The 72,089-nt window shown below is 32.7% G+C and overlaps 3 protein-coding genes and 1 long non-coding RNA gene across 4 annotated transcripts; all 4 read left to right on the forward strand.

The window, feature by feature from the left end:
• Window positions 1–16,962: 16,962 nt before the first annotated feature.
• Window positions 16,963–26,750, forward strand: LOC139485341 (uncharacterized). The gene is made up of 7 exons (XM_071269757.1): window positions 16,963–17,166; window positions 18,895–18,947; window positions 19,645–19,756; window positions 20,618–20,700; window positions 21,761–21,829; window positions 22,897–22,956; window positions 23,915–26,750. Exons 1-7 carry the CDS (start codon window positions 17,075–17,077, stop codon window positions 24,781–24,783), a joined length of 1,338 nt encoding a protein of 445 aa, XP_071125858.1. The 5' UTR covers window positions 16,963–17,074; the 3' UTR covers window positions 24,784–26,750.
• Window positions 26,751–32,443: 5,693 nt separating this feature from the next.
• Window positions 32,444–34,970, forward strand: LOC139486969 (uncharacterized). The gene is made up of 4 exons (XM_071272008.1): window positions 32,444–32,522; window positions 32,846–32,890; window positions 33,629–33,682; window positions 34,054–34,970. The coding sequence occupies exons 1-4, from the start codon at window positions 32,474–32,476 to the stop codon at window positions 34,890–34,892; spliced, it is 987 nt and encodes a 328-aa protein (XP_071128109.1). The 5' UTR covers window positions 32,444–32,473; the 3' UTR covers window positions 34,893–34,970.
• A 2,816-nt stretch (window positions 34,971–37,786) lies between these two features.
• On the forward strand, window positions 37,787–45,088 carry LOC139486970 (uncharacterized). The gene is made up of 4 exons (XR_011655698.1): window positions 37,787–37,843; window positions 41,505–41,581; window positions 44,591–44,662; window positions 44,979–45,088. It is a non-coding gene; the product is annotated as an uncharacterized lncRNA (long non-coding RNA).
• A 566-nt stretch (window positions 45,089–45,654) lies between these two features.
• Window positions 45,655–48,414, forward strand: LOC139486971 (uncharacterized). Its single transcript, XM_071272009.1, has 4 exons — window positions 45,655–45,749; window positions 46,603–46,674; window positions 46,932–47,151; window positions 48,121–48,414. Exons 2-4 carry the CDS (start codon window positions 46,603–46,605, stop codon window positions 48,411–48,413), a joined length of 585 nt encoding a protein of 194 aa, XP_071128110.1. The 5' UTR covers window positions 45,655–45,749; the 3' UTR covers window position 48,414.
• The last annotated feature ends 23,675 nt before the right edge of the window (window positions 48,415–72,089 follow it).

The raw sequence follows: 72,089 nt of genomic DNA on the forward strand, positions 1-72,089 counted from the left end.
AAAAAAAGGAAACCATTATAGGTCAATATACGGCCTTCAACACGGAGCCTTGGCTCACACCGAACAAAAAGCTATAAAGGGCCCCAAAATTACTAGTGTTAAACCATTCAAACGGGAAAACCAACGGTCTAATCTATATAAAATTTAAAAAAAAAAACGAGAAACGAGAAACACGTATAAATTACATAAACAAACGACAACTACTGTACATCAGATTTCTGACTTAGGGCAGGTGCAAACATTTGAAGCGAGATTAAACGTTTTAACGCTTTTTTCTGAAACAATAGCATAACATCACAACATAGAAAAACACACGATAAAATATCAATTTGCAGCTTAACTCAATCAAAAACGAACATTAATACACTTTTAACGAATAAATTTGATCTGCGATATCTGAATGCAAATGCACAGTTAATAAAATATTAGGAACAAATATTCAAGGCCAAAAAGCAAACACACAAGTCCAAACAAATCCATGTCAAGACACCACTGCGAAATATTTAACCCTTCGAAAATATTCACTCTAGAAAAAAAAAACGGTTTTAAAAAAATACAGGTAAATCTTGAAGTTTATACAAATGTAGTAAGAAGAAGTGATATTCCAAATAATCACAAAGCTGGTGCCAATGAGACAACTCTCAATCCAAATAACAATTTGAAAAATAGTAAACCATTACAGGTCAATATACGGCCTTCAACACGGAGCCGTGGCTCACACCGAACAAAAAGGTATAAAGGGCCCCAAAATTACTAGTGTAAAACCATTCAAACGGGAAAAACAACGGTCTAATCTTAATAAAATTTAAAAAAACGAGAAACGAGAAACACGTATAAATTACATAAACAAACGACAAGATCCATATAAATACAAAATAACAAAAAAACATTATAAACATTATCAACAGGTCAAATTAGCAAGAAAATACGATTTGAGAGTACTCATAGTTACTGACAGCTACAAAAATGTAGTTAAAAGCCAAATACAATTAATAATAAAAAAAAAGATGCATCAGAGACAAAAATCAACTAAAACACATCCCAGGGATTTAGTATTTGAACGTCATGAACAGTCAGAGAAGACATGACTTGTGCAATGGTCTATTTCTACGATAAGCCCGACTACCATAGAAAATGTTATGTATAGAAGACTCACGTGCCATCAATTGAAAATCAAAAGTCATCTTTGAACTTGCATATATTGAACTGCATGTACAAGCAGACAACTTACACTGGTTATATTTAGAAATTAAACTATTTTAGATATCTTATTACCATGATACCATACAATAGCTATAGGTACCTAAAATATTTTTCTGACTATTCTGTTTAAAATATGGTAAAAGTTAGTACATGACAAATCTCTGAAAGGACGTTATACATTCAGAACGTTAGGTTTCTACCCTCCAAACAAAGTTTCCTCAAGTGATGTATGCTGTTTAAATCCCTTTAATACGGAATTTTATTTTCGGGTACGAACAACAGCTAGGGAAGTTAACACATCAAAGAGACAACACGAAAACGGAAGTTCACACAAATTGACACTAAAGGTTGACATAGAATAAAAACAACCTCAATGCACCCATATATAAAGGAAAGCTGTTTGAGCATAGCCTCATTTGGTTTAATCTGCACCTTAGAACTATTAGTTCTTTCCAATTTAAAAAATCACAACACTAGCCAGTTTATCTTTATAAATTTTAATTAAGATTCGGAAAATGCATCAAATGTCTTTCAAAATACTCTTGTAAATTGTTCAAAAGTATTGTTATGAAACTTCACGTATTGCATCAATATGCATCACAGCTTGCTAACCTCAATTACCATTATGTACTTTTTCCCAAGTCTTTAGGAATTGAATTATAACCACATATCCTACCGCATAGGACAGTCAAACTGTTGATCAGCCATTAAAATTTAGTGTAAAGATACAACAGAAGCCAAACAAATCGAAAAAAATTTAATTAGAAGAAAGGTTTTTCGGGCTTAAAAGTCCAGGCGGTTTTTTTCGTAAATAAATTGTGGAGAAAACTAGGGAAGGACAATAAAGGGAAACATACAGATCAGAATTAAAGATGGCTGGACTGATCAATGCCTCACAAAAGAATATCGATCAAATGAGTAAAAGAAATCATGGACCGAATAACATAAATCTAATAAAAGTAACTTAGTAAAACCTAATTTTAATTCGATATATTGAACGTTAGCTTCGATAAACTTCATACGAATTATAGAATCTGAGCAAATCCACCAGTGCAAACAGGTATTGGTACATAAACACCTTCATGAAAAAAAATCATCTTGACGAAAGTATCAGTGCGAAAGATAATAAACCAACACAACACGAGGGAACTTTGAAATTTTGCTGAAAACCTTTGGCATGTTCAGCGAGAAAATTAAATGGTCGTCTTGTTATTGAGATGAAGAGGACAGACCTGATCTCTATAGTCCACAAATAGTAAAAACAAATCACGAATTACATTTCAGACTCATGGTGTCAATGTTGATGTTTTTTTTGTCACGGATTTTAATATCAAGGTTGCACGCTTCCATATGATTTATTTCGGTGGTGAAACTCTCGAAAGTGCACTTGTGCCCAGATCATTAGTACACCAGACTTTGAAAACATAAGCTCACAAACCGTTTAATGATCCGTTAAAACAAAAAGAAGCTATAAAGTCTAGTGGGTTTCGTGTTGCTTAGTCTTTAGTTTTTCTATGTTGTGTCTTGTGTAGTATTATTTGATGTTTGTCTTTTTCTCATTAGCCATGGCATTTTTAGTTTATTATTCGATCTATTGGCTTGACTGTCCAACTGGTATCTTTCGCCTCTCTGTTACGACAGTGTTTACATTTGATGGATTAAAATATTATATTTGGGTTCTTTCATGGTCATCTACCTCTTCAACTGTTTCGGTTCTTTTATGTCCTTGACTTTCAAATATTCTGCCTTGAGTATTGGGATGGAGGTAAACTCAGAAAAGCGAATTCTTCGCATGCAATGTATGAAGTGTTGTTTTTCCTGTAACCGAAATGGCAATCATTAACCATAATTGCCGGTCGATAGTACTGTATTCATTAAAAGCGGTTCACGAATTTGATAATTGTAAAATTATCATCGTCCTGTCGCTTCTCCGAGGTGAAGTACGTGCTACTTTTAAAAAACGGAAGTGCATTTGCAACAATAAACCATATCAAATATAAGATTCAAATTTTCAATTGTTCAACTCTTTCTTAATGTTTCAAATATGCTTATTTTTCATAATGATTTAACCCCCGAACTACCTTAGAATATTTTTGTCAATGGAAACAATTATGAATCCTTTATTGACAGTCAAAAGTTTTATTTTAACTGAAGAACCTATTACTTAATCTTTACTTTGACAACTTACAAATATTCTTTCTATTAGCTACATATATTAATATGTATACATGTATGTAGGTACTTTACATCTTTTAAAATAAAAACTCGGTTTGAAAATATGATATAAGGGAGTAAATGATAGATTTTTAAAGTTGAAATCTAGGACAGCTTTACAAATTAAGATCGTTGTTTTTACCCACAAAGCAATGTTGGTTATTGCTATACGCTAGATCTGTTTATGTCCCTTTTGGTCTTTTGTTTTTTTACAATATTCATTTTCCCATAAACTGTTTCTAGGAAATTGGTTAGTCATATTTTTATTTTCACTAGGGTATATTATCTAATTATGTACAAACTTTCCTATGAGATTTTGCAATGAAAATGAAAAAAAATTATATGAATTGTATATCCTGTGTTTTTCATTATGTACATGGAAGCATTGAAGGGTTTACTCGCAGATTTTTAATTTTCAAATGTTTTTATTGAAGGAAACCAATCTCATATTACTCAAAATGTTAGTTTTGCTCACTTGTGCTCTGATACACGCTTTGTTAATTGGTGACGGAACCTGTTTGTCAGGACCTAATGTTTGTTACTGGATTGCAAGGTAAGTTTATCAGACACAAACACTATGAAAGTAGGTAAATCATATAAGTTTATTCAAAATTTAGGGAGATTGTTTGCTATGAAATTGGTTGGATGCCCTATAAATTGATATCTTAGAAATGTGTTTTGAGCGTCACATTAATGCATTTCTGATTTTGCAATTTGACTAGGGACTTTTTTTTTAATTTGTCGGAATGCGGTATTTCTGTTAATTTACGTTTTGCTTGAGATTCTGTTCAAATGGGTGTGCCATCAAAATGAAACTGTTAGTGTAAAGTTTGATTAAACATGCTTTGTATATATGCCTGTTTGTGTGTTTTTTTAACATGTAACATAGCTCTGTACATCCCGTCATTGTATAATTTTCTATGATAATTTTTGTTTACCTATTTTTCTTTTTTATATGCTTTGTCTATATGTATTTTTGTGTTTCTTTGTTACATATGACGTTGGTCTGTACTTACATGTATACATCACGTCATTGTTTGATTGAACCTTTGTAAATGATTTTGTTTAAGTATTTGGTTGTTTCATTATGATTAAGATAATAACACAATGATGACTGCTCTACTGCTTTTTTTGTCATTTTCACCTATTATGTCTGTTTGTTTTGTTCTCATATCTTTGTCAATATAATTAAACTTTATTCGATTGCCATACAAGGGGGACGTTTAGCTTGCTATATAACCAGGTCAAATCAACCATTTACTACTTAAGAAAATTCCTGTACCAAGTCTGGAATATGACAGTTGTTGTCCACTATTTTCATTTGTTTGAGCTTTTGAAGATTTTGCTATTTGATTAGGCATCTTCCGTTTTGAATTTTCCTCGGTATTTTTGTGATTTTACTTTTTATAACAAAAAAAAACGTGTCTCAAAAATTTTGATGGAAATGAGAATAAGGAAATTGAATAAAATTAAACTAAATCATTGAACGCAAAAGTTGCCCAAGTCTTAGACAATATGACTCCCACTGAATCCTGCGAATATAATCTACTTTACATTATATATAAAAAGTTTTTTGACTTTCTAACTTTGACCTTTTCCGCAGATACAAATCCCCCAAAACAGTATATTAATGACTAACATCATTTCTATGGAACAGTGTAACCACTGCCCTCTCTGAACAAAATGCATTTCAGCAATTTCAAATTATCTATACTACACAGAAAAGGATATCTATCGTTCACCAATACGTTTTACTCTGGTCATTTATTTTATAAACAATTTTAGCCAGGAAGACTACATGTACTGCTGTTTAGGTTTTGAGCAAATTGGTAACCAGTGTGAAGGTAAGTATTCAAAGGAATGAACTTATTTTCTGTAACCTGAGACATATATGTCAAAATTGAACAACATTATACTTTTAAAAGACTTTTCTATAAAGTCCACTAAAAACAAATCTGTTGAATTTTGTATTTGTAAACCAGGATTTATTTGTAAGGGATAACTTTATTTAAAATGGTTTTCAATAACTACGAGTATGTCTTGCGTAGACGTTATCAATTATATGTTACCGTACGGTCTTCAGCAATGAGCAAATCCTATTTTGCTTAGCAAGCCATAATAAGCCTCAACATGACAAATGTAAAACAGTTCAAAGCAGAACACTAAAGGGCTGATGTACAAAATATCATACCAAATGAGATATAAAGCAACACACGACAATCATGAATTACAGGCTCCTCACTTTGGACAATAACATTATAGAATGGTTCGGATTTAAACATTCCATGGAAACACTCCCCAATCTGAGACAGTAGCTTAAAAGAACAACATATTAACACAAACTTTACAAAACAATAAGGGTATAACAAATATGTCACACAGCAAGACAAAACCAACAATTTAAGGTTTCCGACTTTGGGTATCATGGGTATGCACATGCACAATGAGGCTGGGTTAACAATAATAAGAATTGAGATCTCGATATGTTCAATGATATCAACATTGATACACATGTGACAGAATTTATTGAATAAATTTTAAAATGAATGTTGAAAAAATAAATAGAACAATATCAATGAGTGAGAACGGGACACAAATCTGTTTCCGAATCGAAATTATAATACAGGTTTAAACATGTATCATTACTTTAATCCGGTACACATGGGCATTTATCTGGGATATCAATGCTTGTGAATACTTGTTATTTTGTTTTTATTTTCATTGATTACAGCATGCAAGATAGGATTCACTACAACAAAACTACTAGGTAGTCCTTGCAAACCGTGTACCTCCCTTACATTTGGCAAGAACTGTTCAGGTATTTGTAGTTGTTCTGCAACTGAACGGTAATATCAGTGAATGAGCTTTGATAAAACATTTCAAGCGGCTATGAAACAAAACATAAAAACATTGAAGACATAAAACAAACAATGTTCATCAATATATATATATAAAAGAAGATGTGGTATGATTGTCAATGAGACAACTGTCCACAAGAGACCAAAATGACACAGACATTAACAACTATAGGTCACCGTACGGCCTTCAACAATGAGCAAAGCCCATACCGCATAGTCAGCTATAAAAGGACCCAATATGACAATGTAAAACAATTCAAACGAGAAAACAAACGGCATTATTTATATATATAAAAAAAAATAATTTAAAAATGAACGAACGAAAAACAAAATTGTAACACATAAACAAACGACATCCACTAAATTACAGGCTCCTGACTTGGGACAGCCACATACATAACTAATATGGCGGGGTTAAACATGTTATCGGGATCTCAACCCTCCCCCTTACCAGGGACAGTGGTAAAACAGTACAACATAGGAACGAACCATAAAAATCAGTTGAAAAGGCTTAACTCATCAGATGGAAAAAAATACAAGTGGAGTGGCCGGGTACCCGACAACAAAAAGTCACTAGGAACAGATCTGAGAGTACTCTCAGTTATCTGACAGCTAGATCAAAGCCTATAACAACTAATAAAAAAATCATGCATATAAGACTAAACTATCAATCCGTACACATCCAACATCCAATGGATTTAGTGTAAAGACGTCATAAACAGTCAAAGTAAAACATGACCTTGTGCAATACCAATTTACAGGTATCGATAGATTGTAGATCCATGAATGTGTATTTGTATATAACATACTAGCCATATTTAGTTTGCTTTTAATTTACTGATAACAAAATCAATATTTATACCAATAAAAACAATATTCAATGATCTTATTACAGTGTTGAATTGGTAACATTTTAGAATAAGTTTATTTAAAGGAGCGATAAGTTTACAAGGATCATTTCTAAGTTTCTGGGCACGGTTAACAACATTTCCGTAAAAATGAGGATGGACTATCCCGTTTGAAATGAGTTTTCTACAGGTACAGCCAAACTTCAAAATCAAATCTTTTTATCTATGAAAAAAAATAGTAAAGGTTTTAAGTAATTTATGATAACGATATTCCTGGTTTAATAATTTACCAGTAATACATAGATTGCATTCGATAAAATAAACCGTCACCACAGATCGACATGGTCATAGCGAACGAGCTGTAAACACCGTAAGATGGTGCCAAAGGAACATCACCATCTAAAAATGGAAAATTAACAATAGGGAACGAAAAATCGTCCCGTTTGCCGTAAATTTAAGTGTGGAGTTTCCCGTTTAAAATCGAAATATCTAAATGCAGGAAAGGACAGTTATTACCGTATAAATTTGATTTTGTAAGTTCCTTGGGGTAAATGTCAGCAGTATATTGAGAAAATTCTTGATTATTTAACGAAAAAATATCATCAAGATAACGGTAAGTGTTCATGAATTAATCAATTAAATGCAATTTCGACGGATCTTTACTGAGTTGAGTCATAGACTGTGATTCGTAACAGTACAAAAACAAGTCTGCTATTAAAGGGGCACAATTAGTGCCCATGGTGATACCTATAACCTGTCGAATAACTTTGTTGCCGAAACGTACATACATATTATCAAGGAAAAAATTAGCAGCTTCAATCATCTCATCACACCTCCAGTAAGTATATCTAGCATATTTACCTTTCTCATTAGAGAAGAAGGCTTTAAATGAGTTGCAGCAAATATATTTGCATTCAGCTTTACCAAACGACCATTTAATTAAATAGGAAAACTTTTGCTTAATAGGATAGAGTGGAAGTGTAGTGTAAAGAGTAGAAAAATCAAAACCGTCAACAGAATCAAAAGGACAATCAAAAGCACGTTATTTATCTAAACCATCCAAAGATTGTTTCACACTCTAAAAATAGTTTATACCACTATGTTCATATATTTCATTACAAGAGTTTATGATAAGCTCTTTAATAGAAGTTAGTGAACTTGTTAAAAGCACTGAAAGATTAGTTGTAGAACACTTACTAGAGGCCGAGATGAAACGATATTTAAATGGTTTTTTGTGTAGTTTAGGTAGCCAATGCAAAGTAGGGACCTTCAAACGTTTAGAAGAAGCCTTAAGCTTTGATGTGGTTGTGATATGTTTGTTTACTATATGACTCTCTATGGAGTGGATGGACTTGAATTTAGATGAATTTAAGATTTCATTCTTAAGAACGTCCGTGTAGTATTTGCGGCATACTACGACCACATTGTTGGCTGCTTTGTGGGCCAGTACAAACACAAACTGATTTGAAAGTTCTTGAACTTTATTTCTTATTCTAGAAATAGGTGTAATTTGTACTCTATTATTAACTTCTAAATTATTTTCAATATGTGATATTCTCTTATCTACCACATTCATACATTTATTTAAATAAGAATCAAGAGATTTTTCCCGTTTACACCACTTTTTACAAAACGAGGAAAGAGCATCTTTTCTGACTTGACGACACTCTTTCCAATTTATTTTAGACGGAGGACGATATGTATGCGTGCTACAAAATGAACATACACCTGTACAATGCTGCAGGTCATGTTTTGAAAAATAAAAATTCCGTTTACTCTTATTCTTTGTGTGCAAATAAGTCAATGAATCAAGAAGAGCGTCAATGTGTTATTTATTTTATATACATGTTTTTACATTGACGTAACTTTATTTGAACCAACCACCTACATGTTATCTTAGTTCATATATTGATAGCTTGATATAAATTTTGAAATATTTTCATTTTATCTAACAAATTAAAGGTATGATTTTAGTTTGTATTAATTTTTTGTTAGATGCTTATTGTTGTCGAATGTTCAATATTGTGTTAAGAATATATTTTCTGATATTTCATAGGTGTGACCATGTTTATGGGTCATGTACATATGAAGAAGAAAACAAAACACTTAATGGGTATCGTTCACAAAGTAACTCTTCAGGTGAGTTTCAGTTGATACCCCTAAAGAAAATACGTGTGTTAAAAACCTGAGGAAAAATGAAAACATATCAAACTAAATATAACAGCTTACTTTTCATAACAAATAAATGAATAAAAAACAAATACAACAAAATTGAAGAAAACACACTATTACTGAAACATCCCAGACAAATACGTTGAGATGATTGAAGCACATAGATATAACTCAAAGCTGTTGTTTTTATTGAACCAACATTAATGTTCTCAATTCCACTGTTTTTTTTTACCTTTTTACTATTGATAATTATAACATCTCCGAGCATTATTTTTCAAGCAAAATATGAAAAACATTAAATTTCAGTGGAAATTCGAAACGTAAAGTTCCTTACCAAATGGCAAATCAAAAGCTCAAACACATCAAACAAACAGAAAACACTTTCATATATGAATTTGTTTGCCAATTGTCATTCCTGTAAAAGTTTAATCTTGAAAAAAAATGTGAAGCATCAAATTCGATAACATGCATAACGTATCACTCATTTACCCATTTCTTTTGGTATATAACAACGTCGCATATGGATCAAAATTAACACGTACAAGTTATGTTGTATATCTGTTCAAAGAATAGAAATGTCAAAGAAACCACATTTTGAATAAAGACAAATACATACATAAAGCCTAATCATAATTGACAGTAGGCTTTACAAAGACGTTATTTATCATCAAAGTTAATTACTGTTATTTACCAATATTTAATAGATACATGTTCATCAACAAAGCTGGTTAACTACTGTTTGACAATAGTTTGCATACTACTTGTTGTAGTCCTATGTATTTTTGTCAAAAAGCATAAACGTAATCTTAAAGAGAAGCAGCAATCTGCCATAAAAGATTGCGAAGACATTCACGATAATGCAAGATCAAATGAAAACAATGCAATTGACGATGGCATAAATACATATCACGTGATTGACGAAAGTCAGATGGACAAATCACGTGACGAACCCAACAGTGGAAATCCTTATCTGAATGTTTTATTTTCTGAAAGTGATTCTGTAGATGCGGATCCGAAAGACAGCAATACATGCAATGACGGATACTTAGATCCGTATCATTTAACAAGAGAACATTTGTCTCGTGATTTTGATGGGAAATTAAACCACAATGATTGTACAGAAGATGGATACCCCCTTTCGTATAACGCATTACTAGACAGACATCAATCCTTAAAACATATTATAAAAACAGCTGTTATCAGCACCGAGGCAGGAGAGTCGTTCTCTACAACTCCATCCGATCCTCATACGGATTTAGAGCGATATATACAGATGCATGGTCAATTACATACTTAATTGAAAGCATATTACATCAGTACAACATTTCTCCTGAAAAAACTTTAGCAGCTGCAAAATTAACTTCATTGACTATCGAATTGAATAGTGAAAGTATGCTTGTTGAGGATGAAGCGTTTGATGAAAGTGTATGTTAGAGCACCATACAATTCCTTGAAAAAAGTCAATTCATGTGTAAAAAACTTTAGTCTCTTCATATTTCGCGATATAATTGCCACTTTTTAGTAACATGCATCCAGAATTATTATTAATGTTGATAGATATTTCTTTGTACAACAAAAAAAGGATATACATCAGTTACCAAATGATGAAGATGTAAGCAACTATGTGTAACCGCATATCATTTTATAATGAAAAATAAAATCGTTTTGTAATCTATGATAGGAATAAGAAATGCTTCAAACGACAAAAGAACAACAGCTTTATTAATATAAAATACAATAAACGAATGAATATAATAGATAGCAAATAAATACAAAATTTGAATAATAGTCTTACTCAATTCACATTATTTGATTTACTAAATGGTGTTTAACGCCACTTACATAATTATTGTGCTATCTCATGGCTTTAAGTTATTATTGGTGGAGAAAGACGGAATACTCGAACAGAACCACCGAACTTCGGAGGAAAACTAACGAGTCTAGTGTATTTGAATGTGAATCATATGTACCTGCCACAGAACGTTATTAATTTCATAATTTGGATACAGGATAAGCACAAAATAAATTTCGAAATCAGCTGAAAACCAATAGTGACATTTTATAACAATTACATAAACCATCCAAATTACCAAGACTTTCATGTTGTCCGAAAGAGGTTTTTTTTGTTTGCATTAGACTATTTGGAGGACATGACAGTATGAATATCACACCAAATGCAAAATTCAAGAGCATAAAAACAAGAGAAACCAAACAGGCTTTGCAGCTATATTGGAACAACAACATTATGTGTCATGCAATTTCTTGAATGTATTGTCCTACTGTTTTCAATTGAGTTTGATTATTATTTTTTTAGCGTTCGTCTCTCATATTTCCATTTTTACATGGAAATTTGGAAAATATGTTATGCTAACTGCGCATAAGGGCGTGTTACTGAGCTTGTGATACCGTATATGCAAAACAGACATCTTCTAATTTGAACAACTGTAGCCTGAGACAGAATTAAAACTGACTTTCAGCTTGAAATGACCTGCATCAATAACCATAGTTTAAGGACGGATTGTTTCAATTTTAGACAAGTTTGTTGGAAGAAAAGGTGATGTTGAGTGAGCCTTACGTATGCGTAAATATATGTTGGCAAGTGCGAAAACGCAAGGCTATGGCCATATTTAATATCAAAATATGCAATCGATTTAAAAATTCATACATTTGAAAAATTCTCCAAAGTAAATATGATGAAAAAAGGATGCACTTATAAAACACTAAGCATTTTAATATTTTTAGACGAGATTAACCCACAAGTAAAGCTAAAGCAATGTTGTTGCTAATGCAATAAAGATTCATCATCATCATCATCAAGTCATTAATCAAAACTATAACTATAAATATTACCGTACAGCAACAAGCAAATGATAAAAAAAAATCATGCTTGTATAACACCATAACGTCTTACACTAAGTTCGATCAATAAATTTGAAAAGGCCATTAAGCAAAGTCATATGTATTTCACAGATAAAAATTGTTTTGCAGGTCTAAAGAAAAATCATATTCTGCATTTTCATGCAGAAAGTATAAAAGAAACATATTATTCTTGTTCAGTTAACAAATTGATCAAAAATCTTTGGAGGGTTGCCGCTCATATAGAAGCTCTTAAACCAAAAGTTCCAATGGGGAAGTTGAAATCATCCCTTCGTAAATTTTACGGACGTCATCAAGAATCGATTGAGGTTATGAAATAACCTATCACAGATGATATCGGATATGTTCCTTGCTTTGTAACTACAATCCTATTTCCTTTTCATTAATGTGACCTGCCGAATTAGACTATTTACCGGATGTGCACTAACTTGAGCAACACATATGGAGCAGGATCTGCTTATCCTTCCGGAACACATGAGATCACCCCAAGGTTTTGGTGGGTTCGTTTTGCTTAATCATTAGTTTTCTATTTTGAGTCTTGTGTACTGTTATTTGTCTGTTTGTCTTTTTCAATTCTAGCCATGGCGTTGTCAGTTTATTTTCGATCTATGAGTTTGACTGTCCCTCTGGTATCTTTTGCCCCTCTTTACAAATAATATTACAATTACTAAAAGTGTGTAACATTAAACAAAAACAACAGTACCATTATATATGAATACCTTAAATGATTTCGAAAAAGAGGATAAGAGAAACATTTATAATTTTTTTTTTCTGTTTAATCAAAATTATCATAAAATCATAAATTTGAAATGCCATTTTTTCAACTCTGTACAATCATACGTTTGCAGTGAATATCAACGTTACTGATGATTTTTTTCGTAGACAAAATGCGCATCTGGCTCGCAAATTGTGAATCCTCGAACATGTAACGTAATTATTTGCAATAATATATGCTGTAACTAGTAATGATATTTTGAAAGAGTTAATTAGATATAAAAAAAACATATGGTATAGGTGCCAATGAGACCATTATTCATCCAAGTGAAATGTGTCAAAGTCAACCATTATATGTCAAAGCACAGAGACCAGACTTACACCGAACAGCAAGAAATAAAAGGCCCTAAAATTGATAAGTGTACAACCATCCAAATCGGAAAACGAACGGTCTTATAGACATAAAATACGAGAAACACTTATGACCGGCATATAAAACAAAAAAAAAAACAATGAACAACAGGTTCCTGATATAGGACAGATTCAAACAAATGCAGCGGTTTTAAACGTTAAAACATGCGCCTACCTTAATACTAACTTGAAATACTAGTACAACATCACAAGTATATAAAGAATAATGTGCTTGCTGAAATCAGAGGCTTAAATAACACAGGCCCATTTTGAAAACTCTTTTATAAAAAAAAAACCAGACAAAGGATCAGTCAACTAAACACTACCATTACGAAAAAAGTGTAGGTTTTGAAATTAAGAGAGGTCACTAAGCTTGTCATCAATTGCAGTTTGTTAATGGTGCATTACAATATGTATATAACAATGTGTGATGGAATAAACTTAAAGAATTACAAAATTAATGTACTACTACATCGTAAGGTATTGTTGGAAATATCTTTCACAGGCTTACCGACTGGTGAATTAAGTCATTCTTTATTTGAGTATCAGACCAAAAAATACACATAATAATACTTTTTCAAAGCGGCGATTGGACAACATTTTCATGTCGCAAAGACAAATCGAAATTAGATACCTTTTATCTTTAAGATATATTTATGGACGCATCAAATTTATATAATGTTATTTGCTGTTTCTTGTCATATAAATAAAATCAAGTTTATTTTATATCTTACCTATAGAAAGCAATAAAATACATTTAGTCGAGTGGTACTGTCAAATCGATTGAATACTTGTAAATAAACTCATCATAGATACATAATTTTCTGATTTAATTTTGTAATAATAGTACAAATTGTGATATAATTTTCCACCAATGACTAAAACACAAACATAAATAAAGGCAACAGTAGTAAATCGCTGTTCAAATTCATTAATCGATAGAAAAAAATAAATCTGGTTCAAACTAAAACTGAGGGAAACGCATTAAATATAAGAGGAGAACAACGACACACCATAAAATTGTAACACACACAGAAACGAACTAAGCATTAGACAAAATCCGATGAGAATAACAAATATAATATCTAAATACATTAATTTGGAATAGAAAAGTACCGTGACACGTCTTATAATAAGGTGAATTCACACTCAAATATAACAGGACACAAACGACACAAAAGAAACACAACGTTAGAATATAACACATAGAAACGAACTATAATATAACAATGGCCATATTCCTGACTTGGAACAGGACATTTTTTAAAGAAAAAAATGGTGGGATGAACCTGGTTTTGTGGCATATCAAACCTCCCGCTTTAATGGCAATGTTGAAATGACACAACATTACAGGACTACAATACAAATAAATAGGAGAACATATTGGACAATAAAACACACGGATAAAAGCTAACAAAAGGCACCAGGTTTAAAATTTAATACGCCAGAAGTACGTTTTGTCCACACAAGAATTACTAGTGACGCCCAGATACAAAAGTTCGAAAGCCAAAACAAGTACAAAGTTGAACAGCACTGAGGAAAAGTTAAAAATAATTGTACCAAATACGGCTAAAGTTTTCTGCTTGGGATAAGAACATCCTTATTATTAAGAATATTTTATACTTTGCAAACAGTAACTTTTATAAAATGACTAAATAAAAGATATATAAAATTATGATAAATCTGAAGTATTAACTAATTACAGAAAAAAACCCGGATACATTACATAAACTAACATAATCCAACACAAAAAATAGACACATACAAACATATATTAATATACTACTAGTATACAAAAGAAACTTTTTGTCACCGTAAGGCGTTTTACGATGAGTAAAGCCTGTACCGCATAGTCAGCCGTGATGGTATTACATGGCATTACTTTTTCACATATTATATATCTTTCACAAAAAGCTGGAGATTCAGCTTAAGCAGAATTTAAGATTTCTTGATAAATTAAGAACATAATCTTTGACTATTGCTGGGGGTTTTTTTTATCAGAAAAACACTATTATAAAAGTGTTTTATTGTTGTTAAAAATCAATGTAATGCATTATATTACAATTACTTTTTTGTAATTAAACAACAGAAAATAGACCATTATCATCCACACCAATTAGCTTGTTTAACAATCAAAGTTTTCCCCATTTTGACACATGGTAATAAAATAAATTCGTTGTTTATTATATGATAAGGAAAGAAATTCTCAGTAAATATTTGTCATGGGAATGAATAAAACTTTTATAAAAGTGAAGTTTACATTAGTTAAAATAAATATTAAAATTTATGTCTGTAATTTCTGTTTAAGTATAGAACCATTAATTCAGACCCAGTCGGAAAGAACATACAAAAAAGTAGTACATATTTTAAAGAAAATAGTGCCTACGCATAGCTGTATCTTTGGCAATTGCGGGTATATTTGGTTAGTTGTGGTATCACATGAAAGCTTGGGGACTTGGGATCACTGTAGAAACCTTGTTGAAAGATTTATTTTAATTATAAAGAAGTATATGAAATTTTGATAGAAAGGCACATTTGACCTGTTGTTCAGATCAGAAGTTCCTATAAGTTTCTATACTATCAAACTTCAGGGAACCAGTACGCCCTTATATGCAATTAAAGGTATATTGATTTTTGCAGCACAAGTCAGGATAAGGTACAGTTTTGACATGAAATTTCTGCCTCTTTATTTGAACTTAAGACAAAGAAGCCATTAATGCTTGAAATTGCAGAAGTTAACATAGAAAGCAATAGGGCTATGAATTAGTGGTTTTATACCTTTAGATAAAACACAGAGATGTATACCTTGAAAACCGTTTGATGTTAAAATGTAAAAGTTGATTAGACATTTTCTTGTTACTTAAATTTGAAATGTATACCGAACAGTTATTGCATATACTAGATTCTTTCGTGACTTCATGTTGTTTTACATGATGCTTGTTTTTTTCACTCAATAATAACATTTCCCAATGTAATGTGTATTTCAATGCATTACTTTGCAAAAGTAATTGTAATATTATGCATTACTTTGATAAATGCATGGAAATTGTAATTGTAATTTAATGCATGCTTTTGTCAAAGTAATTGTAGTATAATGCATTACATTGCAATGTAGTTTGCCTAATGCCTGATGCAGAGTATAAGTTTTCTTAAGTCACATCCAATATTACTCCGTAGATTTTTTTTGTGTTTTCCAAAAGATGGGATGGGAACATTATATCAATTATATATTCGTAAACATTTTATATGATCTTTTGTTTTCACCGTTTATTGCTAAGACCGCGTTTGTTTTGTTAAGGTATGCATCTCCTTTTCACTTAGCTACAAATGTAGAACACATTTTGTTTAGGGGCCAGCTGAAACCCGCCTCCAGATGACGAATTTTCATGCTATGTTGAAGACCCTTAAGTGGTCTTCAGCTGCTTTCTTTCCTTTGTTCAGGTTGTTGTCTCTTTGACACCATATACATTTTCATTTTATTTAATATCGTTCATTTAGAATTTTTTTTAAATTCTCGATTGATTTCCCTTACTGGTGCAGCTTTTGTAATAACTCTACTTGTGGGTTAAAGTGTACAATTCAATAACATAATATTTATCTATGATGCGATGTATTAACGGAAATAGCTAAATATTTCCTTAACAATAAATTTTTGATTGTGTTTTGTATATGTGAACTTTGTTTCCTGTGTTGATTTTGTACTGGAAACAATTGAAACGTAATCGTTCAGTGTTTGGTTATGTCTAACTAAAACATTAGCTATTTCCAACAACACAAATGCTAGTTTTGCTGTATTATGTTTTGTTACCTGTTCTGTTCATCATTCATGGATCCTGTTTAACAGGAAATGTGTGTACAAATCGTACAACGTGAGTATTTTTCAAAATAAATAAAGACTATATGAATTTGGCAGAAATTTAAAAAAAAAGTTTATTTGAACTTCACGTCGATTGGCGCTATCAACATGATAGTCTGAACTAATTTTATGTGTAAATTATGCATACCTTTCAAAATGAATTTTTTTGGAGTGTACGTCGATTACCGCTATCAACCGAGTCTGACCTTTATATTCATACCTTACACTTTTGATATGTAAAACGCGAGTTTCCATTTAAGAGGGAGTATGAAATGTAAGTTGTGCATTGATCATATCCTACAAACGTACTTTATTTGACCTTTTAATATTTGTTTTATTCATTCGCCACTGATGAGTCCTTTAAATTTGTAGATGTAATGCATATATATGTATATAGCAAAACAAATTTTAATCCTGGTATATATGATGAGTTGGTATATGTCACTTGAAATATATTTTTGTCTTATTGTATATACAATTGTACAGCTCATATTTGCAATGGAATGGATTGAAAGCAGCCTTAAAACATGGTGTTTAAATGTTCTCCTTTCAATAATAACACTCATGATCAATGTAAACATTTCAACATCTATGTCTGACATGAATATATCTATTGACATATATATTTAATATATATTTTATCATCTACTAGTATATAAAAGAGTTTCCCTTTCTAAGAAACAGCGAAATATGCAGTAAATAACTGTGAATATTTAACGAATTATATGTGACTTTGGTAAACGTAGTGATTCAGATGAAATCTCAATTTTGAATAGCATTTTAAAAGCTTCAAGCGCTGTTTATTTGTTACTGAATGGTCCTCGAGGACAATCAAAAGTTTCACAATACTGTTATTTGTATGTCAAATAATTGACTTTGCTCATTGAAAACGGTTAAATGTATCTACAAATTTTCGGGGAACTCCAGTGAGTCGTTTATATAATCTTTTTTTTTCAATTGATTCTAATTTAGCATCGACTAACAGATAACAACAATACATTCTTTTGTAGAAAAGTTGGACGGAATTAAACGTTGTGAATTTATTTACAAAAAAGGCATGATCTAAACATCAACATCGTTTTTTTCCCTAATATAAATTTTGAATCTGATCATAATGACACATAATGCATCTATAGAGAAGATATTTATCTCAGCTCTCTCTTTTTTTTAATGCCCTGTAATGGGAAACATATTTGAGATCACCGTGGCCTTTTCAAACAAAAAAAGGCATACGGTTTGTTACTTGTGTACAATGTGGAGTTTAGTATGGCGTTCATTATCACTGAACTAGTATATATATTTGTTTAGGGTCCAGCTGAAGGACGCCAGCGGGTGCGGGAATTTATCGCTGCATTGAAGACCTGTTGGTGACCTTCTGATGTTGTCTTCTCTATGGTCGGGTTGTTGTCTCATTGACACATTCCCCATTTCCATTCTCAATTTTATGTATGCTAATTTTAACTTCAATAATCATGATCTACTATAAGTCATCATTATTCACTCCTTCGTCAAATCAAAACATGAAAATACTTTTATTTCTAAAACAAATGCAATGCTTCATTTTCGGGGAAATATTAGACTTGTGGAAATCAAGTTAAAGAGGTTAGATTCAGGAACAAAAATGCCGCAAAATTGAACGTTTACAACTTTAACAAAGGAATTCCAAACAATGCGCAAATAAAAACATTCGTTAAATTGAATTTTTTTTTTACACCTTATATATTTGTTTTAACCATTTTAGCCAAGAGGACTACTGCTGCTTTGGAAGTGAGCAGATTGGTGACAATTGTCAAGGCAAGTTATTGAGAATAAAACCCATAGTAAAATCAAAACTGATCATATTTCTTACCGACATGAAAAAGCTTGTCAAATTGTTAATATAAGTATTTCGTTTTTAGTCTTGGTATTTAAGCAAATATTTGATGTATTTGATAAACACTTTAGGAAACATCTGGATAAATGTGATAATCAAAACTCGATATTTATTTTTTTTTTATAAAAAGTCTATACAATTATCATAGTAAGGACCATATAATTATTAAAACGGAATGTATTTTTGCGTGTTCCATATTATCAAATGCAATTATTTGTAAGGCTCCAAAAATGTCACCACAACCCTTTCTAATTTCGTAAGATACCAAGTGCATAATTCAAAACTAATATTTCAATCGAATCTAACATCGTCAGGGTAATAAACAGAACAATGATAAAAGATATACAAGGTCATAAAACTAAAAAAGTTGTTAAGAAAAATGAGAATACTTACTATTTCTGAAGAAGATCTCATAAGCTCCAGTTGAGGAAACTTACCTTTTTGGTTAGATAACAATATATCATAATTCTTAAAGGTACAGAACAGAGTGTAAATCTTGTTATATAAGCTCTGATTATATCCTTATCATTAGTGTACAGTTTGACTATTACAGGCAGTATCGTTCCATATCAAGTAAAGTATTTTGATAAAGTTACATAGTTAAAGTTAATATTACAGTATGCCAAATAGGATATAATACAGAAGAAAATGGAATTCCATGCCAACCGTGTGGTCCTCGTAATTACGGCAAGAAATGTACAAGCATCTGTAAATGTTCCATAACTGAAAGGTAATATGAACACATGAGGGAAAACCAAAATTACATGAAAATTCAAACAACAAAGCCCACATAATACACGGTGTTCAAAACGAAACAGGTATTAAAGCAAACTTTTCCTATTTCTATATATATTGCCACTAGTTTGAACAAAATGACACTATGTTCATTTGAGACTATATACACAATACGTTTGCTTTTTGTAATTCATTTAGAGATAAATAACTGTGATATAAATAACAGATAATAATGAGTAAATTCTAGGCTTTAGATTCCGACAGACTGAATTACAAGAAGCGGATTATTGTTTTTGTTAGTAAAAACTGCTATCGTATTTTAATTACTGTCGGTAGTGAAACATAAAACATTAAACAGAAACACTTCAGTGATTTAGATGATTGATTGATTGTTGGTTGCTTAACGTTCAGTGGCAAATATGTCATGCATGTTCAGGACGAGAACAAGTGAACAATAAATACAATAGGTAGGTCTTTACATGATAGAGGTCATTCAGGATGATGGTCAGGGAAATTTGGACTCCCACTGGAAAATGAGAGTATAAAGGATTTTAAGAAAATATTAGTTTTTTGGAAGACAGACGCACTTCAAAATTTAAAGCCTTGTGGCTAGTATGAGTTTACCAATTGTACAAATGGTAGCTGCGAACGAAACAGTTCTTTTAGATAAATTCATGATTGATACCAGAATTTAGTACTGTACGCCAAACGAGCAGCTTATCAACAACAGAATCATTGGTGATATTGGAATCAAAAACGCTAAAAAAAGGCAAAAAATCAAAATACGAAGCATTTAGAACAAAACAAAAGGTACCTTATAGCAAGTCTTCATTCTAGAATTAATGATATTTCGTAGATGTAACCATGTTAATGGCTCCTGTACTTCTGAAGAACAAATCACGACACTAAGTCCGTATGTTTCTACAGATACCACCTCAGGTAAGTTTTGATTTTACATAATGTAATGGTTTATGATCTTGCATTTTCCACTTGTTTATATGAATTTACGTATGAAATTGTTCCAATCATGCTGTTTTGACAATCTCCTTTTAAATAATATAATAGGTGTGACTTATGCAAATCCGGACCTCAGAAGAGTATACGTAGGACATTCTTCTATACTTTAATTTTGCTTAGATAAATGCATAAAATTGTTGCTTTTATTTCAATGACCAGACTTTGACACTTGTTATCGCAGAGATATATAGTGGTATGTGCATTGTAAACATGTTGACATACTAAAATTGGCAATACATTGATCGATTTCACCCATGTTTTCATAGTCACAAAATTATAACCTGGGTTCTCAGGCATCCTTGAATAAAACGGATCATTAAACAGCCCTATTTCGTCCATTTAAAATCAAAATCCTGATCAATAAATAAAAAATTAATTAATTAATAGTCAAGTACATGATAAGTGCAGGATATCCAGTCTCATTTAACAACATATTGGTATCAATTATTAAATCTTATGAGGTAGAAAAGTCTTGGAACTTCACAAAGGCAAGGTTCAATTCCTGAGTATCACTTGCCCAGTTGTCAGCAGTTTTCGGATGACATGAATTTAAATTGATATGGTCTGAAAAAAATATAAATCATCTGTTTACAAAACCTTGCCTTTTTGAAGTTTCAAGGCTTTTCTACCTCAGTTATAGATAAAGCCATGTTTGACAAATCCTTTAGGACTCTGTTCATCAATGCTCCTAAATTTCATACTTTATTTGGGCATTTTAACTTTGATTTTTTATTCGAGCGTCCCCGTTGAGGTTTTTTGTAGACGAAACACGATTCTGACGCAAGAACACAATTGCAATCCTCGTATCTATGATGAGTTATCCACATTATCAGAATGATTAACATCAAATATTCATATTTTGAAAATACATTCATCTACCAGTTTCAAGGGGCTAACTTTCATTTAGTGTTGATTGTGTGACAAAATGTTTCAATATATTTTTTTAAATGTTTCAATAAATTTTTTTTATTACTTTCGATAGATGAAATCAAAATCAAAAGTACAACATGTACAAGCAGAACTACTTTTATCAAGAAATTGGAAATCACAGGTAAGATATATTGCATACATGTGTTTTGCATTAAAACGATCATTCCAGAGTTATCATAAAAGGTAGATGTATATATAAATACAGTCAAAACATTACAGATGACACAAAAAGAAAGAAAACCGCTTAAATTACTTTTTGTCAATAATATTTTCAAATATAACAAGAACTATCTTTAAAAAAGATATCCGACGTATTTAATTTGAGTATATGTTTAAAACTATCATTTCGATAACCTTTAGAAGCACAAAGATACCATTTAAATAACGTTTTCTCTGTTTGTGTTCAGTATTCTCGGTCCTCGTATCTTTCTGTTTACATTCACCAAAACCCCGAGGAAATCTCACATGTGTAGGTGCGTTCTTAAAGTCATGTACGTTCGTACAACAACGTTTACATTAAAAATTATATAATTGTCCCGAATAAACAGCTGTCACGGATGCAAGGAGCTATTGGAGAAACAATTATTTTAATAAAAATATAAATCTTTGTAAGATCTAGTTCAAATATTTATAGTTTTTCACTTGCTTTCCATCACGATCTAATTAACGAGACGTTTTTTCAAACACAACCAAATCACCCACCTTGACAGCATTTTGTCCAATCACAGAAAGGATTTTCGAGCATGCGCATTCTGTTGCCATAGTTAAGCGTCCTTAAGTTCAAAGGGCACAAACCAAAACTATACAGATTACGTCGGAAAAAAATCTCATTATTCTTAGCAGGATATTAAAACTGTATTGGAAACGACAATTGCATTTTCATGTTGATGGATATATTTGTTTAACTTTTTATGGTAAATTTTAAAAACTAAACCATTTACTACACACTGAAGGATTTTTACATGTTGTGTGAATCATCAATTGTTATTTAATTGTCAACAAGCTGCTAAAAATTACTATTGCTTTTTTAAATTTTATTTTACTTTTTTCCACAAAATACTTCACAATATACAAAATCACGAAATCACTTATTGTTTGTTTTTATTAATTTAATGTATAATAGGATTTAACGTTTAGTTTTAACATCAATTGACGATATATAGATTTGTCATTCTTTATCTTTTCTAGACAAAGTTTCTGATGAAACAGTAACAAAATCTGTTAAAAATAATCTTCTTGAACAAACAGGTATGTGATTTGTGCAAAAGGCTTGGCAAAATTTGACTTTATAGTTCGTACTTTCTTGATCAATACATGCCAAATAATAGTGAAATGTATACCCTTCTATTTTTTTTAGGAATACACACACAACATTGAACAACATACCATATTTTATTTCTACAAGTTCTAAATTAATTTAAAAGTTCTGGCACTCTCTGTTACTATTAAAGTCTTACGAAATGCAAGTAAAATATTCAATATTCATCGACTATCTTAACCATATTTTTTTGTTTTTTTAAATAAGAAGATGTAGTATGATTGCAAATGAGACAACTCTTCATAAAGGACCAGACATGTCATAACTTAAACAACTAAAGATCAATGTGCCACCTTCTACGATAAGCTAAACCAATACTACATTGTCAGTTATAAACAATGGCCTTGTTTGTGAACCAACCAATGAACGAAAAATAAATATGAGGCATAACAAGAAAGACAAACAAATACTAAATAACAGGTTTCTTGCTTGGTACAGGCACCAAAAGATTGTGCTGGATTATACATCTTTTCTTACTCCCAATTACATTCCGACAATGGTGCTCAGTACAACAAAAGAATAAAAATTCAAAATCACTTGAAATGCTTAACTATTTAGTTCGACAAAAAACAGTAAAACAGCTTACATTAGTACAGACTTGCAATGACAGGGAATTAATGAATCCCTTTAACAACAACAAACACTAAGTTCAGATCTGACAGTTCTCGCAGATATTTTTAGCTATTATTTAGTCAATGACAAATAAAAAATATCAAGCAGTACACATCCAACATTTTTGTATAATGGTATTCATTTTTTTTTTCTCGCAATATATATAATATTTGAATTATTCACCAGTTGCATAGCAATTGCAGCAATCAGTCAATCATGTTTTACAATTTTTATACTTTTTGAAGTTTAAATTCATGACTTACTTATATTTTATAGGCCCTTTTACAACAACGAACCTGATAATCTACTGTCTGTCAGCAGCATGTTTCATACTTGTTATGGTATTGTGCTATAAACATAAACTAAAAGCTATGAAGAAAAAGCTACGTGTAATTACAAATCCAGAAGCCGTTGTTTTGAATGTTCCGAATGAGAAACCAAATGCTGAGGAAAGTGAGATGGAAAGCGACTTATACATGTATCACGTGATTGATGAAAGTCAGATGGTAGTATCATGTGACAAACCGAATAAACCGAATAAACCGAATAAAGCAAATGTTTACTTAGACGTTGTAAGTTCGTCTGTAAGTGAATCTTCGGACATTGAAGATAAAACTAAAGACGCTAACGAATATCTTCATCCATATCACTCATTAGTAGAAAACACAAATTCCCATGATTATGAAGGGGACTCAAACTTCCATGATAAAACAGAAGATGGATACCTCCATCCGTATAACGCTTTACTGGAAAAACGGAAATCTATAAAACATGACTACGAAAAAGGTGTCATACAAACTAATGGGAGCAATTCCTCATCTTCGACTTCATCTCTTCCGAATTCCGATAAAGAGGGATATATGCATATGTATCAGCAATTAGAAAAACAAATGAAAAGGAAATCACATAAGTATGAAATATCTGCTGAAATAAACATAACAGCTGGAAGGTCAAATTCATTTAACATTGTAATGAATGGTAACACTACGCAAACCCAAAATATCGTGCGTAAAAATAACGAAAGTGTAAGTCAAGACGAATTAAAATTGCCAACTACAATGTCATCCATGTCAAAATTACTTGACCAGGAAAATTACCGAAATATCATAGAAGAGGACTGTAAAACAAAAGGCCAAACACTTTGAAGTTGATGGTAAAAAAAAGAAATGCTCTTCAACTTTTTTATTGTTTGGATTTCTTACAATTTGATCTGATTGTCACTCATGACTCGAATGTAAGCAAAACGCACGTATCAAATTATTAGCCAAGTACCTTTCATTACTATTTACACCACTGGGTCGATGCCACTGCTGATGCACGTTTCGTCCCTGAGGGTATGCCCAGCACTTCGATGTTGACATGCATATATATCATATGGTCATTATTATAAATAAACTGTTTGCAAAAGTATGAGTTATTCCAAATTCTTAGGATTTTTTTTGTCCCAGGCATAAATATCCTTAGCCGTATTATGCACTATGTTTTGGAATTTTGGTTCCTCAATGTTTTTCATACCGTTGATAACTATAACAGTTCCCTTCTCATTTCCCTTTACGTATTGATTAAAAGAGTTTCTGTCGAAGGTAAAATGCGCAATTTACTTTCACTGCAGCGAACCTAGTGTAATACCTCACTTTGAATAACGGAATATCTACGGATATATTCAAAACTAATATTTAACAGCGAAAAAGTCCCTTAAAAAATTCTAGCACCGAAGTCATAGAACATTAGGCATGTATGCCTTAGATGAATTAAATATGATAACTATTTGAGATTTTTAAGTGAGATTAAACAAGACCTGGAAGATAAATATTTCAGCAACTTTTAAAACTAGAAAATAAAATACACAGTTCCAATTTATTTTATTAGATTATTGATTTAAAACAAAGAGATTATTGTCTATGTAATAAACATGAAGATTGCTCAATTATTGGTTTTTGGTTGCTTAACGTTCAGTGGAAAATACTTCATGCATGTTCAAGACGAGAACCAGGAGCTGGAAATTCAGAGGTTGTCGTTTGCTACTGTATAGTTTTATGTAATTTATGTATTTTGTTTATGGTATTTATTTTACACAAACCAGGCTGTTAGTTTTACAGCTATATATGCGGTTTGGTTCCGCTCATTTTTGTAGCAATTTTTTTATGTGCTTTGGTCTCTTGTGGAGAGTTGTCTCATTGGCTGCTATAACACACCTTTTTATTTTTATACTAACAATACTGACAATAGGTAGGTCCTGTAAATAAACACATCATATATACCAGGATTGAAATTTTATATTTACGCCAGACGCGCGTTTCTTTACTAGAGACCGTCCGCTATAAAGGCCGAGAAGATTTGGATTGCCGATGTGGACATATCACACAGAAATGTAAACACCTAGTTATCAATAACTGTATAACTATATGACAATAAAACACTAAGACATTCTTGAAGGTCTTGTCTGGAATTAACCTACATGGCATACGAATCATACATTTCAACTATGTGAGGCAAATTTGACCCCAGATAAATGACACTATCCTTTTTTATTCCTAATTGTTTATCTCCTCGTATGCATACATCCGGGGTTTCAAATGTTTGAGTTTTAGCGTTGACGATGAAAGTTAAATGCGGAAAAAATGTTTTGATGCATCACATTTATAAGATGTCATTCATTTACTATGAAACAACAAATAGGCAAAATAATCACGGGTATTCTATTTCATACTAACAGAAAAGCTAAATTTCAAGAGACAGCAAGTAGATACATTGACGGAAAAAATCAGAAACTATATTCCTACAGAAAAAAAAAGTTATATATTTAGAAGTGGAATAAATCGACGCGTGTTAGCCATGTTAGCAGCACAACGAAATCAAAATCTATGTTATGTTATAGTCATTACTTCATTTAGTTGTTGTTAATTATATTACATTTTATCCAATTGATGTTATACGTGTACTGTTTGATAGGTTCGCCTAAAGAACATGATATTTTATTGGTTGATGTTGACGCTGTTAACTAGCTGTAAGATATTGCAAATAATCTGAAATCTATAGTTTGTGTTATCAATGATTTTGTTAGTTGTTTTTGTCCTTTTATAATTAAAAATGAGTAAAGAAACTTTCATAATGATTTTTATTGTTGTTGATTTATTATGTTGTTACACCACTTTTCCAAATCAGGGGGGGGGGGGGGGGGGGTTGGCGCCTACAAACCTGAGTAGTCGTGTAACATTCTGTATATGCATGTCCTAAGGTAAGAGCCTAGATGTAGACATTTTTTGTTTCTCTTTTATTGTTTGTTGTATAATTGTATCTTTATCGACTTGACCATCAACTGATAGTATGATTTATCAATTATCCAATGTATCAACGGAAATACCTTATTACTTCCCTGACAATCATTTTCGATTGTGCTTTGCCAAAAGACGTGGACTTTGGTGTTTGTTTTGAGGCCAAATGTATCGTTTATTTTCTTGAATATTAGTTCGAAAACAAATACATTGAAAAAATTAAACCCTTATGCATGGTCTGGCAGAAAAACAACTGGATAAAGTTGTGTTTTACATTAGCTTTACTGTTTACATTTTTTTCTCTCTTAGCAGAGACTAACTAAATAAATACTCAATGTTCCTGTGGTTTCATCATAGAAGTTAAAGGTTTGCACTGATAGTTAGGGTTGTTAACGATGTATGATATACATGATATAATAACGAACACTTTAAATGGGAGAAGAAGTTTTGACCAACAATGCATAGACTATTGACCCTTATCTTCCTTGAAAGATAGTTTTTATTCATGCATGTTTTACGACATCAAATAGAGAGCAACATCTGTTAACTGTCGAATCCTTGTTGTATTACCCTCCCATAGCATGGGTCTATCCAATGACTTTGGTTATTCCTACAATTTCAAAATTAACAAAATATAACGCAATCTAAAAATAGCTGAAATGATCACCTAAACAAAGCCTACAGACCGCATAGTCAGCTCTAAAAGGCCCCGAAATGACAAATGTACAACAATTGAAAGAGGAAAAAATAATGGCCTTATTAATGTGAAACAAATGAACGAAAAACAAATATGTTACACATCAAAAAACGATAAACACTGAATTCCAGGCACATACATACAGAATGTGGCGGGGTAATACATGTTAGCAAGGTCCTAACCTTCTACTAAAAAGTAAAATCACAAAAATACTGAACTTAGAGGAAAATCTATTCGGAAAGTCCATAATAACATGGCAAAATCAAATAACAAAACGCATCAAAAACGAATGAACAAGAACTGAATAACATGAATGATGAACTTTACCAATATTTGATTTTTTTTATAATCCCGAATGGTAAAAGATAGGAACCATGAACGTAAAAATGGTCAACTGGGAGAAATAAGATATCAAAACTAGTCTAACGACGATATCTAACATGTGTTATTGTTCTTAAATCATAATTTATATTTGCTAAATTGAATGTTTTCCCTAGTATATTGAAATGTTAATATATAAACGTTAATGGATAGACACAAATGAACATCGAAACAAAAGTTCAGATTCAACTTGAAAAAAAGTAAAGTAACAAAATATGAAGAAAATTCAAAATAGGAAGTTACTAAGTCAAGAGGCAAGATCAAAGCTCAAATCACATTAAACGATCGGATAACAACTGTTATATTCCTGACGTGGTAAAGGCATTTTCTCATGAAGAAATTGGTGGATCTATAACCGTGTTTTATAGCTAGCTACACGTCTCACTTCTATGACAATCGAATAAAATTTCATTATATTGACAACGATCTGTATCCGAAACAAACAGACATGATAGCTTTAAATGTGAAAAATAAGAGAAGAGCAGTCAACATTGTGTAAGAAACTCATTCACAATAAAAAAAAAATCAAATATGTCAACAAGAAAACACAAAAAGGCATACAGGCAAAGTCCATTTTTGTGTGTTATACCTTACGGTTGTGAAGGATTCGTAAATAGTTTAAAATTCGTTATATTCATTCTAATAATGTAAAATTCCATTCAGTGTTTATTTATTCTACTATAATATTTCTGTTTACATTTTAAACCATTTGTAACTATTACGTTCAAAGAACTACCATTCATAACAAATAAAGTTCGTGAAAACTATTAGCTTCATGTAACTTAACATAATGATCACTGGAATATATGAAATAAGAGCATGACTTTTAAAACTTAATACGTTATGATTTATTATAACGGAAATCACCTAAATACTTCCGTGACAATATTATTTTTATTGAATATTGTATACATTAACCATATTTCCGGTTGTTCTTCACATTTATGAAAACACTGAAGCTTAAACTTGCAGGGACATACATTTCAAGTGTGTTTCAACTAAAAATAAATCAAACATCAAGTTGACTATGGTATTCTTGTTGGTGTGTTTTTTATTGCCTCTACTATTTTTAAATCATGGAAACTGTTTACCAGAATATGCGTGTTTAAATTATACAAGGTAAGTCTTTCAAATAATAACAAAAACAGTCAACTGCATAAACCTCTCATAGTTCATGTATGCATTGCATATTAAACCTATTCACTATTATTATCACAAATTAAACCAGATATTTATTAGCACATTCGAAAAACAGTAATGTTGTGCATTCATTATACTTCACACCTTTATACGAAATTGTTGACTTTTGAACAGTGATGGTAAAAGCAAGAGAATTACCGAGCTTTTTAAAGAATTAACAGTAAGAGTGGAAAAATATCGTAACACACGAGTTTCGGTGCGGTCGTTTTCTCTAATGATTATTTTTCGTTCATTTTAAATTTTGTAGAAAGTTGTGTTCTTGTTATATGACGGCATCAGACATTGTCGCGTTTATTGATGACGTCATAATTGGAAATTCAGAAGAAACAGATAAAACTTGACGTCATAATTAAATTTTGACCATCATTTGCTGAGAAAAAATATTTCACTAGTGAAGTGAAGTTTATTTTCGATATATAAGTTCGATTGTCCCTCTGATATCTTTCGCCCCTCTTTGATCTAGCTATTATACCAGGTTCAATCCACCATTTTCTACGTACGAAAATGTCTGTATCAAGTCAGGAATGTGACAGTTGTTATCCAGTCGTTTCAGGTGTTTCAGCTTTTGATTTCGCCATTTGCTTAGGGACTTTTCGTTTTTAATTTCCTCAGAGCTCTTTTCGTTTTGTTTTTTTACTTGTTCCTCCCCGAAGTTTTTACCTGTTCAGTTTTCGCCACTCTAATAATGGCATGAACTGTCGTTAAGTCATATTCATAAATCAAGTGTTTAAAACACTTTGATTGTTAAAAATATTAAGGATTATCTACCCCTGGATCAGATTACCATTCCTGTATCTATTAAAACGTTTCGGAATGTGCGGCCCTTTAGCTTTAGCTTAATAATTTATTTTGTCATGATTCCATCGTCATTATTAAGTCTTATGTAGACGACACGCACATCAGACCAAGGATTACATCTGGTATCGGCGATGATTGTTTTTATCTGCAAAAGTTTTACGGTCACAATCACGGCTTGGTTGATTGACCGTATATGTATATAACTTAATTCACTAGTGGCATATGTTCGTGGTCTTATATCTTTATCTACTAGGATTTACATTTGATCTGTAATTTTGTAGACTCTATCGTTTACCCGATTTTGACATAGTATGGACTCAGATGGCGGACGATGCATACATATAATAGGAGACGCTTACCCTTTCAACGTGACCAGTCGCTTCTTATTGGGGTTCAAGTGATCCCTACAGTTTTAGTTCGGTTTTAACCTTGATTTGTCTTTTCCTAATCGAGTAACGTGACTAGAACACTGGTAAACTACTGTTGTCCTATTGTTATTATAACAATCAAGTGTTATATTGTAGCAATGAAATCTACTGCTGCAATGGTTATGAGTGGATCGGTAATAACTGTGAAGGTAAGTATTTCAAAACCTATATTTAAGGCTTTAATTATTATCTATCACAATGCTCAATTAATGTCCGCAATAACAGATTCATCGAACTAATAGTATAACATAACATTAATTTTGTATATTTATATACTGCTATATAATATCACCCTAATATCTATTGTAATGTATCTGGTCTTGGCGATGTCACACTTTTATTGTGCTGAGGACGTTTTTAATCGATAATTAATGGAAATACTCTAAAAAGACGAAATTTGCGATACGATACAAAAATGATTAGTTATTTAAACACGTTTTTAAATATGTTGCACAATAATTAATATGTATCCGCAAAATAAATTTAATAAAAGATATGAATCAGATACGGATTTTGAAAAAGGGGAGCAGTACACAGACAATGGCTATCGAAAATTTAGGTAATACTTCCTTTTCGATGCAATGTACGTATGGCTCTTTCCAATTTATTTTATTACTCTTTCGAATTTATTTTATTACTATATATATCAAATGCAAATGAAGAATATAAGCCATATATTTAAAAGAGAATTACACCTCTTCATGAAAAGAATACGTAATTCTTCAAAATGTAGATCATAAGATATCATTGGTAACGGGAATTATTACTTATTTCCTTGGAATTTTTATTTTGAAAAATGCATTCGTCCTTTGGCTTGATTACAGCATGCCGGATTGGATACAGCACACCAATACTTAACGTTACTTGTCAACCCTGTACACACCCCTATTACGGCGATAAATGTTCCACCTTGTGTACCTGTTTAAAAAATGAAAGGTAATATGATTAAAATAGATATTTTATATCCGACAGTTTTTCAAAGATACTAAGATAATTGCAGTTAAACAAATTCAAATTGTAAAAAGATAAAGGAAGATGTGGTATGAGTGCCACTGAGACAACTCTCCATCCAAATAACAATTAATAAATTAAACCATTATAGGTCAATGTACGTCTAGAAAGAAACAACGGCTCGTATTCTAGCTGAGACAAAATTGACATTCGATGATTTTGGCTGTAATTTTACACTTTTGACGCACAAGACTTCAATTTCTCCTTTTTTCGTTAATAATTGCACAAGGACAACATTGTTCGAATTGATTTTAAGAAAAATAACTATTTATGTCATTGGTAGACTAAACTTTGATGTCAATATTTAATCGTTTCAATAAGATACAAAAAAAGCAAGACTCATAACATGGTTCTCGCCTAATTTGTGATTGCTCTTTCCTAGGGATAGTTTCGAAACTGGTATTCAAATAAGAAACTATTCTTTTTATTTTATTTAGTTTATTTTGGATAAGGGACACAACTTCATTTCTAACAGCTATTTGGAACCGTTTTACCAATGATTTTAAAACGTTATAGCAGGAAACTGATTATAGGAAAATCTACAATATGCTTTTAAATAATGACGGTTCGTCAGTTTTAATTGTCGGTGGTCTGGAGTTATGCTCCTTAATTGAGAAAATGCACATACTCTGCTTTGTATAAAAAGTTGAGAACACTTCAACCAATGCTTCAAAATGTTTTACTTATATCGATACTTGTTTTTGATGAAACAATTGAACGTTACCCGTTATTTAAAGTCCATCCGATAACTTTATTAAGAATACTCAATCAAATTTAAATATGTTGTTTACCAATACAAAATGGAGCCAGAATTGTTTAGAAATTAGATGTTTTTAATTTTTCCTGTTCAGGAGCTGTGGTCCTTGATTAGCATTTTTACAATATCACTTTTAAATTGAAAAAAAAACCAGTTAGGTTGTAATTTTGAAACTTTTTACTGAAACAATTTAAAATGTTCAACAGCGAAATAAATACATAATGTAATTATCGAATGTTAATAATATTTCGTAGATGTAACCATATAAATGGCTCCTGTACATCTACAATGGGAAGCACAACACCTAGTTCATATTGGTCTACAGAAACAGGCACAGGTCAGTGTTAGTTTTACCTAAATACATATGATTTAGGTATATAACATTAAAAAACACAAAACAAAACTTCTCCTACAACATGCTTATTTGTCAAAAAGGGCAAAAAGAACGAATTTAAAAGAACAATTCAAACAGGAACAAACAGAAACAGTACAGAAATAACAAAATGATATTGACTGAAAAAATATTAACTTAAAGTTTGTTATTTTAAACATGTTATTTCAAAAACGTATATTCACAACCCAGACTTGGAAAACCATGTATGTTTTGATGTCAACAATTTGAAATAAAAACGCAGTTAATTAAAATATTTCTTTCGATAGATACAATCAACATTGAAAGTACTAGCCGGAAATCAGTTACATCTGGTAAGATACTTTGTTTGTATTGGGCTATGTATTTTCTAACGTGATGTTCAAAACGCATACCAGTAAAAAACATTTGTACGACAAACGCGTGTGTCGTGAAGAAGAGGCTCTTCGGTGACGTTCGGATAAAAAAAGCCAAAAAATGTAAAAGAGCACTTACGACCCAAAGTTCCGAATGGGTTTTACAAATGCAGATTAGGTGGTCTATTCCTGGGGTAGAAAATCGTTTAAAAGTACTTCGAGGAACTCAACGTTTTGTTAATAGTTTTTTATTATGACCATGTCAATGATAATAAAGAAAAGTATTTAGTGAAATATTAATTGATTGATTACAAAATCAATATCTACAACGAGGAAAACAATATTTAAAGATTAAACATAGACATGGGCATGCGAACGAGTTGAGTTTGATAAACATCGTAAGATGATGCAAAGCGAACATTAAAGACCTGAATAATAGGATTGATGTAAAAGGGAACGACATATCATCCCTTTTGTCGTACATTTTAAGTAGCGTTTTGCGTGTGAATCTAAAATACCTTGATCTAGGAATAGGACAGTCATTTGCTGTTAATATTTGATTTAGTTAAATGGAATTTCTTTTAGTTAAAAAGCATTATATTTAAGGATTCCTTAAGTATTCAACGAAATAGAAATAATCAAGATAATAGTAAGTGTATAGATAGTTGAATTGGAATATTTGTATGTTTTTTCACATTATGTTTTATTTTTTTGAAGAACTTCAAACAGTTACAGCACAAGTTGTAGTTAGTCCATTTGACAAAGAAGCAGGTAGGTGGTCTTTGTTTTATAATTTCATGTAAACGCTTTTTGTTGTAATTCGGCTACTGGTTAATACATAAACTCTTTTCAGTTTTGCAGGTAATGTTAGCAAACTTAGATAGAAAATCTTCAAAATTTCAAAGAAATTCAAATGAAAATTTGTTTTAGTAAGTCTAGTTTAAGTGTAATGTATGTTGTGATATGTGTTGTATTTTAGTTTGGTCGTTTTTAGTTGCTTTGGCTTTCGTGCTTCATACAAATGAATAATTAAAAATATATATATTTTGAGTTCTCATTTTGCCTAGTAATGACAGAAATAAAATAAATAAACTCACAGTGTTCCAATATTATTATAACTATCAACTTAATATATTTTATAGGCACATTTTCATCAACGAACCTGATAATCTACTGTCTGGCAGCAGCGTGTTTCATTCTTATCCTAGCCTTGTGCTATTTTTTCAACAAACATAGGATCAATGCTAAACAGAAGCAGTTACATGCAATAACAAATCCAGAAGACGTTGCTTTGAATGACAAACAACAAAAAGAGGAGGATATTGAGATGGAAAGTGACTTATACATGTATCACGTGATTGACGAAAGTCAGATGATAGAATCATGTGACAAACCGAAACAAACAAACGTTTACTTAGACGTTGTAAGTTCGTCTGTAAGTGACTCTTCAGACATCGAAGATAAAACTAAAGACGCTAACGAATATCTACATCCGTATCATTCATTGGTAGGAAAAAAAGATTCCCATGATTATGAAGGGGAATCCAATTGCCATGATAAAACAGAAGATGGATACCTCCATCCATATAACGCATTACTAGAAAAACGGATGTCCGTAAAACATGTCTACGAAAAAGGTGTCAAACGCACTAATGGGAGCAATTCCTCATCTTCGACTTCATCACTTCCGAATTCCGATAAAGAAGGATATATGCACATGTATCAGCAATTAGAAATAGAAATGAAACGGAAATCACATCAGTATGAAATTTCTGCTGAAATAAACATAACAGCTGGAAGGTCAAATTCATTTAACGTTGTAATGAATGGTAACAGTACAACAACCCCCAATGGCGATTTTAAAATAAAAGACGAATTGAAATTACCGACTACAATGGCATCCATGTCAAAATTACTTGACCAGGACAATTATCGAAATATCATAGAGGATGACTGTAAAACAAAAGGCCAGACACTTTGATATTAGTGTCAACATATTGATGTATTTATATTACTTGTTCGGCTATTTCTAATCTCCTAAAAATATTGCAACACCTAAGTAGGTTTTTTTTGTTTGGCCAAATAGTTACATGTACAATTTTCTTGCACATATGTGTTCGATGTTATCTGCTGAAGAGTTCGCATGACCAAGTTTATAACGAATTTCAATGTTGAATCCTAACATTTCATTACATATGTCTCATTTATTTGTGTGCGTTAAACTTTACCATGTTCAAGTATAATACAGTTATTTTGCATAATTATACGATAAATATTATGATTAAAGATGAGTTTTATTTTAAATTAGAAGACATACATGTTAAAAGATCGCAGGAATCCAAAAAACAGTGAACAGAACAACAGACGACATCAACCACCAAGACCCAACTCCTTCAACAATTTAAAATCGTCGAACAGACCCAAACAACAATAAACATCACATGTCTAGATAGCGTCTAGACTTTTTCCGGCATAGAATGCATTGGCGTTTAAAAATGATTTAACCTGCGTACAAACCTCTGCCTTTGCCAATATAGACCTTATGCCATAAAAGAAAAAGACACAATATAACTTTGAGAAAATCTTGCACAATTCATCTACAAGAAAAAAGTAAAATCACAAAAATACTGAACTTACAGGAAGATCAATTGGGAAAGTCCATAATCACATGGCAAAATCAAATAACAAAACGCATCAAAAACGAATGGACAAAAACTGTCATATTCCTGACTTGGTACAGGCATTTTCAAATGTAGAAAATGGTGGATTAAACCTGGTTCTATAGCGCTAACCCTCTCACTTTAATGACTTTAAATGACTATATATATAGCTTCTAACATGAACAATAAAAATAACGGCCCATACATTGGTACTTTTGGATTGAAAGTCAAGTCAAATGTATTCGATATGTGTACAATAAGGAGCTACTGTCGATAACTAGATCAATGTAATGGTGAAATATACATAAAGGACATTCAAACTGAAATAGAAAAGAATAATCAGACAAAAAAAGGCAAACTAACAAACAATAGTACACAACACACAACATAGAAAATATAATACTGAGCAATACGAACCCCACCGAAACTGGTCATCAGGTGCTCTGGCAGGGTAGGCATACCCAGCACTACATTTACACCCGTATACAGCGTTTGGTTGGATACATTTTTTCAGATATTCTGTAGATATCTTGAAATTTACTTGATTTGGTTTTTAGATTAAAGTTTTATCTGAAAGGATAATTCTCTACTAATTGTTCTTTTTACACTTCAATGATAGTTGAACATCACCAAACAACAATGAACGTACTGTGATAAGATGTTTACTTCATTTCGTACCAGGTTAACATTAGGATGCATAATCCTTATTTCAAAACAAAAGGCATGAAATACGAAGGGAACACTGAAATCGCATAGCAGAATTAAGATATATGTTATGATTGCAAATAATAAAGTTGTTACGAAAAAGTCAATACATGTATAACGTGGATTTTGGCAGCTTAAATTCATCTTACAGTCTTCCACAATGAGTAAAACCTATACCATAGAGTCACGGGTTATAAAAAAACCTAAAAACATAAAACAAATCAAACAAAAAACCAACAACCTGATTTATGATAAAGCAAAAGACAAAAAACAAGTATGACAGCAAATAACCAGTGACAACCACGTAATTGCAGGCTCTTGACCATAAAAGAAGAATACGTGTGTGGACCCTGAATCCTCTCTCTAACCTTGCCAGGAATACATTTGCAAATTAGTGGTGTCGTGAGTTCTATATCTAACCGGGTAAAACCCAAAATCGGTATCTTCTACTTCTACACTACGTACGGCACATTTAGCAGAGTAAGTGCAGAATAGTGTGTGCATATGGGGTGACTAAATCTCAATAAACGCTCTGGTTTAAGAACAGTCAACTTTAACACTAGTCTTCAAATAATGGCCAAGTTGCCTAAGGCGGGGGAAATGAAAAAGTGAAAAGATCAAGGGTTTCATTACTGAATTACATATTATTAGTTATCAAAAGTACCAGGATTATAATATTATACGCCAGACGCGCGTTTCGTCTGCATAAGACTCATCAGTGACGCTCATATCAAAACAGTTAAAAAGCCAAACAAATACAGAGCATTGAGGACCCAAAATTCCAAAAAGTTGTGCCAAATACGGCTAAGGTAATCTACTCCTGGGGTAAGAAAATCCTTAGTTTTTGAAAAATTCAAAGTTTTGTAAACAGAAAATTTAAAAAAAATGACCATATAATTGATATTCATGTCAACACCGAAGTGCTGACTACTGGGCTGGAGATTCCCTCGGGGACGAAACGTCCACCAGCAGTGGCATCGACCCAGTGGTGTAAATAGTTATCAAAAGTACCAGACAATTCATATAATCTTTTCTTTCTTTCTTTTCATTTTGTGTCTTTTCAACTAATTGCCGATATATAAGTAATTCCTGATCAGATAAATCTTTCATTTTCATTAAATTTTCTACTGACTTACATGTACTAGAGTGCAAATTATTTCAATTCCATAACTGACAATTACGTAATATTTCTAAACCTTGAAAATTAGGAAAAGATAACCTCTAGTTTTACATGTGCAGACAATATGTCTTCAATACGTAAGTTACTTATTTTCATGTCATTTTTGTTTACCATTTTTCATATACACTTATATTGACTTCCTTATGTTATTTTTGAGCTTTGTGTCCCACATATGAACACATATAAGTAAATATGATATCATATATTATATATAATATGTGACCGTTGTGAAAAGTAAAGTAGGAATTAATATAAAATAATACACAAATGTATCATAGCAAATTCATTCTGATTTTTTATTACTTACTTTCCACTCTAACATTTTTGTTTTAGTCCAAAGGATGTGTATATGGCTATGCTGTGCCATAATTACCAGCATTGCCAATGGTAAGTGTTACATGTACATACAGATAATGACATCTTTTTTTCAAAATTCAACATCAGTAGAGACAAACCAGAATGCAAATACTCTACCGTTTGAAAACACACATAAATGAGATATCTTTTATTTTATAGTTTACCACTATTAAAAATTCCTTTATTTAATGTGAACATACAAAACAAAAGTAAATTTAAACATTGACGAATTGCATGATTTCCCAAGAGAGTGATACCAGGTGCGTTGACATTGGGTCGTCTTATATGTATGCCTTATTAGACCTTTTCAACATCTCTCGACACCGACTAATGACACCTACAGTTTACAGGTAAAATGGGTTGGTCGTCTCAAAGACAAAAACCATCATGATTATCATTACGTAACATATTGGATTGGCGGTTTTATACTGTTTTGACTATAAACAGTTTAAGAATATATATCAACCAAATAAATAAATAAATATAAGTATGGTGGCCGGATTCGGCCATCTATTTTGCCGTGACTTCTACTTTCATTTTGCAAACGCGAAATTGGGAATTCGAGAAATCGAAAAAGCAAAATCGAGAAATTGAGAAATCGGGAAATCGGGAAATCGAGAAATAGGGAAATCAAGAAATTGGGAAATAGATAAGATCGGGAAATCGAAAAATCGAGAAATCAATAAAGCAAAAACGCCAAAACAGGAAAGAGAAAACGCGAAATGAATTCTCGATTTTGCGGTTTTGCTTTTTCTATTTCTCGATTTCCCAATTTCTTGACCCCTCGTTTCAATGTGACAACATTTAAGCAGTAATTGGTGAATACAGAATGCAAGTGGAACACCAAATTGGTGAATTGAAATGAAACAAAGTATTGAGTACATTATGGAGGCATCCAAGGCCAAAACTAACAGACATGTGGCGCTCTTGTCAACCGACATAGTCATTGTTTAATTAAATATCAACTACAATAAAACATGATTTGTTCTTTTCGTTTTCCAAATTCAACCAGGACAGCCAGAAGCTAAACGTCTAAAAGATGAAATGTGACTTAAAGTCTATCATTTTCTTTATAATAAATTTTAAAAAAAACCATGTCATTTGGACTCTGTAGGAAAGTTATATCATTGTCAATGATTGAAAGCAATAACATCAATAATTATCTCAATTTGTTTTGACTTTTGAGACGACCCTTCACATTTTATTTGTCGTAGTCGTTCTCAACTGTAGGTGTCGAGAGATGTTGAAAAGGTCTATTTGTTATTAGAATCAAGTCTCAGTCTACTAAAAAGATCTTGATATGAATAATCGCTGAGTTTACAGATCATATGACTTTTCAGGTGTCTTAAGATTTTATAATCATAACCAGGAAAACAGAAAATGATTCAATATCAATTATTGAAATATAACTGCTTTAATTATAAACTTAGAATTGAAATAATGCAAAGTAGTAACTGAAATCATAAAGAACTTCAAGATCGGCATGCAGTTTAAAATTAGACAACTAATCGTGGTATTTTCCTTATCTTACAAGAAAGATGCAGCTTTTAAAAAATCACTGTACAGTCAATATATTCGTCTTTTGGAAATGATATATTTGTATAGAATAGTATATATGACACTGTATGATGGAATCACACTTCCCTAATTAAAAAACATAATTTCATTAAAAAATAAGAACAGATACATGTAAGGCAGATAACTTTGACGGAACCAGTGTGCTATAAACAATCTCTCAAAAGCCTACTGTTCATAGCCTAGCATGAGTTTAAAATTTGCATGTAAAACGATTGGTTTTTGAAGTTGCTGTTTGAGGTCTTCTAGTGCAGCAACACATATAAAAGTAAAGGGCGAAATGATTTCCTATCTGCATTTGAAGTATACGATAAGCATAATTTATATAATTATTCAGTACTGTGTTATTATAAATATTTGGTATCTATACTGACCGACTTTAGAAACGCAACACTAGATTATTCTTTGTCATTCCCATTTTTAAATATTCAATTTTTTGTAAACGAACTTACGAACAGAAAAATATTTCATTACTTCATTGTTATAAAAAAATATTTCAGATTGAAAGTTGAATTGATTACGTCATTTTCAACGTTCAAATTTTGTGCTATACACCGAAACCCTGGTTTTCCCCTTACCAATTAACGTGTAACCGTGAGAAGCAACGACTGTCTGTAACAAACGCAAAATGATTATCAGAAAGGTCAACCAATTCTGTTCGGCACGTTTTGGGTTCTGTTTTTCACTTTCTGATTTTACCGTTGTTTTAGCCATTACAATTGGTTTTGGCAATTATGCGGTCGAAACTTTAAGGCTTAAAATGTTTTCCTGCAGTCGATTCTGTGGCAGTTCAATTAATGGGAAACATTTATGGCATAAATCTGTGCAAAATGGCATTCAGCAATTTGATTAGCAGTTGACGTTGCGGCCGTAGGTCTGTCTCGCAAATGACGTTGCGTAATCAAATTTTATTGACGTTACATTGTCACTACATGTTGATCTGGTCATTGATGGTCTTCAACAATTCCCTCCTACCGGTATCATTGCCGAGAGGACAGTAAGACGAGTTTCTGACGTCAAATTATCTGGTTGCAGCACGTTCACGTTTTCCTGTTTGCAGCAATTTAATGGGTTGATTCAGTTTTTAATTCCTCAGTCTTTGCAACATGGTGATGTAACATTTTTAAACTGATTTAAGTGTGGCCAAGTATTGAAGAACTGTTTCACAAAGCAAAAAAAATGAATAAAATCTTATATTTGCTCGAAATTTTGCTTTCTGAAATTCGTGCAATCTTAATAATTCGGTATTTTTAATAACTATAGGTAAGTTAGATGTTGATTTTTTCAAACGAAAAAGAATTATGATAAGCATGAATTGGTAAAAAAAAAATATGCAAACTGAGTGTTGCGTTCTTTAATGTTCGTTTTGTAAGTACACAAAAACCAAAAAAAAAAGGAGATTCAAGATCTCATAATGCATAATATTTGCCGAGTCTCTATAGTTTTTGGTATTTTCTAGTCTGGCTTTATTTTTGTAAAGATTTCGATGCCGATGGCATATTTGTTCATTTTACTGACAGTTTCAATGACTATGTACGCATGAATATTATTCAGATAAAACATTTTCATTGCAAAATGATAATGCCGTAACCAGTACGAAATTAATCAAATATTTTGTTTATGTAATACCCGGTAAACAAATACAGCCTAGGTAAATTTTAAAATTGTTTGTATGCACATTGAACGACAAATCTATGTGACGTATAAAATTTTCTGACGTCAGACACACAAATCAATGAATGAGTTTGTAGATAGATGTTTGTGTGTTCTGTTAAATTGTTCCTTTTAAATTGTTATACGATGATGAATGATGTACCCATATTTTGACTATTTTATTTATTGTGTCTGTTTAGTTAAGGCATCAATGTAAATATAACGGAACTTGATGAGACTGTCATCAAAGTAAGAGGGTTAGCGCTATAAAACCAGGTTTAATCCACCATTTTCTACATTTGAAAATGCCTGTACCAAGTCAGGAATATGACAGTTCTTGTCCATTCGTTTTTGATGCGTTTTGTTACTTGATTTTGCCATGTGATTATGGACTTACCGAATTGCTTATCCTCTAAGTCTAGTATTTTGCGGATTTTACTTTTTAATGAATTTATTTTTGAAGGACACATCTGTTATAATTGTGCAGATATTAGCCATCCAAGATTTTGTAACCATGTTGAACAGTGCAATATAGGACAGGTAATCCATATAACTATTTAATAATATCTGCATTTTCAGGGCAGATGACATGTTTTACTTGTGTTCCGGCCGTTAAGAATCAATCGTTAGTATGTACATCATTCCCATGATATATGATGAATCTTAATCTAATGGCGTAAATCTATGAGATTTGTTTTTTACGTCAAATGTTTCGGTCGGGGCAGAATACGATAATGCTTTAGGGTTCTACATGTTGATTAAAATACGAGGGTAAAAATTATGACTCAAGTTACTATCGCGGGTTTGAATTTTTTCTTTTGTGTGTTTATCACTCGTACGCATTCATCAAAGGGCAATATTTTTTTTAATATACTGAAAACACTTTGATTTAAAAGTGTGCAATACATTGTATGTTATTTGAAGGACAATTGTAAAAAAAATAAGCCAAATATCAAGAAAGTTTACCATCAACAACAACAAAAACGACGGAAATGATGAAGAAATTTAAATCTGCAAACCTCCGTCATAGCGTGTGTTTATTATTCCGGCAAACTTCGGGCTCAGTCGGTTGTCGGGTGTCCAATATAATGATTGGATAATATAAGAAATATGCATACAGTATAATAAAACGTTTTAGTAACAGACTGAATATGGATGATTATATGCACTGCCACATTTTTTTCTAAATAATTGTAAATGAATGTTACATTATTTTGAATAGTGAAATTTAAAAATTGCTGTCCTTTTTTGTTTTCTATTCCCTTTTCTCCCTTTTTTTATATACATATATGGTTTGAATGACTAGATCTCATAAACATATTTAACCCCGCCGCAATTTTGCGCCTGTTCCAAGTCAGGAGCCTCTGGCCTTTGTTCGTCTTGTATGATTTTTTATTTTAGTTTCTTGTGTATAATTCGAAGTTTAGTATGACGTCCATTATCACTGTACTAGTATACATATTTTAGGGGCCAGCTAAAGGACACCTACGGGTGCGGAATTCTCGCTACATTGAAGACCCATTGGTGGCCTTCGGCTCTATGGTCGGGTTGTTGTCGCTTTGACACATTCCCCATTTCCTTTCTCAATTTTATTATTTAGGTACACTAAACTAGATCAAGATTGTATCTTAAAAAAAATGGATTGTATAAAGTATTGAACAAATAAAGTTAAAAGATCAGTTTAAACAATAATGGTTTGCAAATGTAAATCAATCATCAAAAGGTTCATGTTATAAGTTATTCAAAACAGAACTTAAATTTGAAAATTATATTTCAGTTTTATCGTTTAAAAATGCACTGAAACTATGTAAATTTAGACGTGGCAATCACCGTTTGCCAGTGGAGACAGGGAGGTGGCAAAATGTTCAAAGACCCGAGAGGCTATGTCACCTTCGTGAATCTGCTGACATCGGTGATGAATTCCATTATGTAATGTCTTGTCCTTTTTTCAAAAAAGAACGATATAAATATTTACCACACTATTGTTGTACAAATGTTAATATTCTAAAATTAAAAATGTATTCACTACAGACAATATTGTCTTACTAGAAAAATTGTGGAGATTTATAAGCTATATCAGTGAAAGTCTGTCCTCCTGGTTAAACTACATTTATTTATGTATATTTCACACATGCAAAATATGTTGTATTGTATATATTATCATCTCTGTAACTATGTTATTTAGTTAATGAGAATAAAGATCTATCTAGATATCTAGATATTTGTAGATGTGAATACATTCTAACGTTTAATCCCGCTGCATTTGTTTGCTCCTGTCCTAAGTCAGGAATCTGATGTTCAGTACCAAAATGAAGTTGTCGGGTGATGTGGTTCATAATTGTTTCTCGTTTCTCGTTTTTTTTTATTATAGGTTAGACCGTTGTTTTTCCCGCTTGAATGGTTTTACATTAGTAATTTTTTAGAACCCTTTATATATTGCTGCTCGATGTGAACCAAGGATCCGTATTGAAGACCGTATCTTGACCTGTAATGGTTTACTTTTATGAATTGTGACTTGGTTGGAGAGTTGTCTCATTGGCACTCATACCACATCTTCCAATATCTATTTACTTTTACGTACTCGTTTGCCTTCTAGAATTGTTATGCATATTGCATTGTATTGTCTGCTGAACTACACTAGTCAACAGAAGAAACAATACACGACTTTGGAATTGATCAAATTAAACAAAAAGTATCTGATATAAAACAAAATGAGATGCACTATTTTAAAAACTTATCACTTGCCATGTATGTGCATATGATTATGAAAATAAAAACCTGTCGGAAAGAAACTTAATTTCGCGTAAATCATCAAAAGATTCAAATTATTTTTGCGGAAAATTGGATTAGTATCAACAAAAAAAATCATATTTGATATAAAATATTCAAAATGCTAATCAAGTTATGTTCATGTTGTAAATTATGGGTAAAATATTTTATTTATTTTTTGTGTGTGTAAAGTGGTTTTTTTTAAATCTCAAAAAATAAATTAAAAAAAACTATGTTTACATCTCAAATCATTGCTTTAGATATGAAAACACCACACCGTATTTACATAATATATTGTATATGGTAAATGAAAGGATCATGTATACAGTGTTACCGATTTCTTATTGGGCAGAAATTTCGCTTTACAAATAAACGAAGAAACTGTCAAATGTATGAGTTTTAAAAACAAATTGATGGCAAACATTGTCTTTACATTTAAATAAGAGGTTGGCATCATTAGTTGTAACTTCTGCTTTTAAAATTGTGTTTAAAATTCGTAAAAAAAACAATTCGCCCAATGACGTCATGGAAGCAAAAAAATGTTTTTTGTAAGCGGATTTATAGTTCATTGGTCATTCGGTATAACAATCTTCAATATTGGTCGTGTATAATAAAAGCTTCATCTTGAATTCGAAAAATAAGTCGTGTATCGTTTCTTTTGTTGACAATTATATTATAATCGTGATATTGATTATCACATTAAATGGAACAATACACATTTTGGATAATTGACTTCGTTTATTTCAAAACATGCAGTGAAAACATTATTAAATTTTGTAGGTATGCAGTTTGAAACGGTTGGTCGACATCTATGGTGAAACGTCTTTCAACCAAGGATGCACTACAATAGAAGTATAACTTATTACATATAGTTTTATCTGTGACATTTCTTTTTCATCTAAATAAAATAGTAAAATACACATAAAAATCTACAATATTTTACCTCCGACATTTCATTTTTTGTTTATCAGTAATCTAGTATTTGATTTGACTACCTTAAAAGTTAATAGTAGAAGAATTGAAAGCGGCTTTATCTGGTTCATAAATGTCTAACAGAAATTGAAAGATGTAGTCATCCGATCACAAGGGTAGATAAACTGCTATTCTTGTGATAATTAACATTTACAGCTTGATTTTTTTGTTTTGTATGGTGTGTGGATATCTTTAGTTTTGTCAAGCAAATATGTCTTTGAATGAGACGGGAAAATGTACACATTGCTGCTCATCTGATCTTTGTAACAGTGATGGTTGTTGAGAACAAGATATAATACACATCTGAATTATCTGAAGTTAATATCCTCGCATAATTCGAATATACTCCATCTGATGATTTAAGTCTTTTTCAACTGAGTTTTATAGTTCGTTATTATGGTGTACTGTCCCAGATTAAGGGGCGGTTTGGGATCCCGCTTACATGTTTAACACCGAAACATTTTGAATGTAGGTGCCTATAACTCAGTGGTTGTCGTTTGTAACTGTTCCATATTAGTGTTTCGTTTGTTGTTTTGTACACTAATTTTTTCGTTAGTTTTCTCGTTTGAATTGTTTTGCAATTGTCATTTCGAGACCTTTTACAGCTAATTATGCGTTATACGCGTTGCTCATTGTTGAAGGCCATACGGTGACATATAGTTGTTTATGTGTGTGTCATTTAGTCTCTTGTGGAGAGTTGACTCATGGGTAATCATATAGAATTTTATGTATAAGAATATTTCAATAATACAATATCCATTAGATATCATTGATCATGATTGTACATTTATATTCTTTTTATGCAAGTTGTAAAGAGAGCGATTTAAAATACATGTATTATCTTCTCCTCATATACATTTTTCTTCAAAAAGCTCCTAAACAACAAAATGGTACACTATGCTATCAGTGTGACGGAAAACTACAGTCTGATTCATGTCAGAAAGTAACATTTTGCGGATATGACGAGGTAGTATAGTATAATCATTTTCTTGAAAATGGTTCCTACAATCTATACTGAACTTTTGCAAATGCCAAGATTGAAATTTTCAAAGGGAAATAACAGCAAAACAATATCTGAAATATACATTTGTACATACAGAATAAAGCTTATGCAACAGCAACACATTTGTTATGTACTAATTGATCTATTCTAGTGAAGATGCTAAATATTAGAATAATAAACAAGACCATGTTATCAACAATATTTCTTTGTGCATGTTTTCTAATTTACATACTCTTCGCAGCTTGATGTGTCATTGGTCACGATAAACCGTGATGGGTTATGTAATGAAATTCATGCAGACATTAACCCACCTCGAATCATATACCTCTACGTTTTATATATAATCAGACACAACATTATCCAGGAAATCTAATTAAGTGCATGCGTATATGTAGCTGTGTAGTCAGCATTAGCACAGTGCTCTTTTTTAAATGTTTTATTATATCGTATCAAACCTGCCTGCAAAGTCTTATTTACACGGTATTAATATTTGTTATACATCATATGGACATCACTCGCAAAGGCGGACTGTATCAACATACATAACAGTATAAAAATGTTAAAAAAACGCTTCATAACTTTGGTGTGCCCAAAGCTTTTTTCTGGATTATCGTCATCAGGAATACAATACCCTTCGAATCAAATGAACGATGAACAAAGTAGACAGTAAAATATTGTCTGTCTATCAGGTCAACTTTATAGAAAAAATCGTAAAATTCGTCTCTTTTTAATTAGAATTTATTTACTTATATTATAAGAAGGGTATGCTATTTTAATGTATTCATCAATTATTTTTGTTATGCTTTACTTTTTACAGATGTGTCACATATCAGAAGAATCATGGAACGGAGACATAATCTATCGGAGTGGTTGTAAGGATAACAGTAAAGTATGTATAGTTACAAGACTTCGAACAAACTTATACAGATCCTAAATGGTCGATTGTAAGAAATCCTTAAAAAGTATAAATGTAAAACTATTTTTATCATAGAAGAATCGTTAGCATTCTTGAAATACAATTTAAACTTTTAATAGGATATTAAATAAAATAGAAAATAAATTGAAAGTTATCTGATAAGAAACAAATCTTTGAATTATTTTGAGTTACATAACATATGATGATACCGATTTTAACATTTAAAACAGTGTGCAAGTGAACAGTATCTATATCCTATCCTTGGCAGAAGAAATTATAGAACAATGAAGAGAGTCAGATGTTGTAATTTTAATTTGTGTAACGAACGATACCAAAGTCAGACGCTAACGATACAACCAGTGAAACCAGACAATACAGCTTCTGTCGTTACCGCTGAAGCAACGACATACACGACAAAATGTTACTCTACAACGCCAGTATTAGACAAAGGTATTTGGTACAATGTATTTTTTGACTTCGGCTCTCGAACTTTTTTCATCAGAGCGTCACTGGTTAATCTTGTAAGGACGAAACGCGCTTCTGGCTTTTTGTATTGTAGTCCTGCCATGTGGTGTTGTCATTTCATTATTATATTTAACATAGCCATAAAAGTGGTAGGTTTGGCATGCCACAAAACCAGGGTCCACCCACCATTTTCTTTTTATTAAAATGTGCTGTACCAAGTCAGGCAAATTACCATTGTTATAATATAGTTCGTTTCTGTGTGTGTTATATTTGAATGTTGTGTTTCTGTTGTGTCGTAGTTCTCCTCTTATATTTGATGTGTTTCCCTCAATGATAGTTTGTTACCCGGATTTGTGATTTGTGATTCACAATCGATTTATGAATTTCGAACAGCGGTCTACTTCTGTTGCCTTTATTTGACAATATATTGATTTATGATAAAGATTTTCTTTTTACAGGGAACTGACAAAATATTGTAACATAAGGATTTCGTACAAGACAATGGAGGTCATTGAACTATGTCATGTGCATTTAAATTGATAATAAAAAATGTCGTATGCATGAAAATACCTTCTCAAACTAGAGAATATGATAATATAACGTGTTGTTGGTCCGCTTACACAAATTGTACTTTGACATATATTATAAAAGCAACGTTTATATTTCAAATTCATCATAACAAAGATGTATTTTGTTGATTTGTAAGCAGACACACATATCTGTTAACCGCCAGCGTTTGTATATACTATTACTACTATTTACGGAGATATAGAATATAAAAAATCTAGCATTAAAATATTTTCAATTTCCTTGAAATGTATGTCTTGTTCAAAATTCGAATCATAACAATGGTTTTAATAGTATCTCTCATATTTGGAACTGATGCAGGTATATTATGAATATGTTACGGAAGTAAGTTTTAAACGCATTATATCAATATCTGTATCATTGTAGATTCACAACCTACTGATTTCATCTTACTATTTCCGGACAGTAAATACTATGAACACGCCCGACCTAAAGTATTTTTTACATCAAGGGACTCCGAAGTATTGTCAGCTTTTGAATTCGGTAGTCATGCCAACCAAAAATTCAGTCTTATACGAGACAAGACTGAATCTCCTAGATCAGAACGTGTTTATGACAGATGGACTAAAGCAAGCTGGTTTACAGTTATATGGCCGGTATATTGCGATTGTATATGGATGTATTCTAAATCCTCCATACTATCAACATCATTACAGTGACGGATATTGCTTTTATAATTCCACATATAAGTATACGACCTTAAAGTGTTGTTAGATTGTTGAGTGTCAACGATACCTTGGTAACGATTCAATCTAGGTATAGCAATAACGTGACACGACAGATCGAAGGAAGACAATTTTATGACTTCCCACATAATGAAGTATCACTTATGCTGCTGGAATTTACTTTCGACAATAAAATACTTCCATTTAAAGCAATATCACACTCAAAACATTACTGTACTTCGAATTATGATTTTATCTTTCAGTTTATTAGAATGCCGTTGTATACCCATGTGAGACAAAATAGCATAACACTAAAAATAAAAAGCATGTGGGTATCTTAACATATACATGTGCTTTAGTGTGGTTAGCGATTTCATAAGAGTCGTGCATCGACGCCTTTGGGATGTTGATTACTTTACGTGTAGTTACAAGTTCTTGGAATAAATGTTTTAAATTTCATGCGTCCGAAGCGCTTTTTCCAATTTACCTTCATCAGGAACCCTCAAATCTCAATATTTGAAAGTCAATGATGTATACTAAAGGAACAGTTGCAGAGCTGTATAATAAATAAAAAAGACCCATACGTATACTTCACATGTGTTTACGTATTGTTTTCGATTGGTGGGTATATACAAAGCTGCGCAATCGTAAGGATTCACGAATACTCGTCACTCTTCAAAATAACGCAGAAGCGCTTTTCTGCCTCAGGAATAGATTACTTTAGCTGTATTTGGCAAAACTTTTAGAAAATTTTATCTTCAATGCTCATCAACTTCGTACTTTATTCGGTCTTTTTAATACCGGCGTCACATATCAGCGTAAAGCTCCGACGTACGTCGGACGTGTTAAAAAACATGTACGTTGCCAATACGCTAGTTATTTTAGATGCATTCAACCTGTAAATTATATCTGTAACGTGTGCCCAACGAGCTTTAAGCGTGTATTTGGCGTACGAAAAGCGTACATGTACCTAAGCGTTTATCGGGTGTTCAAGAAACGCATGTTAGCGTATGCCTGGCGTTTGTCTAACTATTCTAGATGGAATGCACGTTTCTCGGACGTATTTGAGACGCGTCTCGGTCGTATCTTGGACGTTCTATCATGGGCTGTTTGTCATCAACACACCCGCATACGTTTTAATTAAAGTCGAACAATCATGTAGCGTATACAACGTGCCCTGACCGTGTCTCAAGCTAATCCGTAGCGTTTTCAATGCGCTTGTAACGTATGCATTACGTCCGTGTAGCGTATAGGTATACGCTAGAAACACGCTTGAGCTGGATGAAAATGTTTATGCTCCTTAAAACATTCCTGGAGTTGTAGCGTTCACCAAGCGTATACCTTTGTATTTCGACATACTTCAAACTTATGCAACGCGCGTTTAACGATTGCTTAGCGTTCCTCTGGCGTTCAACTAACGTATACCGACTTTGTCAATTTTCTCTGTACTTTTGGTGCACGTCGGTCTATACGCCAATGTGTGACGTCGGCATAACTTTAGTGGATTCGAGCGTCCCTGCTTAGTCTTTTATAGACGAAACGTGCGTCTTGCATACACACAGTCCTGGTATCTATAATAAGTTTATTTGAAGGCCTTATGGTGATCTATAGTTGTGGATTTCTGTGTCATTTGGTCTCTTGAGGAGTGTTGTATCATTGGCAATCATACCCCATCTTCTCTTTTATATTTAGATTTTGGAATTTTTCTTTATGATTTGCATTTGCAGTCGCACCAACAAAAAAAGTAAGACTTTCATCAATTTTGAAAAACTTGTCAAGTGTGCCTCCAATATCTAAATGTAGAGTTTGTTGGTTTCTTATTATTGTAAATTCAGTCTGATATTCAGAAACATGCCTCTGGCTCACAAACATGCATGTTATATGTTTAAAGATCGATATAACAACGATTCACACTAATAATAATACATAAATAAAGTGAGGTTATAATTTCTTAGGATCACACCTTATAATTACGTTCTATAATTTGTCTATTTGCAATCAGTATGAATTGATTTTTCACGTAAAACCACACGAATACATTAGTACTATGACATTAAAAACAACAAATATTTAAAAAAAATATGATCAATTTAAATATGTCATTACTAGAACACACCCGCGATATCGCGGGTCCGTGACCGAATTAAAGTGTATAACTATGCGCAAGCCTTATTTTAGTATTAGTGCTGTCATCTGATTATAAGATACACAATTTTCTCTGCTTTCAAATCTTTCTGTTTGAACCCGTCGAACTGGAACTTATCAATTATTGGTAATATTAATTATTTGGAAAACAAAAGGTCCTGGAATGGAGTATTTTTTAATCAACAGCATTGTCCTATATTAGTTATAAATAAAGTTGAATTCTTTGATTCGCTGTTTTACGTCATGCCCGCTAACAAATTGAAAACTATACCTATTACGCCTTATTTTAGTCCAGAGTTTTAGTATTCGTATTGTTATCTTAGAAAGTCTAACTGATTAAAATACTACAATAGGTAACAATTTGACAATTAAGTAGTGTCAACCCTGTGATTATGACCCGTGTAATACTATATAGCATATCAATCCTGAATACACCGTTTGGTGGTGCGCCTGTCAGATGCGGAACGTACAGATAAGGTAATCGGTAACAGGTGAATATACTATTGGTATCGGTATCGAACTCGACACGGAACTTCTTAAATATTGGCAATATTAATTACGTGGAAAACAAAAGGACCTGGAGTGGTGTAATTATTAATCTACACCTTTGTACTATATTAGTTATATATAAAGTTGAATTCTTTGATTCGTCGTTTTTACGTGATGACGGCTGACAAATTGGACCTCGTAAGTTTAGTATTATAGATAGGCTGGTGACTAAGAACAAAGTACGGAATAAAGAACTACCTCTTACGTTCTTGTCGCTTTTAAACAACAACGAAAACAAACGAAAACAAGTAACTCAATTTGTATACCAACCCTTTGATAAACGAGTAAGATGGGAAAATTGCCAACCCTTACGTAAATCTACACTTTGAAAATGAAAAACATATTGTATTTTATAATACACACAAGAATATTGGTTATTTAGTAATGGCATGTGTAAAACATACAAAAAACAAGAATGTGTCCCCAGTACACAGATGCCCCACTCGCACTATCATTTTCTATGTTCAGTGGACCGTGAAATTGGGGGTCAGAACTCTAATTTGAATTAGAAATTAGAAAGATTATATAATAAGGAACATATATACTAAGTTTCAAGTTGATTGGACTTCAACTTCATCAAAAACTACCTCGACCAAAAACTTTAACCTGAAGCGGGACGAACGAACGGACGGACGGACGGACGAACGAACGAACGGAGCCACAGACCAGAAAACATAATGCCCCTCTACTATCGTAGGTGGGGCATAATAAGAGCTATATTTCTTTAAATACAATTCTTATAATTTACTCAACACTAGGAATATTTTCAATAATGCATCACTAACACTCAGTCAGAGTTGCACACTCGGGGAGAGAACACAGTCGGTAGAAAACAGATGATACTTTTTTGGTATCTATTCTATGTATGGTGGTATTTTGAATCATTGGCTAGAAACCGCAATGAACCCTCTGTGAGTCAAAATCTACACCTATCTGTACCGCCCCCGTGGAATATTGTTTTTCATGTAGTATTTTCTCCATGCACAATATATCAATTTCTACATCTTGTGGATGATCTTACGATACTGGTAACTGTATGCATATAGTTTATCCTTCTTTCTGAACATATTTTTCAATATTCTGAATTTGTCGTGATATGATTTAATATTTTGAGACTTACAATTGTTTTGGCGCTAATATATGAATTTCAATAACATATGCAGGAAATAACATTAATGTTTAAATGCAACGTTGCATGTTGTTGTTTACCAATTTCCTTTTTATGCCCCACCTACAATAGTAGAGGGGCATTATGTTTTCTGGTCTGTGCCTCCGTTCGTTCGTTCGTCCGTCTGTGCGCCCGTCTGTGCGTCCGTTCGCTTCAGGTTAAAGTTTTTGGTCAAGGTAGTTTTTGAAGAAGTTGAAGTCCAATCAACTTGAAACTTAGTACACATGTTCCCCATGATATGATCTTTCTAATGTAAATGCCAAATTATAGTTTTGACCCCAATTTCGTGGTCCACTGAACATAGAAAATGATAGTGCGAAGTGCAGGTTAAAGTTTTTGGTCAAGGTAGTTTTTGATGCAGTTAAAGTTACGTCAACTTGAAACTTAGTACACATGTTCCCTATGATTTTCTAATTTTAATTCCAAATTAAAGGTTTAACCCCAATTTTCACGGTCCACTGAACATAGAAAATGATAGTGCGAGTGGGGCATCCGTGTACTATGGACACATTCTTGTTGAACATGTCCTTCCCCTAAATTTGTAATGATTATCCGTTATAGACATAATTTACATGTTAAGTAACAAACAATTAAAAAAAAAACATCAGTTTATTGCATTCAGGAAAGGAAACATACGAAAGAGAAAACAATTCAGTTATATTTTGATCATTGAACCTGTAATATATTTATAGGAAAAAAGGTAAGAAACATCTTTAAGCAAAATTCTTCTAAAGATTAATATGCTGTTTATATGTTATTAAAGATTTTGTAAGAATTGAACGTCAAATAGTTATAATATATGCACAAAATCACATCGATTTTATCAAAATCGTCCTAACAAAGTAATTTTTACCACAAAAACATCAGAGTTGAATGGGTTTTTTTTTAGCATTTTTTAAAAATTTTGAACAAGTCTGTATTTGACCAGAAGGAAGCATCTAGCAAGCGGGTTCTACATTTGACTTTTGAAGTAGTATACATACTCATGTTTTTTTATAGTTGACACTGCATAACCTTATGTCATCCTGTGCCCTTTTTTATTTAACTATGCGGTATTAATATGCTTGTTGTTGAAGTTGGTAAGGTGGAAATAAGTTTGAGAAATAGGTATTTTTTTTTTTTTTTTATTCAACAACAGTATTGCTCGCTGTTAACAATTACTCCACTGACACAGCTATCTCAGTGAAGGTCCCTGAGAAATAGGTATTTTAACCTCATTAAAAACTTAAATAATGTACCAATGAACAATAAATTATTGTTTTATTATACAACTCGCTTCGATCGAAGTATAAATTCTCCATAGTATTGGTTGATAACTTGAATGATTTTTTGTTTGGTAAGAAACTCATTGGCAATTTTTAAATTATTTTTCTCATACTCCTTTTTAGCCATGAAGCTATCCGATGAATTTTCTGAAAAAAGAAAAACGAGACAACTGGTCACAAATTACATTGGTCTTTCCAGGAAAATGTTCAGCTCGAAAATAGATATTGTATTTTTAAGCAGTCAGTACTAATCTATGGATCAATTTCATAATATTCCGTCTTTTGACGAAAGCTCTTCCTAGAACAATAACCCCGCAGGCGATTTTCAAAACACCATTTAATGACTGTAACTCTACACTACTTTTACATTGGTAATAACTGAGTAAAAGTTAAATCTTTTTCGGAAGGTAAACGAGTAACCATCTGTGCGGAATCATTCTTAATTCCATAAATTACCAGACGTTTTTTTAACATTTATTTTGGAACCCCTACATTCTATATGCAAGGCAAACAAAAGAGTGTAATGCTGTCGATCAATTAATAGTACCCGATTTTTCTAAAAAGAAAAAAAAACAACAAGCAAGGGCATGAGATACCCCATAGATGTATTTCTTTTTCATTTGTAATCAATTGAAGTGCCGTGGTGAAAGCTTAAAATAATTGACAGGATGCGGATGCCCCTTTTCGTAGGGATGCACCATAATTACATTTACTATTCCATTGAAACTCTAATAAATGATAATATCTTTCTGAAGTAACAATTGAGCGAATTGCGTCCTTAATGTAACCTTAGACACCCTGACCCAATGACCCATACAACAACTAGGACTAACTATATAACTGTCTCAATATTCTGCTGAATTTCCTGGAGGACAAATCATGAATTATTCTAAGCGAATTTGGCGCTTTCGTTGGAACTGACCTTAATGAGAAACGAAACAAATCAAGGGAAATGTGCATTTTTAAAGTCAGATCTTGAAAAGAAGAAATTCTTGATAACCCATGTGTAAAACCATGCATCAATTTCTTTTTCAATTGTTGACTGTAACACGATAAACATTTATTAAGTTCATGAACTTTTACCGGAATAGGTCGGCAGAGGTAGCTCGTTAACTTCTCCCTCTGTACAAGTGAGTATACAGTAATTACTACTATAGTGTGTGATAACATTGTGTGAGGGAATTCGACGTTTGATGTACCACTGTTCATTCCAGTGCAATTTATGACAATACCACTGCATCAATCAGAATTATTTTTTTTTGCAGTGTTTTAAGAAATGATTTTGCTTTGTTGTCGCGTATTATTTGTGAAACATTCAATGTTTTAAATAGGCGAATTTTCTTTATAAAGTCAGTGATTATGTTGACTTTTGAAGGCCAAACTTTCTACAGCCTTAAATACGCTAATGAAAGATCCAAAAACTATACCATTACATAACCACATGATTATGAAATTATAACAAATCTATTGGTTAACAAATTTTTACTCGTTATTGCAAAATAATGAACTTAATATATCTGACATTTTCTCCCTACCCAGTTTACCCCTATACATTTTTATGATGTGGACTGGTCATTGTTATTGAATCGTAGGCAATTTGATTGGATTAAGTTGTTATTAGTTTACCTTCAAACCTGTTTATGCTTTTCATACATGACTATTGATTAATCAGAACGTGCATGAATGTGACCGGTAACTGAAATGACCTTCAAACTGGACACTGGACGAGTCAATATTATGTTTTATCAATGAAAATTAAGGTATGAAAGGTAAGAATTGCCACTTATTCGATTTTCACAAAATTTTCGGAATATACAGTTGGAAAGGTTATTTTTTAAAAGCCTATTGTGAAGAGTAAAGAGAAAGTTTACAAATAATACGTTTTGTTCCATTAAACAAGTCATTTTCGTAAGAGAAATACCGAAATATATTTTACGCACGACTACGGCAGGTAAAATTATTATTTATCATAATAAAAAAAAGCATTTTTCAGTCTCATTGGAATATGTTGATTACAATTAATCCCAAACTTAAGAAGTAAGTAACTAAAGTCAAAATATGTCCGATCTGCCTATTTCTGCACATCAAAAGTCAATACGATCGTTTTAAAGTCAATTTCGTCTACCTCACAAAATCTTGTTAGGCACTATACAATGAACACACTAGTGTTTGAGTTTACAGTTTTTTATGTACATTCTTCAGACTTACAAAAGATCCCAACAATAGCCGATTTGAAACTAAAATTGTGGATGAACCCTTTTTGGGAATGTATTTTCAGGTTTTCATAAGTGAGCTCCTATTATGAGACATGGAACTGTTTGACCGATAAGTCAGAGACACAAACCTCCGTAACTCTTGTTTGCTCTATAGTTTTTGATTATTCAAGAATAATTGTGTAGAGGTCAACATGGCATGCTCTACATTTCTTTTTCTATCAACTCAAAAACATCGTGTTTTGTGAATCATTTTATTTATTAAAAAAAAGATGTGATTTGATTGCAAATGAGATAACCCTCCATAAAAAACCAATGACACAGAAATCAACAACTATAGGTCACCGTACGGCCTTCAACAATGAGCAAAGCCCATATCGCATAGTCAGCTATAAAAGGCCCCGAAATAACAATGCTAAACAATTCAATTGAGAAAACTAACGGCCTAATCTGAGTACAAAAAATGAAACGAAAAACAAATATGTATTTGTTTTTTTGTTTTTTTATGTTTAGGAATCTTTAAGGGAACATTTTCACATGCCTATTATTATCTATTTGTCTTTTTCTTCACATGTATTTTGTCTATATAGACGGTAGATATTAACATGGCTTTCTCTGCATTTTGGTGGTTATAAATCCTAAGCTTAATATACCCTACAATTATGAACAAGTCATATGTGTCATTTCTAGCTTATTACGGACAGGTTGTCTTTAGATGGGATCCTCTTTGTGGATTTGTAGCATTTCCTAAACTCCGTCTGTGGTCTTTAATTTCATTTTCATTTATTTTCTACTATTAATATTGTTAAAATGTCATTCTAAGTTACTGAATTTGGTATAAATAATATTTTTCTCGATTTGAATTGTAAATTCACAGTCAATTAGCTCAGTCTCTCTTTATGAGCATCTTGTTGTGGAATCTTGGCTGACAAAATGGCGTTTTGGTAAGAAACTCATTTTCAAAAGATAACTTATTTGTCTTTTATTTTTCTAATACCTTTTCACCGTTACTCCTTCATTATACATATATTAGTGTTATATATATATGCAAAATATTTCCAATTAATCCCTACAATAATAATGAAATAAGTTACAATTCCATCCGAGCCGGGAACTTGTCGACGGCTTTTTTTAAAATGTTTATCTGATTTCTTTTTAGGAGATTATAAAATAATTTTGCACCAAACTCGGTAAAATTTGTCAAACCCGAATTTCCGGAACCATTGTTTTATGTTATCCAGAAATTCAGGTCCGTCAAATTTTACCGAGTTTGGTTCAAAAATATATTTTATACTCCCAAAATGAAGCATCTTTGCGATAAATCAGCTAAACGTTTCATAAAACAGTAAATTCCATCTCAAAGTCCAACTGAAAATATAAGTTTGGCGTTATGACGTCGAAGTAAGGCGTCAAAGAAAAAAAATATGATAGCCTTTTAGGATGTCATAATTATTTGGACTACTGTTTCCAGGTGTCTTCAGCATTTTCTCATCTGATGAATTTTCTACCCTTTTCAGTCACTATAAAGTGTTACAACTTAAATTTAGACGCAACACATAAATAGTAATTGAGAAGGTACTGCCATTGCATGTGTTATGCAGAAACTAATTTAAAATCGATGTGTAAACTCGTGAAATTATAAGGTCGTCAAGAAATGAACTTTGTGATAATCTGCTCGTTCCCCAAACCTGAATAGTTCTATCGTCTACTTTCAAAATACCTTTTAAATAAATGTGACCGTCTTTCGCCTGAAATGTATGCAATACTGACATTTCAGCACATTTAAGATAACTAAATGACAACTGCGTCTTCAAAACACTGTTTACTTTCAGTTTGTGTTTATCGTGACTTTCGATGTAAATTCTAGAGACGTTCCGAAATCCTGCACTTGTGTCAACTCGGCCAATATAGAATAACTCAGCCAATACAAAAAAAAACTATATTGGCCGAGTTATTCTGTATTGGCCGAGTTTACACATTATATTGCATAAGCGGTTTTCATCATATTAAGTTCAATAACAGTGTAGTTAATTAATAAAATAGTTTATTGTTAATATGTTAATGCTAATCGAGATTTTGCATATTTTGGTATTGAAATTGAATCACTCAAAGTGTATTAGAACCGTTAATAAACCCATTTATTCTAAAACCAGTTGTTTGCAAGATACATATTTTATGATGTTATGATACTAAACCCCTAACGGAAGGGATTGTACTTGATTTTTATATGATGAAGACATAAACTTTCAGTCCGTTTAATTGACGTATGGAGCTGCTATGGCAGTAACTGCTAGTAGACCTTTGTTAATTCAGGTTACATTGGCATTTGGCTTAGTTTCTTTGGTTACCTATTCTTACATCGTATTCGAATTTCAATATTTTATTTAACGTTTTGCCGTGTGTTTGTTTATTCAACATTCAGGTACAGAAGATGGTTTTCAAAAACGTGTTTAACCCCACCACATTATTGCACTTTTCTCAAGTCACGAGCCTCTTGTTTTTGTTAGTTATGTAAATTTCGTAAGGACTAGTTCAATCATATACATTGTATGACGTCCATTTTGACTAAACTAGTGCATTCATGTTTGTTTTTGGGCCAGCTAAAGCCCTCCTCCGGGTGCTTGATTTTGAGCTGTGTTGAAAGCCCATTGGTGGCCTTGAACTGTTTTAGCTCTGTGTTAGAGTTGTTGTCTATTTGACACATTCCTATTTCCAATCTCAATTTTATTATAAAGTTGAAATTATAATAAAAACATATTTCGGCGGTATTTTAAAACAGTGAAGAAATTTGAAATGTGTTTTCCTTTGACATTTCAACACTTTAGTAGCATTTAAAAAAGATATTGTCATGAAATGGTTAAGTATATTAACATGTCAATTCTTAGACTACCAGGTGAACTGGTGGAAACAAATAGAACACACAAAAATGCGACTAATAGTTATCAAAGCTTCCGAGCTTATAATTTAATACGCCATACAATGTATATGTTCATTAGACTCATCAGTGACGCTGAGATAAAAAAAAATTATAAAGCCAAACAAGTACAAAGTGGAAGAGCATTAAGGAACCAAATATGCCTTAGAACAGTATGGATCACATTATGAAACAAACGTTGAGATTATATTTGACGAAATGAGTATGAGCTGATGTTTAACCACTAACAAACTGAAATGGTTGATTAAACACGGGTCCATGCCCTCTTTTTTTACACCCAACATACAAAAATGTAAAAATGAACACTTTACCAAACAAAAGCACTATGAGCACTGTCAATGTTAACATTTAACAATGTAGTGACAAGCATCAAAACAAAGGTGTCCCATTTTATGACTTATCATTTACAAAGAACTAGAACACATCTGCGAGCATTTAGAACTTGGTTAAAAGTATGTAAAATGTTGTAAGATAATAGTAGTATAATCATTCACAGCTACTTTTACATAGGCACTATTTCTGTACTAAAATATGCAGTGCTGGAAATTTACTTTTAATATTTAGTACTATTTCTTTACTTTAAAATTATTGTAATATTTAGGTATTTGTATTTTATAGTACTTGATTTGTACTAAATATTTTTGTACAAAAATAATACAATATTCCATGTTTGAAAATCATAACTTTAAGATATTTGAAATAGAAAAATCTTTCAAAATGCTGAAAATGTAACTGTCGTAACCAACAATCTGTAGTACCTAAATTTCGAGTGCAAATAAAGTACTGTAAAATACAGGTTCTGTACCTAAATATTAAGATAATTTTGAAGTAACACAATAGTACTGAATATTAAAAGTAGATTTCTAGTACTACATATTTTTAGTACAGAAATAGTACCTATGCAAAAGTAGCTGTGTAGTATACATGTATATAAAAGCGAAAATAATTGTTCATTCTCCGAGTACTTCGAAAAAAAACATGTTTAATTTTAAGACAGGAAGTTTGATCTATTATGACTTAAAAGTCTGTCTGCTGACGGAAACACTATCCGGACGACTTTGTTTTCGTTTTTCTCTCAAATAACTCAATCTGAATAATCATAAGAATGGATGACAAATGCGACTATGCATGGTACCTATAGTACAGAGAGGCATTATGACTAATTAATTTAATTGAATAAAGGATGAGAAGTGACACACAAAATGAGGTCTTCTCGTTTAATAGTATAACTGGTACGATACAAACAAAAATACTAGAAAAAGAAATAACACAATAATCAGATCGTGCTACTAGAATTATTTCAAAATACAGAGAGCATAATGCTTCCATGAATAATTCATATGCTGAAAATATAATCTTTCTATAAGTATAATTGAGGTCTGGAGCTGGCAGTAACTGATAATAGTCCTTTGTTAATTGATGCATTATTGTCATTTTGCTTGGTTTCTTTTGTAACATATTCTGACATCGGACTCGGATGTCGTTAAAAACTGAATTGCGTATTGCTATGCATTTGTTTTTCTTCATTGGAAAGAAGTACAAAAAGAATGTTGATATATCCCTAAACATTTTTAACCCCGCCGCATGTTTGCGCATGTCCCAAGTTAGGTGTCTGTTAGTCTTTTATGACTTTTTGATTTTAGTTCATTTATATTTTTCGGAGTTTAGTATGACGTTCACTATTACTGAACTCTCTCTATATTGAAGAACGATTGGTGGCCTTTGGCTGTTTTCTGCTCTTTGGTCGGTCATTGTCTCTTTGACAAATTCCCCATCTCATTCTCAATGTTATGAAGATAATTGCATGATTTAGAATTTAATTAATATCCACTGTTAAAAGTCTAGTAATAAGTCAGTCAAAACACAATAATGTTGAGCATGTTGAGATCATTCTATGATGAACTTCTTTTTTGACTGACTAAGAATCACACGATAGCTGTCATTCAATTTATTGCTATTTTCAGTTTTCCCAATTATCTTCATCATTCGATCACTGAAGGTTTTGCTATTTTCACGCTCTGGTTTGAGTTTATGAAAAAAGGCTGCCAGTATTTCGTTCCATTTGCTACCCCGATTTGTAGAATCGATTTGTCGACACTGTTAATGGAAGGGGCAGGTTATTATGTTATAGGCTATTAAACATATGCATGCATTTGGACATTACTGGACAGAAAACATAAACTTGAAGTCTTAGAATATATCCCACAACTTGTGATTGGCGTTAAATTATTGATGGAAAGGCAATGCGTACCTAGAAGGTATTAAATGTTAGAACTCTTTAAGAAAAAACAGTTTAGTCGAATACGAACTGACCACGTCATCACATAAAAATGAACAAAAGACCAGAAAACAGACAACAAAACACAACAGATAAAACTAAAGACTGAGCATCCCTAACCCCACCAAAATCCGTTTGTTATAAAGCAGGGTATAATAAATATACAAAAATATAATGCTCCTCATATAGTCTTCATCATGCTTTTCACGTAGATCAAAACTGGTTATAATTTTCTTCGATATGTCACATTCTTAGACAAGCAAATGGGATTGTAGTAACGGCTATTGATCATATCAAGTGTTATCTGTAAAAAAGATATTCTATAATGGTCAACCATAACAATCTGTTAAAATGTTGAAGGGATGATATCACCTCACCGGGATACACTAATGTAAAAATGTTAAATACTTTTTTTTACTGCTTAGCTGGTTGACTTTTAATTTGGAAGTTAGCAAGATGACAACATTTTTTAAATAAATACACAAAAAAAAATGTTTTTAAATATTTTTAAAAGTTAGAAAACTTAACCTGACCTATTTTCGACTTTGTACTGACTAATGTCCTGACCGATATGAAACTGCTAAATACTTGGGTTTTTTTTTAATTTCTTAACGGTTTTACATGTACTTCAAATTTGAAAGACACAATTGATCAGGACACGTTTCCTCACTCTTAAAAATGTTTTTTTTTTCTTGGTTTTATTTCAGAAATGCGGTCAGCATGCTTGGTTCCAAATTTAGAGTCAATCATTTCAATACTCAAAGAGCTCATTGCTCTGAGGTGGAATAAGATGCAATAAAGGTAGCTTGAATAACCATAAAGCAGCCCCCACCAACTCAGCTTGATCTATCCCATTGTTGCTTTCAACGTATTTTATTTTCTCAGTCCAAAACATAATAAGGTCTAATAATACATGTACTCATCACTCAACCAAAACTCACTATACTGAACATAAAAATCTGCAAATACGGTTTATTCAAATTAGATTTTCTATAACTACATATAAATTCTATACATTCATTTCAGCATGATCGACTTGATGCAAGCAATAGTAACAGTAATTGATTTGGTTTCACTTGAAAATTCTGTCAAAGGTAGATAGTTCACTGTGGGTATTCCAACTTCTTTCTATAAATAAAATACAGGCCCTCAATACAGCCCTTGGATTATGTAAACTTTCAAGACAAAACGTGTATGGTGTAACGGTGTATGGCATGTGGTGCTTTGGTAGAAAGGGTATGGTACTATAGTGTATGTTGTCAGGGGAATGGTGTAATGGTGTAACGTGCGATCGGGAATGGTGTGCGTGAATGGTGTACAACATTTAAAACTATGCAAAAGAAATGATTTTAAATTTTATACATTAATTTTCAATATCTTTTTTATCAAAATTAAGACAAATCAATAAGTGTGTAGTCGCACGCTTTCTTTGAAATTAAATTGCATTATGTTGTAATGTGTATGGTGCAACGGTATAACGTGTATGTTGTTATGGCACAGGGACTATGGTATATTGGTGTATGGTGTATAGTGAGAGGTGAAATTGTGTATGGTGTTATTGGAAAGTTTATACCACCCAAAGACTGTATTTTATTCTTAAACTAAGGTTTTCATTATAAACATAAACTCAAAGTTCTTAATATAACCAATGCAGATATGTGTCAGTCTAGGGATTAGATTTTGAACACTTGGGATTTCAAACCCGTTCATTTTCTGCTAGTGCTCGGCCCAAACCATTACTGTTTTTATTCTCTTATTTTTACACAAAAGTACAAGGGTAGGAATACCTTTTCTGTCAAGCGTCATACAGTCTTTTTCTGAAATTAAAGATGAAAATAAAACTAAAGACAGCAATGGATTACTGGTTCCGTACTCGAGCCTCCACTATGGGTGTACCTTAATGATGAATAACGTTAAAGAGCTGGATTATTTAGATGCTAAATTGTTCACTTATAAATCTTTTAAACGAAAGGCAAAAATGGCATTCATTGGGGACATTCCGACAAAGACTGGCATGAAAACTATGTACTTTCAAAATTGGATCTGTCAACTGACATACGTGCGTTGATTGATATTTCTGTCAACTGACGGTTTATCGTTTGATGTGTAAAACATCATTAGATTCACATGTCAGTCCTAAGAAAGCCTTGTTTCCATGGCAATCAGACCATGTCGATAAAAATGTTGGTCTGTTTTATGTTTTGATAGTTTATTCCTTCAATTTGAACCCAAAAAAAATAACTTTTATTAAAAATAGTTTGGTCAATAATTTCTATATTTAGGTTATCCTTACACCTGAAATCACCCCACAGTTTTTTAGTGGGGTTCGTGATGCCTAGTCTTTTGTTTTCTGTTGTATCTTGTGTACTATTATTTATCATTGTACCTTTGATAACTATTAGTCTTAGTTTTCTATTGTGTCTTGTGTACTATTAGTTGTCTGTTTGTCTTTTAATTTTTTAGCCATGAAGTTTATTTTCGATCAATGAGTTTGACTTTCCCTCTGTTATCTTTCGCCCATTTTTGCGTCCAATAATCATAACATTATTTTGAAAACTGGATTATGAACGTAATCTATGATTTACTGGTAAATTATTAAGTCATGGATTTCCTGACCACAATTACTTCTTATTCTTCTAAAGATATAAAATGTTGGTTTCAAAGTTTGATGTACCTGTGGAAAACTTATTTCAATCGTGTTACCACATCCTTATTTCTACGGAGATTGTAATTTACAAACGATCCTTTTAAACTTATCGATTAAAATAAATTTATTCGAAAAGATTTTTTAATTCGGGGCCTCTTATAGTTGACTATGTGGTATTGCTCATGTTTGAAAACCGCACGGTGGACTATCAACCGAGCGCTGAAACGGGTACATACGCGCTAATAGGGTCATTTCCCCTCTGAGAACCCATAGCTAACACCAGAGACAAGAAACAATTGAAAAGATCATTTCTAAAAGATGCACCGAGTAACGAACGTATTATAGGTGAATAAGGAACGAATAAGTAACATGGTATCAGTCGATCGCTGAATCGGGTACAACACACGTGCTAAATGGTATAGGGGTATTTCACCTCTAAGAACCCATAGATAACACAAGAGACAAGAAAAACAATTGAAAAGATTTATTTTAAAGGTGCAACGCATGACACGTATTACAAGCAAATAAAAAGCAAATTGATAATAGGTACTAATCGAGCTCTGCAACGGGTACATTTGTGCTAAAATTGCAAGTTAATCTCAAGAAACTTATAAGTATTACCAGAGATAAGGCAGTACGTACGAAAAAGTATAAACATACTAAAATCGAGTAGGTAACTAATAAGTAATAAGGAATAAGTAACGAATAAGGAATAAAGAATGAGTAACGAATAGGTAACGAGTCGAATAAGAATAATAAGTAACGAATAAGGAATAAAGAATAGGTAACGAATAGGTAACGAATAAGAAATAAGTAACGAATAGGTAACGAATAAGGAATTAGGAATAAGTAACCGACGTGACGTCTCTAAAAATCATCAACATCAGTAACAGTGAACCTGAAGATCTCTCTTTGTTTTGTTAAAGTAACATTATAAACAAAATTTTAACGGTGATAATATCTCAGTTGGTCCGAGACCACAATTATTTCGTAGTGCATTTCTTTTAGAAATAAATGCAAATTAAAAAAAATCCCACCTGCGCTTTCACAATAAAATGTTTACAGTGTATTGTACTACTTTTGGAACAAACTATACCAAAATTATAAAAAAAAACTTCATCGCCTCTAACTCAAAATATGTTCAAAAAAAATTATGTTAAGGGGGTCTTGAAATCTTTTGACAGCTTCCGAAGTGCTAATTTTCAACCTTTTGCAACTGGACCAATCACTACTTTACTTTAAAATTCATTACCCAAATGTTTTGACAGTGTCATTTGATCCCTTGACTTACTATTTGAGGCATAAAACATAGAGAAATACATTTGGAAGGGGTATAAAAAAAACTTGCAAGTAACACATTGTCCATTCTAGGGACTACATACGACAAATCAAGGTACGACAATTGTGGTCTCGGACCAGTTGTGATCAACCAACATAAAACTTTTCAAATATCGCTGAATAGAGGTTTCTCAACATCTTTCGAACGAACGAAAATTTACCTAACTTGACGTACATGTAACTTGCCGTAACGAGAAAAGAGGGAGCAATCATTTATTCTATCATTTTGGACTATCGGCTGTGATCTTCTCTTTGAAATGTCTTTTACATAAAGAGATATATACATTCTTGATTTTGTAAGACCATTTTGAGTCGTAGACATATTATATTGACTTAAATGTTTAGACCCAGGACAGCAATCATACAAGAGATTTGAATAAACATGACAACATCATTTCAATTTTTTTAGTACATATATGAAAAAGGGTAAATATAGATATTTGGAATGGAAAAGAGGGACGAAAGATACCAAAAGGACAGTGAAACTCATAAATCTAAAATAAACTAACAACGCCATTGCTAAAAATGAAAAAGACAAACAGACAAACAATAGTACACATGACACAACATAGAAAACTAAAGAATAAACAACACGAACCCTACCAAAAACTAGAAGGGATTCGAATCTTTTTGAATCTTATCAAGGATCAGTTCAGTGGAAGAAGGTCCTTTTTCGCAAATATGAGGTAAAACTAATATAGGCGTAAACACCTCTAGTTTTTAATTTGAATAAAAAAAATCCTCGGATAAACCAAAATCCAAATGATTACTTCTTGACCTTATGATTATAACTGATCTATATTCTAGCTTAACTGAAAAACTCAAGAAGATAACAAAAGGGAAACATTTTTCTCTTTCTTTTTTTTTTTTCGTGAAGGTTTTATGACATGCTGTTTTCTTCGGGTTTTTTTTCTCAGTTTTTCTTTTACTTTGGGAGTGAAATTTGTACCTTTTAAAAACTATGTAACTAACAGCTTCGTTGGTGATGCAGCACTCATACTTTTAATCTATAACTTCACGATTGATCCAGTGCACCTTTATATTTCTGTAACTTATTCCCAAAAATTATTTAACAGCAATTTGGACCAATTGGACTTAGCGCACATTGAGACTGTTAGGTGCTTTATTCTAGGAGACATAATTTACCCAAACTCACCCTCCTTTGGTCATTCCATATTTATAAAGGATGTGTCGATATAATAAATGAAAAATACTAAACTTGTGTCATCTCAATCACTTTTCAATCCTTTTACAAACGCTTACCTCGTCGTGAAAAGCATGGAATACTTCCCACAGAACGTTAAACATTCAACATTCAATTAAATTAAATGCAAACCAGAGGCACCAATTGTTTTTAACAACATTACAAACTGACCCATATATTCGACATGTAAACAAACGAAACTCAACGTAAGAATACGTAACATTCAACAAAAGAAAACAAATTGAAACACCGATGTTTAACCACAAAAAAATAAAATGCATGGTTACAAAAAGACTATACAATTGTTAACAGTTGTTTTTACACACACTGCACTATCGGTAGACACTTATTGTGGATTTAATTATAACAAAATTTCTGCTCCTTAACGAAACGTTCGTAGAACTAGTGTGGATCTAGCCGTCGATAGCAGCCGGCGTTAATATTCATGAGGCCAGCCTTCAATAATATTCATGAGCCGGCAATAATATTCATGAGATGACTTGCGTTCGAAGAAGTGTTGTTAGAAACTATGAACGATAACTATGATTAAATAACGTTCCTATTTATATGTGATATTACTTCAAACAGGCATGTCAATGGGTGTCTTCTTCGAGGTCCGCGTTTACTAAATTAACTTTTGGTCTTCTTCAAGGACTTTTAGGTCTGCGTCTTTAAATAACATTGTAAATGTAATAAAAACAATGCAAAAGCTTCCATAAATATAAAACAAAGTAATGGTCTTTTAACATTCTGTGATAAGAGAAATAATGTAAACTGAAGCAATAACAAGTTGAAATAAATATAATTAAATATAGAAATTTAATGGGACATTACAACAAACAAGTAAACTTTTTTTTTAACAGTTCTTATTGAAATTTTGTGATTATTGAATTAATGTAAGCTACAATAAATTAAAAAAATGATTGAATACTAGTATAGAAATTTAGGAATTACAGAGAATTGTACCCTAGACCCGTACGAGTTTGTCAGTAGAGGGTTAAAAGGGGGGATATGGTATTCCGGTTTACAACGAATTCGAACTGAACTATTGCCGGCTGGTCAAACTAAGAGATTCTCCACATCAACCATCATACCAGAGGTAGAGGTTGGTATTGCCTATATAATGGCTCATATCACTTATGCCCTAGACCCGTACAAGTTAGTCAGGAAAGGATAAGGGGGGTACCCTGGTATATCACAAATTTTAGAATGAACTATTGCCGGCTGGCCAAACGAAGAGATTCTCCACGTGGGCAATGATACCAGAGGAAGATGTACTTATTGCCTTTAAAATGGTTTATAGCACTTGTGCCCTAGACCCGTACGAGTTTGTCAGTAGAGGGTTAGAAGGGGGGATATGGTATTCTGGTTTACAACGAATTCGAACTGAACTATTGCAGGCTGGCCAAACTAAGAGATTCTCCACATCGACCATCATACCAGAGGTAGAGGTTGGTATGGCCTATAAAATGGCCCATAGCACTTATGCCCTAGACCCGTACGAGTTAGTCTTGAAAGGATAAGGGGGGTACCCTGGTATATAACAAATTCGAAAATGAACTATTGCCGGCTGGCCAAACGAAGAGATTCTCCACGTGGGCAATGATACCAGAGGAAGAGGTACTTATTGCCTTTAAAATGGCCCAGAGCACTTGTACCCTAGACCCGTATGAGTTTGTCAGTAGAGGGTTAAAAGGGGGGATATGGTATTCCGGTTTACAACGAATTCGAACTGAACTATTGCGGCTGGCCAAACTAAGAGATTCTCCACATCAACCATCATACCAGAGGTAGAGGTTGGTATTGCCTATAAAATGGCTCATAGCACTTATGCCCTAGACCCGTACGAGTTAGTCAGGAAAGGATAAGGGGGTACCCTGGTTTATCACAAATTCGAAAATGAACTATTGCCGGCTGGCCAAACGAAGAGATTCTCCACGTGAGCAATGATACCACAGGAAGATGTACTTATTGCCTTTAAAATGGCATATAGCACTTGTGCCCTAGACCCGTACGAGTTTGTCAGTAGAGGGTTAGAAGGGGGGATATGGTATTCCGGTTTACAACGAATTCGAACTAAACTATTGCCGGCTGGCCAAACTAAGTGATTCTCCACATCGACCATCATACCAGAGGTAGAGGTTGGTATGGCCTATAAAATGGCCCATAGCACTTATGCCCTAGACCCGTACGAGTTAGTCTTGAAAGGATAAGGGGGGTACCCTGGTATATCACAAATTCGAAAATGAACTATTGCCGGCTGGCCAAACGAAGAGATTCTCCACGTGGGCAATGATACCAGAGGAAGAGGTACTTATTGCCTTTAAAATGGCCCATATAACTTGTACCCTAGACCCGTAGGAGTTTGTCAGTAGAGGGTTAAAAGGGGGATATGGTATTCCGGTTTACAACGAATTCGAACTGAACTATTGCCGGCTGGCCAAACTAAGAGATTCTCCACATCGACCATCATACCAGAGGTAGAGGTTGGTATGGCCTATAAAATGGCCTATAGCACTTATGCCCTAGACCCGTACGAGTTAGTCTTGAAAGGATAAGGGGGATACCCTGGTATATCACAAATTCGAAAATGAACTATTGCCGGCTGACCAAACGAAGAGATTCTCCACGTGGGCAATGATACCACAGGAAGAGGTACTTATTGCCTTTAAAATGGCTCTTAGCACTTGTACCCTAGACCCGTACGAGTTTGTCAGTAGAGGGTTAAAAGGGGGGATATGGTATTCCGGTTTACAACGAATTCGAACTGAACTATTGCCCGCTGGCCAAACTAAGAGATTCTCCACATCAACCATCATACCAGAGGTAGAGGTTGGTATTGCCTATAAAATGGCCGATAGCACTTATGCCCTAGACCCGTACGAGTTAGTCAGGAAAGGATAAGGGGGGTACCCTGGTATATCACAAATTCAAAAATGAACTATTGCCGGCTGGCCAAACGAAGAGATTCTCCACGTGGGCAATGATACCAGAGGAAGAGGTACTTATTGCCTTTAAAATGGCCCATAGCACTTGTACCCTAGACCCGTACGAGTTTGTCAGTGGAAGGTTAAATGGGGGGATATGGTATTCCGGTTTACAACGAATTCGAACTAAACTATTGCCGGCTGGCCAAACTAAGAGATTCTCCACATCGACCATCATACCAGAGGTAGAGGTTGGTATGGCCTATAAAATGGCCCATAGCACTTATGCCCTAGACCCGTACGAGTTAGTCTTGAAAGGATAAGGGGGGTACCCTGGTATATCACAAATTCGAAAATGAACTATTGCCGGCTGACCAAACGAAGAGATTTTCCACGTGGGCAATGATACCACAGGAAGAGGTACTTATTGCCTTTAAAATGGCTCTTAGCACTTGTACCCTAGACCCGTACGAGTTTGTCAGTAGAGGGTTAAAAGTTGGGATATGGTATTCCGGTTTACAACGAATTCGAACTGAACTATTGCCGGCTGGCCAAACTAAGAGATTCTCCACATCGACCATCATACCAGAGGTAGAAGTTGGTATTGCCTATAAAATGGCCAAGAGCACTTATGCCCTAGACCCGTACGAGTTAGTCTGGAAAGGATAAGGGGGGTACCCTGGTATATCACAAATTCTAAAATGAACTATTGCCGGCTGGCCAAACGAAGAGAAATCTCCACGTGGGCAATGATACCAGAGGAAGAGGTACTTATTGCCTTTAAAATGGCCCATAGCACTTGTACCTTAAACCCGTACGAGTTTGTTAGTAGAAGGTTAAAAGGGGGGGTATGGTATTCCGGTTAACAACGAATTCGAACTGAACTATTGCCGGCTGGCCAAACTAAAAGATTCTTCACATTGACCATTATACCAGAGGTAGAGGTTGGTACTGCCTCTAAAATGGCCGATAGCACTTATGCCCTAGACCCGTACGAGTTAGTCAGGAAAGGATAAGGAGGGGGTACCCAAGTATATCACAAATTCGAAATGAATTATTGCCGGCTGGCCAAACGAAGAGATTCTCTCCGTAGGCAATGATACCAGAGGAAGAGGTACTTATTGACTTTAAAATGACCCATAGCACTTATACCCTAGACCCGTATAAGTAAGTAAGTAGAGGGTTAAAAGGGGGATATGGGATACCGGTTTACAACAAATTCGAACTGAACTATTGCCGGCTGGCCAAGCTAAGAGATTCTCCACATCGACAATTATACCAGAGGTAGAAGTTGATATTGACTCTAAAATGACCCATAACACATATGCCCTAGACCCGTACGAGTCAGTCAGCAAAGGGAAAGGGGTTTATTGAACTGTTGCCGACTAGCAAAACTAAAAGATTCTCCACTAGGGCCACGATAACAGAGACAAAGGTAGTTATTACCTTTAAAATGGATAAAAGCACTGATGCCTTAGACCCGTAAGATTTTTCAGAAGAGGGTTAAAAATGGAAATTAACTATTGTTGACTGGCCATACTAAGAGATTCTCCACGTTAGCCATTATTGGTTAACCTATCGCGGGAGCATAACGTCCGATTTATTGTACTTGTCCATTGTCGACGTCGTACTGTCAGTGACTTCGCCTTGGAATACGAATATGTATATTTAATGTACTGGCTGAACAGTCGTTGTAGTACATATTGCCTTAACTATCATCTTTATTTATGATACCGTGACCCGGATCTCGAAAAAATGAAATCAGTCAGATCGGAGAACAGAAGACAGAAGCGCTGTTACCAGACTATTCCGAAATAGAATTACCGGAGAAATAATATCTCGGAAATACGTTGTGTGTCGCTTTCTCAAAGTCGCTTGCTACAGTAATCCTTAGAGTTTTCCGAAACGTGTTTATCCCAATTCAATCCACTTTTCCATAGATCCTGTATGAGCTTCTTTGTTCGTATTGTGACCGGGCTAAGTATTCTAAGTGGATCGTATTTTTTCGAAGAATTTTCAAAATCTCACTTTTTGTTACAATGTCTAGTATTGGAATATCACATTTAGTCCGGCGGCCACAAGTATATTTCAGACGAGTTGTGCACATCCTGATATAAGCATGAACATTGGCATAGAGCTTCCTGACATATTACTCTTTTATTTCAGATCAGAAGGCATTTGAAAAAAATGTCTCACTGCCGGTTAAATAAAAAATGGCGGACATCATACTTTAATCGGCCCAATATAGAAGGATAGTACTGTGGATTCATTTATTTTCGTGGGTACCAATTTTCGTGGATTCAGGGAAACTTACATATTCGTGGATATTTAATTTCGTGGTTTTACCGAAGTCTGCATACTAGTACAAGCCTTTGTAAAATTTGTCATTCGTTGAACATCAAATTTCGTGGTTTGCCTGTACCAACAAAATCCACGAAAAATTGGTATTCCACGAATAATAATGAATCCACAGTATGTGAAAAGGATCTATCAGCATGCTGCTATAATAATATTTGGTACAAACCTTTGTTATGTAATACTTTTGGATATATTATATAGATAAAATGTCTCTAAAAACCCTACTTTCGGTAGAATCCAATATGGCGGACATTGACTAAAATAAGCTTATTTTTTAGGGAGGGGGATTGAAATGTGTTTTAACGTATTGTTACTATCATTAAATTGTACAGGAACATTTCTTTGATGCTTCCAAGGGATACAATGTATAAGATATATGTCTAAAAAATCCTTTCTTCCGGTAATATTCAAAATGGAGGACATAAATATGTCATTTTTTATTTTGATATTTATCTTTTTTTCAAAATGTGAAGAAAGTGGGGTTTTTTTTTGTGGTGGTCATCTACTTTAGGCTTTAATTTATCCTCTAAACCACTTATCATATTCTGTAGTTAATATTTAAATACAAAGTTAACACTTCCGGTAAAAAAAAAACAATATGGCGTAAATGTCAAAGATGAGACCTCACTCCATATGTTCGATG

The sequence above is a fragment of the Mytilus edulis genome, chromosome 8, assembly GCF_963676685.1.
Source record: "Mytilus edulis chromosome 8, xbMytEdul2.2, whole genome shotgun sequence".
NCBI lineage: Eukaryota > Metazoa > Mollusca > Bivalvia > Mytilida > Mytilidae > Mytilus > Mytilus edulis.

Excerpts from the sequence above, each read along its gene's own strand:
- LOC139485341 (XM_071269757.1), top strand. The coding sequence starts at position 17,075 with ATGCTAGTTTTGCTGTATTATGTTTTGTTACCTGTTCTGTTCATCATT. Across the intron at positions 17,167-18,894 it reads GTGTGTACAAATCGTACAAC|CCAAGAGGACTACTGCTGCT; the intron begins GTGAGTATTTTT and ends TAACCATTTTAG. Across the intron at positions 19,757-20,617 it reads AAATGTTCCATAACTGAAAG|ATGTAACCATGTTAATGGCT; the intron begins GTAATATGAACA and ends GATATTTCGTAG.
- LOC139486969 (XM_071272008.1), top strand. The coding sequence starts at position 32,474 with ATGGGAAGCACAACACCTAGTTCATATTGGTCTACAGAAACAGGCACA. Across the intron at positions 32,523-32,845 it reads GTCTACAGAAACAGGCACAG|ATACAATCAACATTGAAAGT; the intron begins GTCAGTGTTAGT and ends TTCTTTCGATAG. Across the intron at positions 33,683-34,053 it reads TCCATTTGACAAAGAAGCAG|GCACATTTTCATCAACGAAC; the intron begins GTAGGTGGTCTT and ends TATATTTTATAG.
- LOC139486971 (XM_071272009.1), top strand. The coding sequence starts at position 46,603 with ATGTGTCACATATCAGAAGAATCATGGAACGGAGACATAATCTATCGG. Across the intron at positions 46,675-46,931 it reads GTTGTAAGGATAACAGTAAA|TGTGCAAGTGAACAGTATCT; the intron begins GTATGTATAGTT and ends CATTTAAAACAG. Across the intron at positions 47,152-48,120 it reads AACGCCAGTATTAGACAAAG|ATTCACAACCTACTGATTTC; the intron begins GTATTTGGTACA and ends GTATCATTGTAG.